A 72,089-nucleotide genomic window follows, 5' to 3' on the forward strand; every position below is an offset into this window, starting at 1 on the left:
GTGATTCCATTAGCAACTTGTTTAAGCGCCTTCTCAATATATTAACCACATTTTCTTTATCGCTGGATTTTGAATTCAATTGGAGTGGCATATATACCCGTTCTGGTTCTTTCAAAGCCCGAACAAGGGCCATGTCTGAATCTTCCTAGCGGTGGCACTATTGATTGTTAAAATAAACTATCATCATTGCTTTTCATTTAGAGTATCATTGGCTTAGACTAATATCATGGCTCTTTAACTTATAACCTTGTCAAAATTTCCAACACTATCATTTATAAAGATAATACAAGGAGCTTTCTAAATAATAGTATTTGATGGAGTCTCATTGGGGGATATCACATGTATGGGCTCAAAGAAAATATGTTTAGAGGAAGGAATCCAGAATTATAAGAGAACAATTATCCTTTGGCATTCATATCATTGGGGAAGAATGGAACTCAAAATGTATCAAATACTTAGAAGCTTTAGTTGTTATGTCACATAGAGGGAGTTTTGGAAAGGGTGCATTTTGTGTCTATGTGCTAACTAGAATAGATGCAAGATGATACAATAGAATGATACAATAGATATAACTCAACTAATTTTGACATCATAGTTAGGCACTATGCTTTGTAAAACAAAATGATTTGATGACATGATTGTATTATGCAATATTCATTATTTTGGATACTTTGACATGAAATATAGAACTGACCAGCACTATAACCTTAATATTCAAAACCCGATGACTTCTCTTTGACACTGCTTTGACATTAGTGACAACATTTGTTCAACATGAGCATGCTTGTGCATGGAAAACAATGGAATGGTGCATGGCATTAAAGTTCAGTTGAATGGTGAGACTCAAGCATCACTTGTCAACATATTCTCCTTTGATGCTAAGAGGGCTCACAAGATCTCATTTTTTTGTAAACTAAATGTGTGGAACTCACTATACAACATTACTATCTCTCTATTCTTATAGACCTACTTAGTCCATTTCTCAAAGTTAAGTAACCTTTTACACATTTCTCTCCTTCATTCTTGAGAAAGATTACAAATTTTTTCCTTCATTTTTCTAACATAATGAAGATTCATGAAACCTTTCAAAGTGCTAATTATAGCAAGTAGTCATCAAATACTTAGACTAAAACTTTTCACTTTTAATATGTATCTACAAAAATTTTGATATCAAGATATGACATACTCATCATTACCAATAAACATGCTCTCACTATATAAATTTAATCTATATGACAAAACTAGATATAAAATAGCTCATTCAAACTTATGATTATATCAACAAATAGTAAGATACTTACAACCTACCCTTTTAGGGTACTACCAACTCTGCCCTTAACACATACTAGTCCATTAAATTGATATTCTCATGTTCTTTATGTTTATAGTAGTTCATGCACATATCATAAGAATTGGATTCGTGAATAAATTAAATATGCAATGAAATTTCCACATAACAAGTGGAAAAATCAAATCCATTTAACAAATTCAAGGCACCAACATTCATATCGAACTTGCTTAGTAAGTGTGGACACTAGTTCAAATCTCTCTACTTTATTGAGAATCAAATAAAACTTATGTAAAATTTATCGACATGTAGTGATGGAATGATTTTTTCACATAGGCATCTACTCTCTAACCTATGATTTGTTTTCTAGTAGATCTTACAAACCCTCGATTTCCTTTAACTCTTATAGATCTCTAAAATGCAATATTTCATTAAACTTGGTAGCAGCTACTTGGCGGTTCTCCATGGACGGGGCACACTGTACTTTCTTAAAAATAGGGACCATACAAACAAAAATTCATTTAAGACAATATAAATACTTTTGATATTCCAGGCACAATATGTTTGGAGCCTTTGTTCATAACATTTATAATTCATTCTGGCAGATCTAAAAATAAACAAATGTAAACTAACAGTTTAAGCATGCAAACATGGAAAACAATAGAATGGTGCATGGCAGTTTTGTCAAGTCGAAAGGTGAGACTTGAGCATCACTTGCCAATAGGCCCATCAAATTCTTGTATACAGGCATTTACCAAATGGGTCTCTCGATAAATATATATTTTCCAATAATATGCATCAAGATTTGCTAGATTGGATGACTAGATACAAGGTACTTCTAAATTTTTTGAGAGGATTAACATATTTACATGAAGATTGAGAAGAACAAGTAATACATTTCGACATCAAGCCTCAAAAAAATTCTCCTTGAACAAATTTTAATTGCGAAGGTCATAGATTATGGCTTGGCAAAGTTAGCTAACAAATAACAAAGTGAAGTGATAACCTTGCTGAGAGGGACACCATGGTATATGGCACCAGAGTTACTAAACATGCATTACACAGAGAAGGTGGATGCATTAAGAATTGGTATGATGGTGATAGAAATTGTCAGTGGAAATAGAAGTGGAGAGCTATCAAAGAGTGACTTGTTTATAATGTAACAAGTTAAATTAAAGGAGGGGAAGTTAATAGATTTTGTATACAAAACACTTCACGATGAGGAATCGAGCTTAAGAGTGGAAGCAGTAAAAAGGATAAAAATTGCAATGTGGTGTCTACACTAGGATTTTACGAGGCCAAAAATATCCATCATGGTGAAGGTGTTGGAGGGTTTAAAGGAGATAGCAAATGATGTTCCTTTTGTGTTTGCATCGTTTGCTTGGAATTAGCAAGTTCTTTACTTAGTTAATCCAATTCTATTATGCTCTTACACCTTCAGTGCTATCTGACCAACTTAATATGTTTATTTATGTATATTCCTTATAGGTTTTTACTATAACAAAGCAACCTACTAGCCTTGTTCTTTTTTACCTTTGTGTTTGAATTAGGCATTTCATCGTCAAAATACATAACTCTATGAACATTAATTAAAATATATTTAACGACATAGAAAACTTAATTGTTGCATTTTATTTATATTTAAATCTAGGTGTTATGATAGAGTAATTTTTTTAATTATTGATTTTGGAAGAAAATATTTTTAATTTTTTTATACATTTAACATTTTTATCTACTTGATAATATGTTTCATTATACAATTATAGATTAAGTGGGTTCTTGTCATGTTAACCTTGTATTAGTAGTATTATAAAATATAAGTCACTAGAAATTTCATGGAGAAAATTCATATTTTTTAAAATTACTATATTCTAATATATATTTTAAGTTTGAAAATATATTTTGAAATGTAATTTTCTCATGTAAAATAAATTAGGATTAGTTGCAACATATGGTGTTTTGATATATATGTAATGTTTTGGTAAAGCCTATTTATTATATTCATTTGAGTTTTTTAAAATAATTTTAATATAATCTATTCCAAGATAGATAAAAAGCACCTCAAGACCCAATATATCTCATTACGTATCAAACAATGTTTGATAAATATTTATAAGACATGTAACACTAAATGTATATCATTTCTTTTCATCCCATTTAACAAGTGATTTATTTAAGATTGCATAAAATAAAATAAAATAACTAACTATTAACATAATCTTATAGTTTAAATATAGAAATTAGATTTACAAATATATAATAAAATAAATAACTATGTTTTACATAATAATTTCTCTTTACTGAATTTAATAAGAATCTTTCATTTTATGAAATATTAAAAAAAATTGATTTTTTAATAATCTATATATTTTCTAATTTAAACACAAATGCATATCTAAATATTCATAAATTTTTCAAAAAAATATAATGATCACAATCAGATTAGAAACCTTTCATACATATAGAACTTACTTCTCGACTACTCTTTTTTTTTTGAAAGAAAAAGAGACATAAATTTTAGGAAATAACTCTTTGATATAGCTTGACCATTATAAACACCAATTCATACCATATATGTCTAGAAGATCAATTGTTTGAGGAAGATGGATACTATAACTTATATGGTTTGAGCTTTCTGGTCACAAGGAAGCTTTAATCCTTACCTTGGGTTATGAAACTTGTCATTATTAAACTAGTCATTATTTCCTCTGTGAAGTTCTTGTTATAAAATATTCATCATCCAATGAGCTATTACACACTTTTCTAACAAAATATTTATATCATATTTGTAATGTGTTATATTTTTTACAGACGTGCTTCCTCTACCCATTCAAAACTAAAAATTAAGTAACCCAATAACCCATTTCAGTTTATCTTGTTTGTATATGTGATGCTTTTAAAATGGAATGTTGAAAAGAGAAAGATGATAAAATTAAAGCCCATCAACTAATTTCTACTTAAATTAACAAGCAGTAAGTTGGTCACGACTATGCTCCTCGTTGCCTGTGTATGGCACAATGCACAATCAATGCCTATCTCTTAAATTGTTAAAGGGATATTGAAACAATTATTTAATGGATTCATCAGGCGTGTAAATTATTCTAAAAGTATACTAGTTGAAAAAATAAAGAGAGTTTTAATGTAGTCATTGTCTATGATTGATGAAATAAATGTTCAAATTGACTTCATATACCCATTGACAATGTGAGTAAGTTCTAATCGTTTTCCCGTTGAACAATTTATATTTATTTCCTTTCGTCACTTACGACCTACCTTCTTCACTGGTAGATGTGAAAGAATTTTTTTTTATCTGTCTATGACGTTCATTTATTTCCTATCGTCATTTTTGACCTAACTTCTTGACTTTTAAATGTAAAAAGAATAACTATTTTTGTCTCTGCTAATGTATTTTGAATGATGAGAACACACCACTCCTTTTCCCTCTTCTTCATAAACCATAAATTAGATTGTTAGAAGATGTGTACAAGGTAGATTGTTGAAGAGTTAGTGGTGGACTTTTACAAAATAAGATATAGGGGAAGAGCACCTTTAGTTGAGCATGTACCAATTGTTGTGAGGGTTGTTGATATCTTTTGTTCCAAAAATTGAACAAATAAAACCCATTGTTTGAAACATAAAATATCAATTTTTGTTAGGAAATGTACCAATAGTCCTTAGGAGATGTACCAATAGTTGTTAGGAAATGTACTAATATTGTAAAAAGTAACCAATTAGGTGATGCCACATCAGCTGCACAACTATTGGGGCCTCTTTTGGATGCCTATTGGTCTCACTTTTTTTTTGGGGCTGTTTTGGACACCTTGGCAAAAACATGCGGATGTGGCACCATACTTAATGATGTGGCTCTGAAAGCTTAGTTATAAGTAGGGGACTTGCCAAGTAAGCTACTGTAAAAAATTGGGAGTGATTTGAAATTTCCACGTAGGATTGTGAGAAGTGCGAAGTTAGGGTGCTCAACTACTAGTGCTCTTCCCCTGGAGATATGTGTGAGTATAACTAATGTGGGGTAAACGAGATAGTGGTGGATGTTTATAAAATAAGATATAGAGAAATGTGAATGTATAATTAATGTAGGGTAAAGAGATAGTATATGTATAGTATAAGTTTTTATCAAATTTTAAAAATGTAATAATTTTTAAGAAATGTATATTAACTCTAAAAATAGATTTGAACTATCATGTAAGGGAGAAGGTATCTATTAAAACAAATACCTACTTAAATTAGTTTATCTTAGATACATATATCTATAATAACTTAATAAATAAATACAAATAATATACATCAATCAATGTAAATTTCATTATTAATTCTATATTTTAAGAGATGGCGTCAGGTAGAGGAGAAATGTTGAATTGGTCAAAGGTGGGAATTTGTAGGAATGGTGGTGTTGGAGCATGTGAGGGGTCAAAGGGTTCTGAGGAGGACGATTAGGCATCTAGAGATGGGCCTAACCAAATTAAGGACAAAAATGGGGTTGATGATGAGGAAAGATTCTTTGTCTCCCTATGTAGCTTTGAAGCTTGCACTTGAGGGCCCTAGTGGCTCAAGCTCTTCCCCTGCAACAGTGGATTTACCGAACTGAAGTTAGAAGTGGATACAACTTTTTCTCTCTCGCCTTAGAGTTAAGAGTTCATCACCTATTTCTCACTATGTGGATCTTGTTTCAAGCTCTTTTTCTATCACTTTCTCGAATAGCCTTGTGGATAAGGATATTTATGTGATGAAGTGCTCCTTAGTGGGAAAGTTTGTTGGCCCTCGTCCAAATATTGAGTCAGTCAGGGGATGGGTTGCTAGGATATGCAGAGGTAAAGGTCAGGTTGATTCTATTGCTATGGTGAAGGAGTTTTTCTCTTTCATATTTACCTATGAAGAGGATATTCGTGTTATTCTTGTAGGTGAGCCTTGGATGTTGGGGCACAATTATTTAGCTCTAAGAAGATGGGAACCTAGCTTCAACCTAAAGGATTCATCCTAAGGAGTTGCTCTGGTGTGAGTTAGATTGCTTCGTTTGACCATCAAATTTGGGGATGAAGAGGTCTTCAAGGGTTTGGCAGCCTACTTCTAAAATTTAATCTCATTTGATCCTATGAACTCTTCTAAAAATAGATGGTTTATGTGAGTATTTCTATGAACATCAAATAGTTTGTTTACCTACCATTGGAAATCAACTTTAACTCCAAACTAGGTGTGTGGGTTCAACCAGTGGAGCTTGAATCCATTCCCTTTGCTTGTTTTCATTGTAAAAAGGTTGGGAATGGGGCGAGGGACTGTCTATCTAAGGCTTTTGCAACTGTTAAGAAAGTGTGGAAAAAAAAGAACCCCATAAATCTCCAAAGGAGAAGTGGTTGAAGATTCATCCGAGGTTGTCCCCTATGAGGACTTCAGGGTAAACCCTAAGGATAAGAATGATGTTTTGCCTCCCACTCCTAGGGGGAGTTTATGATCCTTTAGAGGTAGACGTTGCTAGAAAGGAAGGGACTATTAGTTTAGTTGTTTTTCATGGTGGATATCCCTAGTGACTCTGATCCAAGGTCTGACTTGGTGGGTTCTGGGACTAAGAAGGTGGTCGATGATTGTCAGTTGGTTTCACAAATGTCACCCCAAGGAACCTCTATTGTTGAGGAGGAGCCATTTATGGTAGTTAAATTGATAAGTAGAAGGAAAGCTTCTCCTCCTCCTTGCTCTGTCGGGGTTAGAACTAGGAATAGTTAGAAAGCTGACTACAGCTTAGAGTCAAGGAACGTGGGTAGACCTTCAGGTATTATGAGCATAGATAGACAAAGTAAGTTTGATGTTGTGGGAGGGACAAATAGAATTCTCCAAGAGATGGGCCTTGTTGGCTCACCACAATCCTCCAAATGAATATTATATCCTCAAATATATGGGCGATGAACAACCCCCATAAGCATGATCTCTTATCTAATATGATTCAATATCATAGACCTGACATTTTTCTTGTGCAAGAGATAAAAATTCAAATGATAAAATTCTTAATATTAAACTGGCTATTTTTTAGGATACTGGGGTTCACTATTGTGATGTTGATGGTGCCTCTAGGGGAATTGCCTCTATTTGGAACCCCAGATTGATCAAAGGAATGATGATTTTGTCTGAGCCTTGTCATATTGCTACTAGAATGGAACACTTAAAAGAAAGGACTATTTGGATTATGTATAATATCTATGCTTTGAATAATAAGGCTACGAGAAAGACCTTGTGGTACTCTTTGTGTAACTTTAGGTCTAATTTTTTGAGGGAGAAACGGATTGTGATGGGAGACTTTAACACTCCCATTTCTAATAGTGAGACAAAGGGAGGAACCCCAATTGTGGAAGATAGTAAATAGGATCTCCTCTAGGTTGTTAACTACCAAGTTTCCTGGATATGGATCTAGTTGGCAAATTGGCTTTCACTTGGTCAAGCAGACGTTGTGGGAGTTATCTTATTCAATTTAAATTGGACAAGGCTCTAATGTCTCTAAATTGGCTTTCTCATCATAGCTTCTCCTTATTCGCCTTATCTATAATAGGCTCAGATCACTTCTTGATTGTCCTTGCAGCTTCTATTGGGAATCGTAAAAAATATTTCCCTTTCAGATTTGAGAATATGTGGACTTTGAGCCCTAACCTCCCTGATAAGATTAAATAATGGTGGAACATAATGTGTTTGGAATTGCTATGGATAGGGTTGCTAAAAAGCTAGCGTTGGTTAAAACCAATAATTTAAAGTGGAAAAAATCCTCCTTGAGTCACATTTTTAATTCTAAAAGCAAGCTTAAAGGAGATTTAGATGAAATCCATAAGGAAATTCAGTTATCCAGTTCCTCCCCAACCATTGGCCGTGTGCACCAAGATGGTGTGCAAAAAAGAGGACACACCCAAAAAAAGTTGCAAAAATAGGATCCGCATTTGCCATTTTTAAATTTCAAAATACCCTATATGTGGTTAGGTTCATTATGTTTGAGCCTAAAAGGACGAATCCATGTACGCAGTCCTTTAGGAAATAAGACCGCGCATGCAATCCTCTAGGAACTAGGACCCCATAAGCAGTTTTAGTTCCTAAGGACTGCGTATGCAGTCCCTGCTAATAAATTGTTTTTTTCCATTGTCGATTGTATCATTTTACCCCGTGGCTGAGAGAAAGTTTGAGTGTGTTTTTCCTTCCATACCACGCACGGGCTCCTTTTTTTCACACACAGATGCCATGGAAAGAGGTTGGTTATCCATTTTTTTGGTTTTTCTTGCACATTTGATAAATTTTATTTATGTTTTCAATTTAAATTCATTGATTGGTTTTTATTTCATTTTTGTTACCAATATTAGATTCTGAAAATGCAAAACCACAACAAGACACACCTCAAAACCCAAAGCAAAACCCACAACAAAACCCTCAGGATACACTTGCAGCTCCTCCTTTAGACCATACAATAGCTACATAGGAGGATTTGCTTAATCATATAGGAAAAAAACTACTAAAATAACTAGACTAATTAATAGATTTAAAACATCTGACCATGAGCATCATTTATCCCTTTCCACTAGCCTAGAAACATTGGCTAGTCGTGCCACTACAGTTTTGAGTCAGATTACAAAATGGGGAAGCTATAGGGATAGGTGTCACACTTATTATGTTGATGGTTTATCATATGATGCAGTGAAAAATAAAAAACATAAGTAAATCACAGATATGTGCTCTTTTTGTTGATCCTAGAACTGGTGAGTCCTTACCTCTTAATTCTAAGATGTTTCCCATACATTGGTGTACGAATGTGCACATGAACAATTTTTTTTGGAATAGGTGGTGGATGGTCTTTGATGAGCTATCTTGTAATAATTTTAAGGTTACATTATATTTTTTTAGGAAAGTATATTGTGAGTTTGTCCTCAATGAGCGGCCTAATTATTTTAATATGGGAGAGTTCCATGGTAGAGGTGGTGGCTCTGCCCAAGATAGACTTGGAGCTCATAGGGTAATAGACCCATAGAGTTGTTTCCCCCTAGCACCCAAACCCAAGGTGCATGTGATGGTCCTAGTAGCCCTGAAAGAGTTGATAGAGCTCTAGACTCTTCAGGTGGCCACAACATTGACTGATGCGATCATCCATCATGGGACATAATTAGCACACCCTCTTGGCCCAAACGATGATCCTTTAGCTGAGACAATTGGTGTTGGTCAACCCATTGAGCATGTGTGTCCCATTTGCTTAGGCATATGTACAGGGATGGATGTCGAGGCCAGTGCAGATAGTTCCACGTCCCATCTATGCAGAATTTGCGGGAGATGTTAGACCCACATGACTGAGGACATGGCACTAACAAATGAATTGATGGGCATGTTGTTTGTTAGTCAGCAACAAACATAGGTGTGTTGATTTGAATTCATAACATTTTATTTATTAGTCACTTAAAATTTGTAATTATAAATGCATTTTCATCTATAGATCTATTTAAATTGATACAAACAATATGAATGTCAAGATGCAGGAGTGGGTGTTAATGCACCATCTGATATTCCTCCTGCAGTTATTGTAGCTGCAACTTTGATGCTTGGGGTATAAATTTTGTAATATGTTAAAATATAATAGTACTTTGATTTCAATTTTTTTTTATAATATATACTAACTCTCTTTAATGCTTAATTTTTTTGTTTGTTTTGTATGTGTTGATAGGGGACCAAATGTCCCACATTGATGATGTCACACTCTCAACAATCAATTTTGGCCTACAAAGCTATGCAGTATCATATTTTGTACACCTTATTTTATGTACTTTTTTGATGGAATATGCAACTCATTTAATTTTAGATTTGTTAAATTATGTTTAATATTATCTACTAATATCTCTTGTGTTAATTTTGTTTGTTTTAGGGTACCCCCTCCATGTCTAGACCTTGTCCTCAGTGAAAGAAATCCTCAACGATGCCTAAACATGGGAAGAAGGTAATTGAACACATTTTTAATTATAAACTTTTTTTAAAAGGTTGAAATTGTCTTAGTTGGAATTTGTAGATTGATTAGTGTTTTTTGTCTATTTTATATACAACAGCCATTGGGCTTTCTAGATTTGTTGAATGCACCTAATACGCCTAAGGAGCGAGAGAGGGTAGAGGTATGTATCTCTACTTTATTTTATTGATTTGATGATTATATGCATGTGTACATGTGAACTTGTGATAAAATATAATCTTATCTTTTTTCATATAGGAAATATCCATAGACACTTCATCAATGGTAAGCCCTCCTCCATGCTTTGGAGAAGCATCTCAAGCTCTAGTACACTTTTATTTTAGATATTGAATTAGTTGTATTTTACCTACAGTACCTATCATTGTATTAATTGTATTTAATCTTTGATCATTTTTTCGTATAGGTAATAGCCATAGTTGCTCCATCAATGACAAGCACTCCTCAGACTACTAGAGAAGAATTTGAGGCTTCAGTACACATTTTCTCTATATTGTAGATTTTTAGTGTTTTTTATCTATATATGTTACTACATTGTATTAATTGTATTTAATCTACAATAGGCCTCTTCGTGGTTTAGCCATAACTTGGATTAGTTCAAGTTTGTGTTCAAGAAAAATCCTAATACTGACAAGGAGAAGAGAAAGAAGACAGTAGATCCTAGATATGGAGATGAGGTAATATACATTTCAACTGCAAAGAAATATGGTTAAATGCATAGTTATGTTGATAATTGTGAACTATTTTCTGCAAAAGGATTCTAACTTGGCATTTGAATTGTGGTTGTGCAACCATCTACAACTATGTACTGCATCAAAAAGGCTTGAATTTGATGACCCACCACAAGAATAGGATCATATAGTCTTATTTGTGGTCATTTAATGACCAATACATGTAGATATATTCTACAATATTATTTTATATCGATTTAGACATGGCATATGTCACATTTTTGTAAAACATGTATTGACTTGGCATATATGCCTTTTTTGATATACATAAATATTGGTATTCAATCCAATAAATGTGTATTGTGTTCATTATTGTGCATTTTGCTGATATTGATAGGCATATTCAAGATATACAAAAAAAATTCATTTTGTTTATTATTGTGCATTTTGATATATATAAATGATTATTTATAAAGAATTTGTTTGGTGTATCTGGTGGCTGCTCTTTTATAAAGTTAAATGAATATTTGCCTATGTAATCAACAATATGAATATAAACAACAAAAAGCTATGATATAAAGAATTGCAATTATGGAATATCATTTGATAAGATTTCTAAAATATTGAATTAACCCTACAAAACTCCTTGTCTCAATCAAAATGAAATTCAATGGTAATGGTTACATTTGATCTGTGGTAATGATCACTAGATGCTTTTGATTCCTTTTGTCAAATTTCAGTTTTTGTCTTGTTTTCCATTTTTTTTATCTCAATAAGGTGATTTGGAACAATTAATGATCATTTGAAGTCATTTGAGAAATTTTGGGCTCATTTGGATAAAAGATGTTAATGATGCTCAGTTGTTGTTAAAGTTGTGTAGTTGTTGTCAAAGTTGCTCAATTGTTGTCAAAGTTTTCAAAGTTGTAAAAGTTCCATCATGGGCACAAACCAACATCATGAGAGAATTTGGGTGGTCAAGTTTATGCTAGGCGTACTCCTGTTGTGCCTCCCAATGTGCAAAAACATCAAGCTATACCCTACCGGCACAATCTCTCAAGTACCCTGAGTCCAGAAAATTGTCAAACTTTGACGGACTATTTCCCATAATCCAAGATGCAAGTGATCATTTTGTTTGAACCTATAGGGTCATATGAGGCTCATCTACAATGACCCATATTGTTTTTTGATGGCTCAGAGCCATTTTCAAATGGTAGCATTTTTTCACCTGTTACAAAAACCACCAATGACATGCAATGCAAAGTTGCAAGATAGGCTAGATTTGATTTTTTTTGTCTTGGGCACAAACTAACATCATGAGAATGTCCAGGTGAGTAGGTTTACACTAGGAATTCTCCTATTATGCCTCCCAACATGCCAGAATGTCGAGAGCCATACCCTACCAACGGGATCTCTCAAGTGGCCTGAGTCCAAAAAATTATCAAACTTTGACAAATAGTTTCTCACAATCCAGGACTCATATGATTGATCTGTTTAAACCTATAGGTTCACTTGAGGCTCGTGTATAATGACCTATCTTATTTATCTTCCCGATTATCCCAAAATGCTTGTTAGCCATTTCTAATCCTGATTCTATCATGGCGCCATCTACAAGCCCATTCCTAGCAAACTATTCTGATATGCATTCACAAGTTTTAGGGGTAATGCAATATCCGTGGCCCATATACCTCTAAAAGTCTTCCTTCCCAATCTCTCTAACTGCAAACTAACCATAGGAAAAGCTAAAACTCCCACTTCGAAAGGTGGCTTATCTGAATGCCAAAACCAACCCATCTTATCACATCACATAAACTCAAAACCCTCAAGATATTCAAAACATAGTTTGATGTGGAAAAATGGGTGATGAGAGGAGATCAAGTGGAAAGATTTACTCTCCTCAAGAAAGAAGTGAAAGTTTCACAAAGGATTTTTTTCAACCTCTCACGCATATTATATTTAAAAGAAGGGTGAATTCACTAGATCGAAACTCAATGGAAAGAATTTGAATGCTAAATGAATTGACAAAGTATCCCTCTTTTATAATGGGCAAGTTGAATTAAGAAATTTGAGACCAAGTATGAAGATGACAAAGAAAAATGATTATATCTTGAGATAGAGATGCGGGATGAAGCTATGCACTTGGAATTATCAATAAAATATTGAGATGAAGCTGCCCTACAAATTTAAGGGAAAGTTGTCAGGATTGGGTTGAAAGTGTACTTGTTATTCCGAAAAATCCACGCACTGAAATGGGTTTTCCCATCTCTGAAAAATGAATTCAAAACCTGCAATTACAACTGCACACCTGCAACCTACATACAGAAAGGAGATGAAGTGTTGTTGGGATTGGGGGTTTGCCTTTAGGTCAAACCCCAATTTGGAATTAACCAAATGATAAAAAATACTTGCAATTAAATGAAAGGAAATGTATGAAGTAGAATTAACCTCAAGAGAGGATGCAATTGAAATGTAGATAGAGTTGTTTGGAAGGATATGTGAAATAGAATGTTGATAGGGATCTCCTCTTCAATGGTTGAATCCTTGACTTGAATGGAACACCTAGCCTTGAAAGGAGACTTGAAATGCTCAATGCTTGAAAGGATACTTGAATGATTGAATGCTTGAATGATGATAATGCTTATTCACCTTACTTTTTCCTTATCGAACTTATGCAAATAGGAGGGGAAAGTGCATCTTATATACTTAAGAATTAGGATTATTTAATTGACTTTTAATCTTAGGCTTACATAGGGAAACTATTCCCACTTTGCAATTGACAAGACCAATGCAAAGAATAGGCAAAGGGGGCCCAAAATAGTGTAGGGATAGGGGCACCCTGCCCCTGTCCTGCCCTAATTCAGGATAGGAAGTGCAAGAGAGAAGTTTGGGGTCAAGGAAATGAAAGTTTGAGGAGGTATGAGCATGTCTCGTGTCTCCAATCAGGCTTAGGGATTTGTTCCCCAATACGAAGATACAAATATGGTCAAAAATTGCAAGGGTCACAATTTAATGATGCTACATTTAGCCCCCACTTTAGCAGAAGTATAAGCGTATGCCAATACTATTAATAAAGTACAAGGAAACATGATTGAAATAATTTTTCCACATCAAGGAGGCAAGATACACCAAGCCCCCAGTGGACTAAGGATCTTACGACTTTGATTGACAAAGTAAAAGGGAAGATCAAGAGGGAAGAACCATGATGACTGCAAGTAGTAAGATTCCCCTTACTATGAGTCATGAAAAAGAAAGGATACCAAAAATTACAAAGTAAAGCCAAGTTCACTAAGTACATTTAAGTATCAAGAAGGAAAATATGAGCAGAGTGTATGCCCCCATGTTAAACAAGTCACGCATGCCTTATCAGGAGTGATTGATTTAAGGTAGGATACACCCAAGAGAGAAAGACAGGTAGCATGTTATCACAAGGATTTAGCCCCCAATCGACGAATAAATGCAAGGATAATGAACACAAAACACAAAACACAAAGTGGCTTTATTTTCCTTGGGGTCAGTATGTTGTATGATAACTCATGTATATCATGTATATATATGCATAGAATAGTCATCATTCCCCAAAGAAAGGAAACTACCTTGAAAGAAATGGAATATAGGCGTCTTTTGATTCAACATGAAAGAGACCAAAAGAGATATCAATGCTTTGCATTGTCCTCAAGTAGACATTACTAGGGAAAATAGAAGAATAGGGATACACGTAGAATAATTGTCATAAAAGAGAAAGAAAAGAAAGAGAGGTAGAGGATCTACAGTGCTATTGTAGCTAATTTAGTATGACATCCACCTCTCAATCTTGCTGATCACTATTTTGGGAAGGCGGGAAACATGCCAGAGGAGCAACAATGAGCACAACAAATGGAGCTATCACAAGATCCAAACAAGGATTGTACTCATGTGCTAAGTCACTTTGTTCATTTCTAGGAGCTAGGATTAAGGCTTTTGAAAATTTGACTGATAAACATTTGTCAACATCCACATATTCATATTCACTATTAGAAGAAGCATTAGGAGTTGTATTGTCATCATGAATAACATTTTTACCTATTTCTTCATCAAGATTTATAGAAAGAGGAGCTCTAACATGAATAGAAGTAAAATCATCACATGTGCTTTGCAACTTATGATTTGGAGATGTAGGTTCAATATCTTGCTGGGGAGAAAATGGAATCATGTCAACTATTGGAGTTTTGGGAGATTGAATATTTTGAGGAACAACTTCATGAGATCGAGCATGACGTTTTCATCGGTATTCTCTCGCACAATGATTTCATTAAGTCTTAGCCAAAGGATGAGAATAAGGAATAATATTTGTTGAAGGAGGAATATTTGTCGAAGGAGGAATATTTGTTGAAGGAGTAATATTCTCATCTTTGGTAGTTGGAGGTTTACGTTGAGTTATTTTATGTTGAATGAGAGGAGAGGCACATCCTCTTCTCTCTATAAGAGAAAGCAGGTGGAACAACACCATATAAAGGAGGAATGTTTGGTGTAGGAAGGAGACCAGGTCCATTATGAGGAGGAGGTATTGGTCTAACCTTAGGAGGAATATTATTGTTGTTCTTAGGAGAAGTCATAGTTTCATCCATAGGAATAGGTTGGGAATCTTCCTTAGGAGGAAGATTATTTATATCCGTTAGGGGAAGAACTTCATTTTCAAGAATGATGTGAATATCAAGTTTTGGAGTCCTAGGTTGGCTTAAGGATAAGATCATATCTTTCTTACTATTTTGATAAGATTGAAAAAGAGCATCCCTTCTTGGTGGAAGAGATTGAAATTGTTGAGGCTAAAAGCAATCAATAGGAATGCTTAGGCTTCATTCGGTTGGTCAAAATAAGCTATGATTAACAGTTGTTATTTCTTGATGGAAGATAGACAAGGATAGCCTAACTTTACACGAAATTGTTCAGATGAAGGAATGATAATAAAGTTGACATTCATAGATTTAGTGTGAACCTCAATAGGGAGTGTGATAGAACCAATGATAGGACAAGAAAATCCATCAAATAATTTAACGACCACATTAGTATCATCATAGATTGGTTTATGCAAATGTAGAGTATAAAGATATTTCTTAGTGATGACATTAACCATGCAAGAGGGATAAATAAGCACACCATGACAAGGTTTATCTTGAATCTTCGCAACTATGTATAAGGGGCCATCAGGTGCTCTAATGGTCTCACTAGGGTCAAATGTGATACATGGATCCTTAGTTGTTTCTTGTTTCTCTACCATATTCACCAAATTTGGATCCATGGTAGTAAGATCAGAGGGAGAGAAAGAGGTATGTTCAGTCTCAATCACATTAGAGGTATGAGAGGGTAAAGGATCAGTGAAAATCTAAATATTTTGATTAGGAGGAGTTACTGATTTGTTTCCCTTATCATTCACACCTACCATAGATATAATATTATTATCAATCAGATCTTGAATCTTACTTTTTAATGCAAAACATTTCTCAGTATCATGACCAAGTTGACGATGAAATTGACAAAAAAGAATTATTATCAAAGTAAGGTGGTGCTACCATAGAAGGGTCAACTGGTTTTATTGGAGGAAGTTTGATAACATTTATTTGTAACAATTGCGACATAATACTATTTAAAGATTCATTCAAATGAGTAAATTGTCTTTCTCTTTTGTAAAATTTAGAAATAGGAGGCACACCTATTGTACCATTCACATTATTGTTGTTGATGGCGTCATTGAATTTGATGAATCATTTTCTCAATTTGAATTCACTTGGAGCCATAAGAGTAGATTGCTCCAGTTGACTCACAGCTAGTTCATAATTGTGAAGTGTAGCACACAATTGTGGAAACGAAGTAAACTTAGTAAGGAGAAGTTTGTCTCTAATGTCTTTTTACAAATTAGAAATAAAAATTCTTTGAATATCATTATTAGGCACTTAAAAAGAAATTTGAGAACACAAATGCTTATATCTACTAATAAAATCAGTCACTTTTTCTTTAATACCTTGTTTACAATGCATTAAATCAATCAAAATGATTTTAGGACCTATGTTGTTTTGAAATTGTTGAATAAAAGAATTTTCTAATTGTTGAAAATAAGTTATAGAATAGGAAGGCAAATAGAAATATCATTGTAAATCCTTCTCTCTTAATGTTCTAGTAAACAATTTGGCAAGCAATCTTTGATCATAAGCAAAGTCAGTACACAAAGTTTGAAATGTTTTGACATGTGTTAAAGGATCACTTTTTCCATTATAAAGTTCCAATTGAGGGACTTCAACATGTTTAGGAGGGAAAACCCTAATAATATCAAGAGAGAGTGGGCTCTCAACATCAAATGTGGGCACACTAAACTTGGATTGACTCATAGAAGCAATTTTTTGTTGCAATATTGACACAGTTTGAGCAAGGTTATTAATGGTTGATTCGGTTGAGGAATTTATGTTAGACATGTTTGATTGAGAAGGTGGTGTGATGTTGTTCAAATAAGGCATTGATTGAGAATAAGGTGGAGGAACACTATAGTAATTAGGCATACGCGATGATTGAGTATGAAATGGGACACTAAAATGAGGGATATAATGATTAGATGAATTTCCCCCTTGTGTCACATGGAGTGGTTGAGAGACAAGAGGAATACATATTGAAGGCATAGATAAACATGGAGGATTAATTGAAGAAGAGGGATTTCTCCCATGAATAATGGTAGTAGGTATGAAATTTTAAGTTGATGTAACCATGATGTTTGAAGTGAAAGTAGGAACACTTGTTATTGAAGTGGTCAAAAGAATATAATGATTGATTTGTGTAGAAGGTTGTGAATAACCTAAGTTCTCAGCACAACTCTTTATAGGAATGATATTAGAATCAACAATATGGGCAATGCCACACAATATATCAATTCCATTCTTATCACTTTGAATCATGCATTTTAATCCTTCAATTAATGGAAGAGATTCACTATTAGGATATTCTTGGGACATCCTTTATTGAAAGTTTTCAAATTGATTGTCTAATTTTGAAAGCTCATCCATGGAAACTCTATTCAAAGATTCTTCTCCATCATTGGAATCATCAATTGGGTAGATTGGAATGTTATTAGGATGGGAAGAATTAGCATTATCCTCATTAAAGAAGTCACCCAAATTAGGCTCCATCTCTTTAGGAATTAAACCTTGAGAAGCCTTAATTCTAATGCTTCATCTAACAGGGATAGTATAGGTAGGATGAATAGTGGTAAAACTCATGCACTAGAGGGAAAAAATTGAATTTTGAATTTTGGGAACAATGTTTGCAAAATTGAATAATGTAAAAATGATGATTATACAATTTGAACTTTTTTGAAAGAAGAAACAACATAATTTCCAAAATAATTTATGGTGAATGAAAAGAAATTGAAATTTTAAAATTAGGGCCAGTGGGATACCACTTAAATTTTAAATTAAAATTGACAAAATTAATATTTTTTAAATTAGGGAAAATTATAATCAATCACTTAATTTTAAAAGTTTCCTTGAAAGTTGTGATGTTGAAATTGGGAAGTATTTTTTATTTTAGAGACATAAAAATTTGACAAAACTAGCTAATGTTATGGATTTAAGCAATTAAATACAGTCATAACATTCTCCTGAAATTTCAGGAAAAAAGCCAAGGACCAGGTTGAAAGTGCACCTGGGCCGCCCAACTTTTTCGGAAATTTTTAGGGATGACAATTACGATGATTTTAAAGCTAACCCCCCAAAATTGATTGATTTTACAAACTTTAGATAGGCAAAATTAAGGTTTGAATGTCAAAATAGGACCCTATTAGGGTTTTGAAAAAGATAAGAAATTGAATTGCAAATTTAAAAAAGGTCAAACCTAATGGATAGGGACACCTTGTAGAAAATTGAAATTGATTGAAAAATTTTGCACAAAATCCAAGTGAATTTTAAATTTAGGGTTTTAAGACCTAACCACTGAATTTTAAAATTTTGAATTTTGGAAAATGGAGGGAAATAAAAAATTTGAATTTTAGGAAAGATGACAAATATGAAAAATAGTTCCAAATCTGAAAATTAAATGTAAACCTATTTTTTACACAAGTTCAAGTTGATTTTTGAAAATTAGGGTTTTGACAGTTAACCACTTAATTTTATAAATTTGATTTGCAAATTGAACAATTCAATGAAGAAATTAAATTTGACAAGAAATGCAATTTTTAGAACTAAAACAATAGATAGCAATTTTTGCAAAACACAAGTTCAATTTTAAATTTAACAACTAGGGTTTGATTGAATTAACCACTAAGTTTTGCAAGAAAATTAAACTTGTATGTGAAAAATATGCAATAATTTTTATTGTCAAGCATGTAAGATGTCGGGTTCACCAAAATATAATATGGAAAAAAGGATGATGAGAGGAGATCAAGTGGAAAGCTATACTCTCCTCAAAATGGAGTGAAAGTTTCATAAAGGATTCTCTTCAACTTCTCATGCATATTATATTTAAAAGAGGCAGGTGAATTCACTAGATCCAACCTCAATGGAAAGAGATTGAATGCTAAATAAATTGACAAAGTATCCCTCTTTTTAGAATGTGCAAGTTGAATTAAGCAATTTGAGACCAAGTATGAAGATGACAAAGAAATAATTATATCTTGAGAGAGAGATGTGAGATGAAGTTGTGCACCTAGAATTAGCAATAAGATGTCGAGATGAAGCTCCCCTTAAAACTAGAGAGAAATTTTCCAAGACCAGGTTGAAAGTGTACTTGGTCTTCTGAAAAATCCATGTGCCGAAAAGGGTTTTCCCGTTTGTGAAAATGAAGTCTAAACCTATAGTTACAACTGTGCACCTGCAATCTACAAACAGAAAAGAGAGGAAGTGTTGTTGGGATTAAGGGTTTTCCTTTAGGTTAAACCCCGACTTTGAATTATCCAAATGATGAAAAATACTTGAAAGTAAATGAAAGGAAATGTATGAAGTAGAATTAACCTCAAGAGAGGATGCAATTGAAATGTAGATAGAGTTGTTTGGAAGGATATGTGAAATAGGATATTGATAGGGATCTCCTCTTCAATGGTTGAATCCTTGAGTTGAATGCAACACCTCTTCTTGAAAGGAGACTTGAAATGCTTAATGCTTGAAAGGATACTTGAATGCTTGAATGCTTGAATGCTTGAATTCTTGAATGCTTGAATGACGATAATGCTTGTTTAGCTTTCTTTTTTCTTAGAAAACTTATGCAAATAGGAGGGGAAAATGTGTCTTATATACTTGCTAATTAGGGTTATTTAACTGATTTTTCATCTTAGGCTGACATAGGGAAAAAATTTCCCACTTCACAATTGACAAGCCCAATGCAAAGAATAGGCAAAAGGGACCCAAAATAGGGTAGGGATAGGGGTGCCATGCTCCTGTCCTACCCTAATTCAGAATAGGAAGTGTAGGAGAGAAATGCATGGTGAAAGGAAATGCAAGTTTGAGGAGGTATGAGCATTTCTTGGGTGTCCAGTCAGGCTTAGGGATTCATTCACCAATATGAAGACCTAAATGCAGTCAAAAATTGCAAGGGTTGCAATTTTATTACACTACACATAGTCACATATATTCAAATATATTAAAAAAATTGTCACAAGACATAGTCACATATATTCAAAAAATGTTTTACAAATAATTTCATGGGCTTTTATATAAAATTTGGCATTTAAATATGTGTGAATCAGCTCATTGCCATTTAAATATACAAAATTTGGTATCTAAATATGTACAAATTAGCTCATGGCCATTTAAAGATATAAAATTATGACCCTAAATATGTACAAAAAAGTTCATGGGCATTTATATATACAAAAAATGAATACAGAACAATTTTTCGATGATATATACAAAATTCTTAAAATCATTCTACCCTAAATTGTACAATCAATCAAGTGAGCCTTCTAGATCGGCTATAACCTATATTGTGTCAAGTATTGCCTTGTGGTCAAAATTAATGAACTTTCCATAAAATCTTGTTATGAGGTCTACCGCGATACTTAATGAAATGAATATTTGTTGCAACAAGAAGGTTGGAGAAATGAAGAATATGTATGTGTGTTTCAAAGTCCTTGAACAACAAAATATTATAATTATTGATAGGGTATCTTATAAGTCATGTGCCTGTCATGACAACAAACCCTACTGGATACTCAATACCCTCTCCATCAATGATTGTGGTTGTCAATTTTCTCTTAGGCTTAATACAATGACACAAAAAGTAATCCATTCCTTCTTTGTTGATCTCCTCTGCAACAATTGCGTATAGATGACCTGCATATTATAGAATGATAATTAACACCAAAAATAATGTTTTATGTAACAAAATGAGCCAAAATAATTTCCTGCAATAAAATTTACCCAAAAAATCTCCTGGTTCTACTAGGTTGGATACATGATCGAAATCAATTAATGCTTCCATTTGGTTCGACTTTAGTGCTCTAGGAATTTGATAGGTATCAATGGGAAGAAATGGCCAACAAGACCATTTGATAATGCCCTCTTCTGATTCATATTCTTCCCACAAAATATACATACATGAAGAGAAAAAATATACAATCTGTCGATTATAAATAACCAATGAACTTGCATTTGAGCTTTGAAATGTGAGCATGTCACTAGATCCTACAACTATGGAACAATCTTGATAGTTTTCAAAGTCAGATTCAGTGATAAACAGAAAATTTCTATGAACCATTGACATACCTACATTACCTAGTCCCATTGTAGAGTTACACCATAGCACAATTGTTGCTACATCTGTCAACTCAACACCACCTTCATAATTAGGAGGAGGAATGATGGAAACAAAGATCAAGAAAATTTTGGCTCAAAAGTGGGGACAAGAATACCATTTTTTCATATGTCTACTCTTAAGCATTGAGATAATAATTGAATTCAATCTATTTCTTATAACATTGATATCTTGGATAAGGATGAGGATATCATAATTGCTACCTCATATTTTTTCTCCTCAATGCTCTCCAATTATCAAATGCTAGTGCTAGATAGCCAATAGGATATTCTCAAGGAGATACCTTGCTTGGTGTTAGAGGATGTGAATCAACTACTCTCCAAGATTCTTTCTAATGAAGAGATACATGTTGTTCTCTTCACCTTTAAAGGTAACAAGGCCCTGGGCCCAAATGGTTTCCCAATGGTTTTTCCCAAATGTTTTGGGATATCATTGCTAGAGATGTAATTGGAGCTACTAAGTAGTTCTTTGGCTTTCACTTGCTTCTTAAGGAACTTAATGCTACATTCCTTGTCCTCATTCCTAAGAAACTTGGGGCCAATCATTTCTAGGATTTCCACTCTATCAGCTTATGCAATTCTCCATATAAAACTATTTCCAAAATTTTGGTGATGAAGTTGAAAGGTCTCCTACCCCAACGTTGATCTATGTCTAGCAAAGCGGTTTTGTTTTGGGGTGATAAATTTTAGATCATATCCTTATTGTGAATGAGAATTTTCACTCCCTTATGATTAACAAAAATTATAGCTTCATTTTGAAATTAGATGTCCTCAACACTTGTGATCACGTTATCTACCAATTTCTCTTCAAGGTGTTGCAGGACTCTAGGTTTAGGAGTAACTTTTACAATTGATCTCCCAGGTTGTAACCACTCCTAAATTATATGTCATCATCAATTATTCTCCCTCTAGTTTTTCTAAGGTGTCAAGAGTTTATACTAAGGAGATCGTATCTCCCCCTTCCTGTTCATCCTTATGGGAGAAGCTCTTAGTAGGATCATCTGGCTAGAGGTTTGTATTGGTAATCTCAAGGGACTATCCCTTTCCTCTTCCCTATAAGTTTGTTCTTGTCAATACTTTATCGATGACACTATTTTTTTTAGTGAGAGCTCTATTTCAAAAGAAAAGAATTTTAAGAAATTTTTGTTGCAGTATGAAGATCCTTCTAGTCAAGAGGTTAGTCTTCCTAAGAGCTCTATTTTCTTTTTGAACACTCCAAAGTAGGGTTAGGCTAACTTTGGTCATAATATTGGATGTCAGATTACTTCACTTCCTTCCAACTATTTGTGTATGTCCCTCTGTGTTGGCCCTACACGTGATTCTTTTTGGTCTAGCCTTATTGACAAATTTCAAGCCAAACTTGCAGGCTAGAAAGGAGCTCTCCTTAGTCAAGCTTGAAAACTTCAATTGATTAAAGTCTTTCTACAAAATCTTCTAGTGTATGTTATAAGTCTCTTTCAAGTCTACCAGAATGAACTTATTCAGAAAAACCTCTTGTGGAATGACACTGAAAATAAAAAATATTGTACCTTGTTGCTTGGGATCAAGTTTTTCTACCAGAAAAACTTGGAGATCTAGCAATTAGAAAGATCAAGGAATTTAATGATGCCCTTATGGCTAAACAAATTTGGAGAAATTTGAGAGATACCAATCAATGGACATCCATTTTTAGTAACAAATGTTTAGCCTCTTAAAATAACTTTCATAATTTCTTGTGTGATGATAGACTATTGATTGCTTCCTCTACACTATGGACTAGGTTATCCAAAACCAAGCCTATTAATTTGAAAGGTCTCCATTGGTCCTTAGCTAATGGTTTGAATACTCTTTGTTGGGATCATTGGTTGTGGGGTGATGCTCTTTTCTCTCAATTTGGTTGGGCATTAAATTTAAGGGAAATCTTGTTCAATTGTGTGGGTTGTTGGGTGGCGGATTACATTCAGAATAATAGGTGGATTAATCTTGTTAAACTAGATCCTTCCCTTTCCACTCTGCAAGAGTGGATTTCTTTTATTCATATCTCAAATGATCCTAAGGAGGATGTTTTAGTTTGAAATGGTTCACCTAATGGTACCATCTCAATTTATAAAGCATTCAACTTACAATTAAATGTTCTTTCACCTCAACCTTTTTGGGCCCTTATTTGGAACTTGCATATGATTATGAAAATTAATATTTTTCTTTTCCTCTAGGGTAGAATAAGATTCTAACCATTGATAATATTTTCAAGAGGGGTGTGGCCATACCCAAAAGATGCTACCTATGCAAATGGAATGTTGAAGATTTAGTTAATCTCTTGTTGGATTCTATTTATGTGAGGGATATTTGGTCCTATTTCCTTAATCTCTATTCTTTGGATTGGGTGTTTCTAGGTTCATTGGTGGATTTTTAGTTCCAATGTATTGTTCCTTCCTCCAACCCTTGTCTTCAGCTATTATGGTTGCTTATCTTACCCCACATTTCTTGGAGAGTTTGGAAATAGAAAAACAATAGGATACTTAGAAATTTGGAGTGCCCCTCTTCTCTTCTTGCTATTATAAATCAAAATGCTATTAAGAAAACTTCTTGGTGGATTTCCTCGATAATGGGTCTATTCCTAAGCTCTATATGTCCCCTTCTAATTTTTTTTGGCTTAAAAATAGTCTCTTTAAAGGTATATTTATCTCCTTATTTAGGATAATTTCAAATAGAGTAGGGATGGAATGGTGTGGATTACCCCTCCCTCTGGTTGGATCAAAATCAATATTTAGAGGGCAGCAAGGGGAAACCTTGGGCCCACTAGATGTGGGGCAGTGGTTCATGATCACAATGGTAAGATTGTCTAAGAAGTGTAACTCTCTTTGGGAATCCAAACAAACCAATATACTATGGCTATGGCTGCCTACATTGGTATAAAGATGTCTATGAGGAGAACAATAGAAGAACTAGTACATGTAGACTTCCACAAGTCCCTCTACTAGGACCAAAAGTAAAAAATAGGAAAGAGGAAGCTAGAGATTCAGAAGGCTTATCTGAGTAGTGGTACTCTCTTTGGGAACCTTGACAACCCACTATACTAAGGCTATGACCACCTACATTGGATTAGAAGAACTAGGAAATATAAATGTCAACAAGGCCCTATACTAGGACAAGAAGGAAAAAGTAGGAATGAGGCAGCTTGAGATTTATTATGGAAGAGCTTGAAGAGATTGACAATAATATGATTCAGAAGAATACCGAGCTCATGAAAGCTCTTAGTCAGTTTTTTTTTTTCTATCTTTATCTTTTTGCTCTGGTTTCTTTTCCTTTTGTTAGGTTTTGTGGGGTGTATCCCCTATTTCTGTGGTTGTTTGGAAGTTGGTTAGACTCTAGTTTGCTACCGGTTATCTTTTTGTTGGATTTGGTTTTTGGGTCCTTGTAAAAATCGTTTATCTTAATGAAAAATAGAAGCATATGGCTAAAAGTGATTCACTAAACATTTTTAAATTCCGTTTTGTGTCACAAATCCCTAGTTGGACTACAAAGACCTTATTTGAAGATAATTTAGGAATGCTTATGTCCCTTGATAATTTAAGAATTTCACATGCTTTTTGAGAATGAAATAAACTAGTCGATGATTTGGCCAATCTTGGAGTCAAGTAGACTAGGATTAAATGGTGGGAGACTTGTGATCTTATCCCCACAAAGATTTAACCTCATCTATGATGATATATTAACATGTTGATTTAGGGGTTGTCTAGGTCTTAATTGTATAGTAATTTTTGCATAAGTGAAAGGAAGGGATGAGGTGTCCACTTCATAACATTACTTAGAAAGGGAAGTGTTGTTTTCTTGTCAAGTCTAGAATCTTCTTTTTTATTCTTTATTATATTCTAGCATCTAGTGGCCTTCTGCGGGGTTTCACAAATCGACTTGTAGGCCCAATATGCGAGGTGATCAAAATATACTAGAACCAACTTCGTATGAGAAATGGATGAGGATGATTGACATGTGGGATGAGGTCTCTAGTAGAGGAATAACTCCCTACATTGAAAAAATTAATTTCCATGACCCTAGGGCAACTAGGAAATTCATTAAGAGTTTGAAGAATGGCAATCATATAGTTATTTGGAGGGGAATTTATGGTTGATGAAACCCTCATTTTAGCCCTTATGGCCAAATAAATTTGGATGAATTTGAAGGATAATAATGAATGGATTTCCAATTTCAATAACAAATATTTGTATGTTTATTATAACTTTAGGTCCTTTCTAGATGATGATAGATAATTGGCAACTTCCTATGTGCTTTGGAATAACATCTATAAGACCAAATTTATCATTCAAAAAGGTCTTTGTTGGTCCTTTGGAAATGGAGTTAAGATTATTTTTTAGGATGATTGGTGGTGGGGTGATCCTCCCATTTCGCAACTTAACTGGGCCTCTTACCTTAAGGTTAATGTTTTGATTCCAAACTCTATGTCTCCCCTTCGAATTCATAGGTGGCTCAAAATTAGAATCTTCATAGAGATATGTAATCCTCTTCAGTGGCTCAAATAGACTAGGGAGGGAGTAGTATGGTCTCCCCCTTTCTCTAGATCGATTAAAATTAATATTGATAAGGTGGGTAAGGGAAACCCAAGGCCTGCTAGTTGTAGGGGAGTGTTTCGTGATCACAATGGGAGGTTTATCTTAGCAGTGTCACTCCATTTGGGAACCCAGAAAAAACCACTATGTTGAGGCTATGGTAGCCTCCATTGGATTAAAGATTGTTTCAAAAGAAAACAATAGGAAAAATTCGTTGGAAAGCAATTCCCTTAATATTGTTAACTGCCTATGGGGCTCACAAACCTCTAGTTGGACTATAAAAAATTTAATTGAAGATGCTCAAGATATGCTAAGGTCTATGGATAATTTCACTATCACCCATGTGTTTTGAGAAGGAAACAAAGTGACTCATGGCTTGTCCAATATTGGAGTTAAGATTAACAATATTAAATGGTGGGGCGCCTAGGATGTCATCCTCGTGGATATTAATTTTTTATCTATGATGACTATAGTTCATCTTGATATGGGGGATGTCGTGTATATTATTTTGATGTATATTTAATTTATGTAGACAATTGGGTTGGGATGACTTTTTCACTATATTCTTAGAAAAGGTGGGATTTTTTTTTTTAGCCAATTCTAGAATCTTCGTAGTTCTTTTGTGTTATTTCCTAGGGTCCAATGGTTTGTGGATAGGAAGTTTTAGATAAAATTGTAGGTCGATAATGGGTGGTGACATAAATAGATTGGATCTCACATCATATAAAAAATGGAGGAACAAGGTAGAGGTTTGGGATGAAGTTTATGGGGGCAAAATTACACCCTACATTGAGAAACTCCATTTCCACGACCCTAGGGCTTCTCGTATTTTCACCAAATGATAGAATAATGGTACTCTTCAAATGTTTAGGGGTGAATTTCTAGTGGATGGGAATCTCATTGCTGAGGTTACATGGATGCTTATGGAAGGAAGGAAATTTTACAGAGATAGGAAAGCTTCTAAGGAATCCCTTGACATCTTCCAAAAGAACAAGAGAGTGAAAGTCCACCACATGACTAATTGTGGCTACAAACGCGAGGACCTGAAATCCCTATGGGTGGATGTGGGTGAAGTTATTATGAGGTACATTACTTTTGATGGATGCTACAATAGTATTTCTAACTACCACTTCACTATTCTAAGCCATTTTAGGCATGATAGATGCATTTTAATTCCATGTTATCTGATATCATTTCTATGTAATTGTGTTAATGTCCACCTAAATAATCGAAGCTCTCGTGTCCTCCACCAGGGTTTGATTATTTTGATTGTCAAACATGTTGAATCCCTTGATATTAAGTCCCATCCCTCGGCCTCTACAAAGAAAAATATTCACTATGCCCAAAATGTTAATTTCCATTATACAAATGAGTCATCAGAGTCCGAAACCTCTAATGAAGATTCTTTCCACCTTTGAACCCATAAAAAGAAATCTTCTTCTAAGGTAAGGCTTTTGTTCCAAGGTGAACTCACAATACTGGCTCTCACTTTTTGACCAACTTTGACACTTAGATGAATATTTTGAAAAAAACCTTCACTCTCTGACACCTATAACTTTTAAACCGTTAAGGATTTGAAGATGATATAAACTAGTGGTTTTTAACATCTTGTTTGTAGATTCTAAATATATTTTTTGCAAATTTGTTTGAATAAAATTTTAATGATTTTTCCATCTCCCTCAATAAGTAGTTGTTTATAGCAAACAACATTTTTTAAGAGTGATGTGTATCCCGAAATGCATAATTTTTTTTCTATAAATGATTAAAATTTAATTCTTTTGAATTTTGGTTTGTAACATCAATACCCAGGGCATGCACTTGGTTTGATAGTGATATGTTGAATATTTTTTATTTTATTAAGTTTTGAAGTTCGACTAATTATAATTTGGATATAGGTGTACATTTGAACACATAATTGTTATATATATATCAAGATTCAATTTTCTTTTTTTTTTGTTAGAAAGAAAACACCAATACCTAGTGCATAGATATTTTTCAGAATTTTTTTGAATTAGTCTACTATTTTTCCTAATGTATTGAACAAAGAAGTTAATGTTTGGTGAATAACCTACATTCATAAGAAATAAAATAAAAATATATTAATGAAATTAAATATATTAAAAGTTATACTATTTGGAAAGCTTATAATAAGGACTAAATACTTTAAAAACAACAACTTTTAAATGAATTAATTTGACCCCACAAAAGCTAAAGTAAAATTGGTTTTTTATTAGCATTTGATAGGTGCAAAGGAGACTCCATTGCAAGTATGATCTAGAAGGAGAGAGCTTCTATCAAAGAAATTTTGATCTAAGAGCCTTTGATTTAACTCTCTTCAATTAATTAATTCAAATTGGTCCTCTTAAAGCTTAAATCGTTATATTTTTTTAAAAATGTATGATTTCAGCAAAAATCAGGACGTACCAAAAAGTGGGACCTAAAAAGGATGTGTCTAATAAGGATGATTCTAACTATTCCCCCTCGAATGAGTTTGTTCTTGATTCTTATAGCCCAAGCTCTGCTAAAAAGGGTAAAGCCCCAAGGCCTCCTACTTCAGAAATAAATAATAGGATTTTTGAGCTAGACTCTACCTCAGGAGTGAACGCACCCTCCCCCCCTCCCAAAGAATCTTCAAGGAATTAAAATGCACTAAAAATACCATTGGAATTGCTGGGGATCAACAGAATCAAGATTTTCATATTGAAATCCCATTTCAGTAGGAGAAGGAACAACCACTATGGGTAAAGATAAACATTCCAAAGCGGTTATGGAAGGCCAAATTAAATTTTTTAATTGGGTGGTCACGAAGATCTCTAATTTTTGAAAATAAGGATCAATTACCTTATCGTGGGATGAAATTCATCCCCCTCTTTGAACAACATGAACAACATGCTTGAGCTCAATCAAAAACCGGTGACAAATGTCAAAGCCATGAAGAATGATCATGAAGAAAAAAATGAACCTAGAGGTGGCTATGGATAGGGATGAGGAGAAGCTAACAACAGTCATTGTAGTGAGTAGAATCACCATGATCAATAGAATGTAGGGCCTTTGAAGGCTAAATGAAAAGGCTTAGTCTCTTAATGTTTCCCCTTCCGTCACTCATACCTCCCCCTCAATCTCATTCCGTGGCAAAGGAAAGGTTAAGGAGCTCATCCTAGAAGGCGAGACCCAAACTAATTAGGTACCTTCAACTCACACCCGAAGCAAGGATAAAGGTAAGCAGATTAAAGCCATAGATATGGAGGAGTTAGCTCATATAAATAGGGGTTTTATTTAGAAAAATGTTAAGACTATTCAAATGCAGAACAAAATTATTTAATCTCTGGGTTCGTAGACCTCAATTTCTATTGTGTATGTTTCTACTGGCCCACTATGGATTCGTTTCTGGTTTGTCTTTAGAGATTGTTTCTTTATTTATGGATTTTGGGTCCATGTAATACCTATTTTATACTAATAAAAAACATGTGAATAAATCTACATGTATTGTGCTATTGATCAAATTATTTTTATTTTAGTTTTTTGATGTTCAAAACACATTCTTCTAAAATGTTTCCTCATCCAGTAATTTATTTGGGGTTGTTCAGTTATATATTGACAAATAGTTGATATAACATATTGATCATAGTCCAATAATGTAGCCCAAGTCACATTTTAGATTGAGTAAATTTTTTAAAAGATAAGTGCTGACATCTATATATATTGAAATTTCACTTGTTTGATAAATACAAGATCACATGATGAAAAAATAAATTTTGTATAAATCTTTTCATGACACATTCCTACAAGCACATGAAATGAACCTAGAATAATTGTATTATAGTGGAAATGAATGGTAGGAAGTGCATGTATTATGTTTTCACAACATTGAATTATCATATGATTTCTTCACCTTGAATTGATACTCATTAGGATAGTTGCAATTATAATGCATGACATAAAACCACTTTTAATTATTTTGTGATTGATGACCATGTTCTATTACAAAGGTCTATTTTTACCCCTATGCAATTGCAAAATTTTATTCCAAATCAAGTGTTGTTTAAAAAACTAATAAGAAAAAGTGACACAATACTAAATACATAAATCTACTAAATAAGTATAACCTACAAATTGCATTGTAAGAATATTTTTAAAAAATATCTAAGAAAATAACACAAATTTTCATAGGAATGAAATGATTTGAAAGTCTAAACAGAACTAATGCTTAAAATATTTTATTGTGGACTACCCAAAGTCAACTAACACAAAATTCAATTAGAAATTTTTATTCATATATGTACATTAACAAACCTGAACAAACAAAATGTAGACTACTTGTTGATCATATTATATACATGTTTTGGACTTGGCTGGTTTATGACTTAGTAGCACTAGCAATAAGAAAACACAATAGATGTTATGTACCTGTCGTAGAGTATGCATTATTGCAATGAAAGTCTGTAATCTATTTCTATAATGCAAATTGCATACAAATCAATCATATTGAAGGAAGCAAACAAGGAAGTAAAACTACAAAAATAATGGAAAAGCTTCAATTGCTTTCCATCTACCCTACCCAAAGTTCACGTAATGACCAGCTGCATACATTTATTTTTTTTAAATTTAGAGACATTCCAACTTAAAAATGACAGTCACTAACTTTTTCCAGCTCTTCTTTAATATATTTGTTAAAAAGAAGATAACAAAAACATTCGAAACTCGAACTATTTTTGCTGGCATAACTCTCAGCGCGAACTATTAGCAAACTGATTACATGAACACATTAGACTTATAAGTCGGTACTAATAAATAAAGACAAATTATGCGAAGTCCATATACACAGAACTAGGATGATAGGAGAAAGACCTGTTATGAGCGTGGGCTGATAACGATTTGTTTGATTACAGGCAGATTGTAACCATACAAAAGTTTCCAAACAAGCCTATTTTATCTAATGATAGCGAATGACTGATTACAGACATACTATGAAGACCTATTCAACATTTAAACATACTGGAAAAAAAAATAGAGATGGTTGTAGGTCGTTGATAAGAAAAATCTGCAGAGCAAACTAAGTAAACAAACAAATTACGTAGGTCCAGATAACACGGACAGCTCAGCCGAGAAGAGAGTCTGTCTATAAGAACCAACTGTTGACCCTGGTGACGCGCATGGAACATCATTAAAGGTGTCTATTAAACCTTCCAACGCCTTCATCACAATGGACATCGCTGGTCGCCTTGTAAAATTGTCCTGTACACACCACATTCCCACTTTTATCAATTTTATTGCCTCCTCTTTTATGCCCGTTTCCTCATTTTCAAGCCCCGGATAGACCAAATCCAATAACCTCCCTTCCTCTGCCTTAACTTGTAACATTGAAAACAAGCCGTTTTCTGAAAGCTCTCTGCTTCGTTTTCCGCTGACAATTTCTATCACCATAACGCCAAAGCTAAATATATCTGCCTTCTCTGTTATATGCATGTTCAACAACTCAGGTGCCATATACCCTGGTGTCCCTCCTATCATGGTTATCACTTCACTTTGCTCTCTGTTAATCAACTTTGCCAAGCCCAAATCTGACACTTTGGCATTGAAATTTTGGTCAAGGAGAATGTTCTGAGGCTTGATGTCGAAATGTATTATACGTTCTTGACATTCTTCATGCAAATATGCTAATCCTCTCGCAATATCAAGAACTACTCTGGATCTGCTCTTCCAGTCGAGCAAACATGGATGACTCTTGTTAAAAAATATCCTTTTATCAAGAGATCCATTTGGTAAATACTCGTATACAAGCATTCTATGGAATTTTTCTGCACAAAAGCCCTTTAGTCTTACCAAATTGAGATGGTCAATTTTCCCTAGCGTTTCCACTTCTGCCCTGAACCCCTTTTCTCCATGTCCTGCTCTGTGAAGGCGCTTCACTGCTATCTTTGAGCCGTCTGACAGAACACCCTGATAAATTGAACCGAATCCTCCGCTGCCCAACTTAATGTTAAAGCCGTTTGTAGCGTCTTGTAGTTCTTGGAATGAGAACCGCAACGGTAAGCCTGCTGACCAATCAACATCATCCTCACCTGCATCCTCATCCTTTACTTTCTGCTGTCTTCTATTTTGAGACCCTTTTATCCTTGCCCAAAATAAGATAAACAGAGCTACCGCTCCACCCACAGAAACACAAATGATGATGACAACTATGGACTTAAAGCGCTTGGACGTTAACTGGATTTTAATATAAGCAGTGGAATTGTAAAACTTATCGACTGGACTCATAGTTGTCATAGAATAGATATTGGACTCTAGATAACAATAACCACTAGAAAAATTGGTCCCGTACCTGAAAAAAGCAGCTTTGCAAGAGCAGTTTTCGAGGCAAAGTGTTTTACATTCATCTCTTGACACCAAACCTGATGTCGAAGCATTTTCATAAAGATAAGTAAAATAGGCAACGTGCTCCAGTTCCAAAAAGTGATGACCTTGGCGCCTACTAGTCTGTGAGCACACCAGAGGAACGCGCGGAGCACATCCGGAATTGGGTTCTGTGGCATCAGTCGGTTTAAAAGCATTGCCATCTCCTGGACAGCTGCACTGACCGTTTTTGCAAACACCATAGTCTCCGCAAGCTCCTGGAGAATCACACAAAAGCACTGATTTCATGAACCATGGCGAATAGTTAAGGACAGATCTTCCTGGATTTTTTTGGACCGTGCAGAATTTTAAGTGTCCATCTGAAGCCAATTTAAAGTAAAGCAAGCCTTTGGGTATTGTAAAATGAATTGGCGGTATTCGTCATCCTCGAGAATAAATATTGTTGGACTGATTCTCGATCACGGAATAAGTTAACTCCACATCTACAGGTGCCTCGGGGTACCTGTAATACATTTTAGACGGTGCTGAGGCTGTATACAAAGCAAATCCATCGTGCTGCAAGATACCATAGAAACGACCTTTCCTTGTATCCTTTGGAGAAATGTTTGCAGTAATTTTCTGTCCCACCTTGAACTTCTGCCCTGGCAGACCGGTATCAGTTGTATAATCAAAAGATTGCCAAATGATTCCACCGGAGGTGTTATAGAGAACAAGGTTCCCAGATTCGTGTATTGCCATCCTTTGAAAAGCTTGTGGGGATGAATTTGTAGACCAGACGAGAGTGCCATCTGAGTTCCTTAATACAAGTTCTCCTGTGGAGGTGAGTGTTAGGGCTGCGTTTTCTTGCACCATCTGGTCTCTGTTTGCACACCACACCATTTGCATATCACGCAGCATACCATCAGTGGTGTAGACAACAAAGAAAGTTGCAAATAGGTAGCTTGTGTCACAAGGGCTGCCATAGCAGAAGAATCCACATCCAAACTGGAGATTCACATCATTATATGAAATATTGCTGCTCAGAAGGATCGGTCTGACGAGTGCGTCTTTATAAATTGACGGTGTCAGGAAATGTAGAGACTGGATATTGTTCCTCCATGTTCTGCCTTCATACGCAGCTGTGGAAGTAATAGCAAGGCTTTCTGCAAATAGTGAGCACGATATAAGGAAGAGTGGCAGAAGTGGCGAAAGCAAAGGAGGAGAGGACAAAAAAAAGTCCGTTATCATTTTTATAAACAACAGTTATGTCCGAGAGAGAGCACAGAATAATAACATGCTCGAATGAAAGACGATTTAAATTTAGAGAGTTCTAAGGGCAATGAATAGGGAGGCGAGGAGTTAGGTTAAATCATAATGCCGAGTTGAAGAAAATCAATGATATTGAAGACAAAGTCTCTTGTATTAATTTAGACTAAGAAACCAGAATAAGACCAGAAAAGGATGGCCTTAAAAAGTCTTCGACGACGACTAGGAAAAGTACGTTGTCCCCAAACATATTAACGCCGTGTCATTGTCCAAGCAAACACATGGTCAGCGACGCATACGTGACAGGAAAAAAATAAACAGTTTTGTTTTTTTTGTATATGCGGAGAGTCTCGAGTCTTCTAGCTAAACAAATGTTTTATTTACAATGTAAAAAACAATAATATATAGACTGGATATTGTTCCTCCATGTTCTGCCTCAATAGTACGTAGCTGTTGGAGTAATAGCAAGGCTTTCTGCAAATAGTGAGCACGAAAAACAAAGGAGGACAGGACGAAAAACAGTCCGTTGTCATCATTTTTCTAAACAGCAGTTCTGTCCGAAAGACAGAGTACAGAATAATAACATTCTCGAATGAAAGACGATTGAATTTAGAGAGCTTGGGAATAAGTAGGGAATGTACGAGTTAGCTTAAACTATAACGCCAAGTTCAAGAATATCAATGATATTGAAGTCAAAGTCTCTTGCATAAATAAGATCAGAAAAGTATGGTTTTACCAAGCTCGATGATTTGAATTTAGAGAGCTTGAAATTAATAGGGAGTTAAGCTAAACTATAGCGTTAAGTTGAAGACAATCAATGATATTAAGGTGAAAGTCTTTTGGATAAATAAGATTGGAAAAGTATGACTTTGCAAAGTATTAGATTATTTGAATTTAGAGAGCTTAGTAATTAATAGGGAAAAGAGTAGTTCATTAAATCATAACATCAAGCAGTTGATATTGAAGTCAAAGTTTTTTTTGATAAAGTCTTCGACAATCATTTGGAAAAGTACATGGTCCCCAATCAAATAAAATTGCATCAATTTCACAATGCTGAAGTCAAGTGCATATCAGATTTTTTTTTTTTTATTCCTTGTAGAATTAATTTCATGTAAGGGCCCAAGCAAACACATGTCCAACGATCCATATGTGACAAGAAAAGAATAAACAATTTTGTTTTTTTCATATGAGCAACTGATAGTGTGAAGTCTTGTAGCTAAACAAAAGTTTTTTTTACAACATAAAATAAATTAGTATATAATTAAATAGTATTTCAAATCAATTCAAAAAATTTAATTAAATGTCTAAATATATAATTGATCATATTTATTAAAATTTTAATATTAATAAATTTAATCAAATATCTATTTAGATGTCTAAATAGGCCACCCAAAGGTTGTGAAAATTCCAATCAACATAATTTGGTAGATGAATTTGGTATAGAAACAAAGGAAACATGGATAAATGTGGAAGTAGACATTCAAGACCTTAAGCAACTAGTAGAATTTGAGGTACTTGAAATGAGGGAGCCATTGAATACTTTTAGGCATTGCTAGGCCCTAAATGGTTTGGCAATTCGAATAAAGGAAGAAATATCTTATATAGATAACAATAGAATACTATGCATTCCATTAGGAGAAAGAGAGCATAAGACATTCCTTGAACTAGCAAAAGACAATAATCCATGACTAATCTACTCAGTTTTTAAAAGCTCCAACACAAAAAATCCAAAACAATATACCTACAAGGTGTAAGAATTCAAAAGGCTTTTCATGGTACAAATTCATCAAGCAAGTAAACAAAAAAAATAATCACCTTGCAAGAACATAATATACAAAATAGATCAATCGCATTCAAAGGGGGTACAATGTACATTAGACTACCAATATTTTTAGGGGTGGGAGACAAATGAATATATATTCGTAGTCGCGGGGTTTTGTCTTGCAACATGTAGCTGATAGGCGTGTGGTTTTGATTTACATGAAGATGTAGTGAAAGTTGGGTAACAGGCAGAAAGGTAATAATAAATGACTATAACTTCATAGTAGGAATAATATTTATTTTTTGTTGGTAAAGATAATTTAGAAAAGTCTTTTTATTTAAAATTATTTTAAAACTAAATTTCAAAATTTTGAGTGAATGGTTGAAATTAATAGGTACATGTTTTTTTTCCCATTCTCAATTGTTGATTACAGGTACAAACATTGAAGCAATTGTTCACAACAAAGTAAGAAACATAGTTATATTCAAATAACATATCAGACCTTGACTACATGACTTTTGTGTAGAGTACAACCTATTTAAATCTTTATGTTTCCAATAATATGAATTCAGTACATGTCAATTTTTAATCATTTTCAGCTTAGACTCTGTTGAAGACTTTAAACTTACATATGGTAGGAGATAGAAACTTTGAAACATTATGGTAATGTAGTACATTTTTTTTTATTCACTTTAAGATGTTGATTGTCAATTTACAAATACTACTTTCAGTTTCCATCATTATGAATTTAGTACATGGATTTTCCTTAATTCATTTTCAATTGTTCATTTCCAATTTAGACTTTGTTGAAGACTTTAAACTTACATATGGTAGTAGATAGAAACATTGATCTTTTAATTTTCGGTTCACAGATACAAATGTCAAAGAAATTATTCACACCAACACTCAAATATAGATACAAACATTGAAAGAGTTGTTCACAACATAAAAAATACTGTACACATCATAGCAACAACAGACTAAATGACTTTTTCGTAGAGTATAGTCAATTTAAGATGTATAATTCCCATGATTATGAATTAGTACATGCTTTCTTTCTACTCATTTTCAACTGTTCATTGATAGGGGTTGATGAATATATGTGAAAAGTTGATAGACACATACACTTTCTCAAGCATTCTCAAGTCATCATGATGCAGGAGAATCCCCGGTTCATAGCAATCTTGCATCAACCAAAAATATTTTCCTTTCTATTTTTCTTTCCATTTGCAGTTCCAGTTTTCCTTTTTGTGTGTCCCAATTTTGGCTCACCGGGTCCTGTGGAGTTGGATTCTACTTGAAGACTTGATCATCTTTCTTGCTTCCAGACTACATCGCATTTGGATTATTTTCTGGCATGATATTGCTACTAGTTTCCTTGATAGTTTCTTATTACCGATTGCCTGCAGCTAATTTCGTGATCTACTGGATCCCCTTCTGACGCTTGTAGATCCTTGGGTGTTGATTCTGATGTTCCTTGGCATGTGGCCGATCTTTTCCACAATCTGTGTGTCATCATTTGGAATTTCTGGAGGAATTTCTTGGCGGAGGCCAACCTTGTTGTTTTGTACATTAGGCCTTGTTCTTCAGGTTTTCATCCCTTTTGGACCGACTGGATCTTTTGGATCGATATATAACTATATTTTCACATTAGAATGTAATCAATGAGAGAGTCAAGTAGCTAGACTATGTGTAGAAGATAGATCTCATGATTCAAGGTCCTGCTTGTGACCTATTTTGTATGTTCTACTAGGCCAGTGAGCTAGTATGTTGTAACCTAGTTGTTACAAGTTAGATGTAATCAAATTTCATGCACTAAAACAATCTGTTCTGTATTGCCTCCATCATGTTTTGTGTTTTCGTTGTCTTTACTCTTGTTGACCGATCCAGATTGATCTCTTTGAGGTCCTTCCTCATCGGTGATTGCTTCAAGTAGTATCAGAGTGAAGTTTCATTCTGGAGGTTGCGTGTCTTGAAATTTTTTTGTAGGGTGACAAATTACAGATCCGAATTGCAGTTGCAGAGGACTAGCATGAATGATGGCGGAAAGAGGAGATAGGAATGGTGGAGTGCATGGGAATGCAGACCCTATTGTGATGGAGATGTTGTGAGGTATAGAATCCTGATTAGAAGCCATGGAAACAACCTAGAGAAGAGGCTGATATATTGAAGATGTGAGTGAAAATAAAGGAGAAGAAGCCCCAGTAGAACAAGCAAACCTACCGACAGTTGATTCGGATGAGGAAAGGTTTTTGAGGGTTTTGAGTAGGCTGAATACTAAACCTCATTTTACCCCACTGAAATATGATGGAAAGTTAGATTCAAATGAATTGATGCATTGGATCTTGGAGATGGAGAACTATTTTAATTTTGAAAGCATTGTAGAAGAGAGGAAGGTGAAATATGTCTTTACCTGGTTGAAAGGTTGTGCATCTCTTTGGTGGGAACATTTGCAAGTTGATAGAAAAAGAAGAGGTAAAGAAAAGATTAAGACATGGGATCAGATGACTGCTAAGTTGAAATAGAAGTTTGTATCGATGAATTATCAAGTGGATTTGTTCCTAAAGTTGCAAAATTTGAGATAGAAGGAATCTAGTGTGAAGGAGTACACCAAATCATTTTACAAGTTGAATATTAGATCTAGACATGTTGATGATGAAGTTGAACAAGTTGCAGGATATTTGAATGTATTACAGATGTCTATACAAGATGAACTCAATATGGTCAAATTAGAGGGTGTTGAAGAGGCTTACCAGTAAGCCCTAAAGACAGAAGAAAAGTTAAACAAAAGACATGAGCAAAGACAGAGAGGTAGAGGTGGAATGTTTACCGGAGGAAGATTTCCAGGAGAAAGAGGATATATCAGAGGAAGAAGAACCAGTACAGATTAGAGAAAGGAAACAGAGCTAAGAAAAATAGGTAATTCATATCGGAAGGATGATAGAAATTTCTACTGGAGGAGAGAATCAAATGGTTACCAGAATGAGAATTTTGGAAGACAAGACAAGAGGACATTCAAAGGAACCTTCTTTAAGTGTGGAGGAGAAGGATATCATGCATTCAAGTGTAAGAAGACAAAAACTACTAAAATAGTAGCAGTGGTGGAAGAAAACCCCACCAGATCAAACAATAAACTGAAAGATGGAGAACTATTGGTGATGAGGAGAGCTTTGTGTTATACCAGAGGAGATGAAGAGCTTTTGCAAAGGAAGAATCTGTTCAAGTCCAGATGTAAGGTATCCGGTAAGTGTTGTAAGTTGTTATTGATAGAGGTAGTTCATAAAATATTGTTTCAAAAGAGATGGTGAATAAGTTGAAATTGGAGAGATTGAAACACCCTAAGCCTTTATCAGATAACATGGATTCAGGATGAACATAAGTTGTTAGTAAGTGAGCAATATTTGGTGAAATTAAAAATTGGGAATTATCATGATAAGTCTTATGTGATATTATGCGTATGGATATTTGTCACCTTTTGTTGGGTAGACTTTGGCAATTTGATAGACACACAGTACATGATGTGAGGAAGAATTCATACACTATTGTGGCCAATGGGATGAAGCAAACCTTGTTACCTTTAGACAAACCTTTAAAGAATGAAGTTTTTACAAATTCTAGAATCTGTTTGGTAGATGGAAGGAAATTCCTAGATGGATTGAGACATGAGAATGCATGTTTCGCCTTAATTCCTAAGAAGACTGAGAAACCGGAACCAAAAGGAGAACACCCAAAAGAGATAAAAGATTTTCTAATAGAATATGAGGACATCATTTCAGATAATGTACCTAATGGATTGCCACCTATAAGAATTATTAGTCAATGTATGAACTTGGCTCTCAGAGCTAGTTTTCCCAACAAAGTTACACACTACTTGACACCGAGAGAGAATGGAGAACTGAATACACAAGTGCGAGAGCTGTTGAATAAATAATTGATCATGAAAGTCTAAGCCCTTGTGTAGTACCAACAGTATTAGTACCTATGAAGCATGGAGAGTGGAGATTGTGTACATATTTCAGAGCAATAAACAAGATCACAATGAAATAATGGTTTCCTTTACCTTGGATGGATGATATAATGGATTGTTTGAGTGGAGCAAAATACTTTACAAAGATAGATTTGAAGAGTGGATATCATCAGACCAAGATCAAAGAAGGTGATGAGTGGAAGACAACATTTAAGACAAATAAAGGACTATATGAATGGTTGGTGGTGCCTTTTGGATTGACTAATGCACCGAGTACTTTCATGAGGATGATGAATGAGGTATTGAATAAATTCTTGGGTAAATTTGTTATTGTGTATTTGAATGACATTCTGATTTTCAGTAAGACAAAAGACGAGCATTTGTTGTAGTTAAGACAAGTTCTGTGAAGGTTGAGAGAAGAGAAGTTGTTGATCAATATCAAGAAGTGTACTTTCATGAAGGATGAGTTAGTCTATTTTGGATTTGTGATATTTGAGGATGGTTTAAAGATGGACCTTTAAAAAATGTGAAAGAAATTGTTGAGTGGCCTACATTGGAAAGCATTGGAGAGGTAAGATCATTTAATGGATTGGCTAGTTTTTACCAAAAGTTTATCATAAATTTTAGTTCAGTTTGTAACCTTATGACTGAGACCATGAGAGGAGATCGGAAGGAATTCAAGTGGATCATTGGAGAAAAAACCATTTTGAACTATTGAAGCAAAAAGTGATTGAGCAGCCTGTGTTGGCTTTACCGGATTTCAATAAAGTATTTCAAGTGGTTTGTGATACAAGTGGAACAACAATAGGAGCAGTCTTGAGTTAGGAAGGGAGAGCAGTAGCTTATTTCAGTGAGAAATTGAATGATGCCAGGAGGAGATAATCAATGTATGATGAAGAGTTTTATGCCATAGTTGAAACCTTGAAGAAGTAGAGACATTACTTGTTGCCTAAGGAGTTTGTGTTATATACAGATCATCAAGCTTTGTAGTATTTAAGCAGTCAGAGTAAGTTGAATCAGAGACATATGAGGGGTAGAATTCTTCCAGAGTTATGCCTTTGTGTTCAAGCATAGAAATGGAAAATATAAGAAAGTTGCAAATGAACTTAGTCGAATAAGAAATTTGCTGATAGAGATGAGAGTGACAGTATTAAGATTTGAAGATTTGAAGACCTTATGTGATGATGACCCATATTTTGCAGAACCTTGGAAAGTATGTAGAGAACCAGTTATGGTAGATAGAAGAAAGTGTTTGGATTACTTTATTGAGGATGGGATGTTATTCAGAGGAGTTAACTTGTGCATACCTAAGAGTTATATGAGGGAGAACCTGATAAAGGAGAAACACAATGGAGGTTTAGTAGGACATTTTAGCATTGATAAAACAATACCATTAGTGAGTGAGCAGTACTTTTGGCCCCAGATTCATAAGGCAGTTAACAGACGTGTGAAGAGTTGTAGAGCTTGTCAAGTTGCAAAGGGTAGTAGTTAGAATGTGGAATTGTATAAACCTTTGACAACACCGATAAGACCTTGGGAGGATATAAGCATGGATTTTGTACTTGGTTTGCCTAAGACACTGAGAGGGAATGATTCTATATTTGTGGTAGTGGATAGATTATCGAAGATGACTCATTTCATACGTTGTAAGAATAAATCAGATGCATTGCATGTAGCAGACCTATTTTTCAAGGAAGTGGTAAGGTTGCACGAATTACCTAAGAGCATAGTTTTAGACATAGACACTAAGTTTGTTGGCTATTTTTTTAGAACACTTTAGAAGAAGATGAAGACAAATTTGAAATTCATTTCTACTTTTCAAACATAGACTGATGGACAGACATAAGTTGTTAATAGGAGTTTGGGAAACTTGTTGAAATGTTTAGTGGGAGATAAAATCGGAAGTTGGGATTTAATCCTTGCACAAGCACAGTTTGCCTAAAACAATCAGTGAATAGAAGTACCGAAAGAACACCTTTTGATATTATTACCGAAGTGCATCCTAGAGGTATATCAGAATTAAGAGAAATTAGCAGTCAAGACCAGAGAAGTTCAGAAGCAGAAGACTTTGCAGATCACATGGAAACCTTCCATATTCAGGTTAAGTAGCATTTGGAAGCCATGAACAACAAGTATAAGGAAAAGGCAGATGAGAAGAGGAGACATAAGGAATTTAAAGTTATTGATGAAGTAATGATATATCTAAGAAAAGAGAGATTTCCAGTTTGAACTTATAACAAGTTACAAATGAAGAAGTTTGGACCTTGCATGATTTTGAGGAAGTTCGGCTCTCAAAATGCATATGAAGTGGAGTTACCTGATAGTCTAAGTATTTCACTTGTGTTTAACATTGCAGATCTTTATGAGTACCATGAACCAAAATTCAGTGAGAACAGTGTTGCAGACTTGGAGAAACAGTTGCCCCGAAAGGAACCAGATCAAATTGAAGAGATTTTGGATGGTAGGATTGGGTGTAGTACTCGAAGTAGTCAATATAAGGAATATCTTGTGAAGTGAAAGGACAAACTAGTTGAAGATTCATCTTGGATTTCTCAAGAAAAGGTAGACTGCCTTGGTTTTCTTCTAAACCCAACAAAGTGAGAGGCTTACTTTTCAATAACCCTAGATGTCTAATGCAGGAGCATCCCCAGTTCATAGCAATCTTGCATCAACTAAAAATATTTTCCTTTATGTTTTGCTTTCTATTTGCAGTTTTAGTTTTTCTTTCTATGTGTCCCGGTTTTGGCTCACCAGATCTTGTGGAGTTGGATTCTTCTTGAAAAATTAATCATCTTTCTTTCTTCAAGATTGCATCGTACTTGGATCATTTTCTGGCATGATATCGCTACCTCTTTCCTTGATAGTTTCTTGTTCCCCGTTTAAAGTCCTTTGTTACTGGTTTCCTGGGTCTATTTTGGTGATCTATCGGATCCCCTTTCGAATCTTGTGGAGCCTTGGCTATTGATTCCAATGTTCCTCGGCATGTGGCTGACCTTTTCTTGCGATCTGCATGTTATCATTTTGATTTTTCTGAGGAATCTCTTGGTGGAGACCGACCTTGTTGTTTTCCATGTTAGGTCTTGCTCTTCGGATTTTGATCCCTTTTGAGTCGACTTGATCCTTTGGATTGATATATAATTGTAATTGCACATTAGGGCAAGTGCAAGGTAATGAGTCACAAATTCGCGGAAGTCCGCGCGTTGGAAAACACACTCTTATAAACGGCGGCCCGTTTTCAAAAAACTGGGGCCTGTTTGTGCTTTGGGCTCCCGAGCCGAAAGGTAACGAGGGTTCGAAGAAAAAAAAATGGGCCCCCATTTTGTTCTAAAATGGGGGCCCGCTTTTAAACAAAACGGGGGCCCGTTTTTTGGAAACTGGGGCTTGTTTTTAAAAACAGGGGCCCGTTTCTAAAAACGGGCCCCCATTTCTAAATGGCATTTTTCCTTTTTTTTCCACAAGCCGCCCTTGTTTGAAAATGGGGGCCCGTTTTGTGGAAGTTGATTCCACAACCCGCCACTTGGCTCGGGATGAGGCCCGAGATAGCCCTGGGATGGCCACACCTGAGACATGGACCTGCAAATTCAAATCTCCATGAATGAAAGCACAAATATGAACTTCAGAAATAGTTTACGCACCTTTAATCAGAGAATTTTTATATGAAATTAAAACCCATTTCAGATTATACTGTCTAGATTCTATTTTAACTATTTTTCATTTAATTTATACTAAATCGGGTCCATAAATTTGAAATATTAACTAATTTTGTTAATTTTATAACTTTTTTATTTTAAAGAATTTTGGAAAAAAAATTATATGTCATCAATCTACACAAAATTCTTTTGTATTTAAAAATCAAAAAATGTTAAGTTTACATCAAATTATGTGGGTCGTACACGTCAAATTTTTAAAAAGATAATTACGGCCATTAAAAGATTAATTAAAAAAAAATATTAGAAAAAAAAAAAAGAAAAATATGCTCATCAATCTTCAGTATGTTACAAACCATTTCCCAAAACGGTTTGAGAAAATAATTTTAATTGTGTCAAAAAGTGTGGGTCGTACACATGCATGGTATGGTCCTGAAATAGGCATTTTTAAAACATAGTTTTCAGAACCCCATTTAAAAAGTTATTTTTTATTATGTGGGTATTAAAATAAATTATATATTTGGAAAGTACACTCAGAGGGCTATCTTTTATATTACTAACTTTTTCCAAGATTCAATCTCTAAGTGTTTCAAAATTTAAGCTCAAATGAGACAAAATCTGAAAATTAGGGAAAACACTTCCACTTTTTGGCCAAAAAGTGGACTCATCTTCTTGCACTGACCCATTAGAATGTAACCAATAAGGGAATCAAGTAGCTAGACTATGCATAGAAGATAGATCTCATGATTCAAGGTCCCGATTGTGACCTATTCTATATGTTATACTAGGCCAGTGAGTTGGTATGTTGTAACCCAGTTGTTACCGGTTGGATGTTATCAAATTTCATGCAATGAAACAATCTGTTTTTCATTGCCTCCATCATGTCTTTGTGTTTCTATTGTGTTTACTCTTGCTACTAGTCCAAATTGATCTCTTTGAGGTCCCTCCTCACTGGTGACTGCTTCACATCAATCTCTAAGGGAAGTTTACCAGAAAGATTGTTGGAATGAAGCACCCTAGAAAATGACAAGAAATTTGATCATTCAAAACTTATTTCATACTATGATTAGAGATGAAAATAACATATAGTGATCTACGTATTGGTTGTGAATTTTTAAATGCAACAGAGTGAGTATGTATCTATGCACGTGTATTTTAGAGAGAGAGAGAGCGAGGGTTATAATTTCTCAAAATTTGGACAATGTCTAAGCTCCTTTGGAAAAAAACCAAACTAAATATTTCTCGAAAGATTCTTGTAGTAAAAAATTTCAATTATAAATTTAACAAACAAACATCCCCAATATAATGAAATATTCTCTTTATGTGGCCATGACTCTAAGTATTTACCTAACAATTTAACATTCAAAAGCCTTTGTTTATGCAATACAATCCTATATATGTGAAGAGAAATCATAATGAATGAAATATCAAGAGTATTCCATAAATACATAGGAAAAATCTAAGGTGTTAAGCCTAAGACTGAAGTGGAATAATTAGTGCTATAAGAGAAGTAGGAAAATTCACAGTTTCACAAATATAAATATTTTGTGCATGTGAAACTTTCATAGTTCATTTTAATTTTTTTTTATTAATTTCAAGGATAAACTATACAGATTATTTTTCTTAAATAACCCTAATTTAATTATATAAATTGCATTAGGGAATTATGCTTGTTCTTTCTCATAGGTAACCCTAGGATAAAATCTATACTGATTACTTGCCACTTATACTCAGGTATGACATGTTGAAATAAAAGTCCCCCCGGATGTACATGCTCATTTTTCACTCATTGACATTCCAAACATTGAGCCACATACTCAATCACCTCTTTCCTGAGTTTAGGCCAGAAATACAAAGTTCTCAATTCAGCTACCATCTTCGTCACTCCAGAATGTCCTAAATAAGGTGTATTGCGCATCTCATGCAATATTAACTTCCTTAAGTCTCCACTTTCAGGAATATACATCCTCCTTTGGTATCTCAAATTACCATCAAGTTCCAACTCATATCCATCGAATCGATCATTTGAACGATCTACTCCCAAGGCTTGCTTAACCCTTAGGTAATGGTCATCTTCAAAGAGATTCTACAACACTTGTTGCCTCAAGTTTGACCTTGTATTAACCATAGAAGATAGATGTTGTCTTCTATTGGGAATATTTGCTACCCTATTTTTCTTTCCTTTGATATATTCAATACCAAAATCATACTCACTTAGGAATTCAAGACACCTTCTTTGTCTTGCATTAAGGTTAGGTTGTGTAAAGATGTGTTTCAGTCTTAAGTGGTCCGTCTTCAACTCAAATGTCTTCCCTAGAAGGTAATGCCTCCACATTTGTAAGGCATGAAGAATAGCTAAAAGCTCTAAATCATGTGGTGCATAGTTCAATTCATATTGCTTTAGTTTTCTAGATTCAAAAGCAACCACCTTTCCTTCCTGCACTAACACTGCTCCTATACCTTCACCTGAAGCATTTGTAATCACTGTAAAGTGTCCATTTGGATCCGGTATAGTCAAGATTGGTGCTATTGTCAACTTCTACTTCAAGTGCAGAAATGACTCTTCACACTTCTCAGTCTATTCAAATTTCTTTCCCTTCTTCTAAAGAGAAGTAATAGGTGTTTCTATCCTAGAAAAAACTTCTACATATTTCCTATAGTATCCTGTAAGATCCATAAGGCTTCTAACCTCTATAACACTCTGAGGTGTTGGCCAATCTACAATAGCCTCTATCTTTGCAAGATCAACAAAAATTCCTTCTGCAGATAGAACAAATTTCATCTGTAATTTTTTTCTAATTTATAAGTTTGTGATAATTGTATGTCAATGCATCTTAACATATATAACACTAAAAAGTATGCATGTAAATCTAATTTTTATATATTTAAAGGATATGATCATGTGGTCCATATAAAGTGATCACTTGTAAATGTGTTGTCAACTTTCAAAGAACAAGGAAAATAGTTCTTAAGTATTTTTAAAATTCAAGTAAAAAATAATAATAAGAAAATAAAGTTAGTCATCAATTATGCTCCATCCTTTAAATGATTTTTGTAAAAGATTGTAAGGGATTGAAGGAAATATAGATAAAAAATATTAAATAAATGTAACTCTTACGATGAACATGTAATAATGTAGTCATATAAGATGAGATCAATTATGAGTAGCTTGTTTAGGAGAGCATGTGTATGTATAACAAATGATAGAAAACAAGAAGTTCTTTTGAGGTTAGAAATGTAATCAAGTAAGATAAGATTATTTGGGAGATGTAACAAGAACATACTAATATCTATATTAATACTTAGTACCTAATTGGGTGACCTAATTCAAAAGTGGTGGAGGGAGATCTTGTGAACTATGTCGAAGGTATGCAGGGTTTTCACCCAACCATCTCTCAAAACTTTCCTAGTTGTGGGAGAAAGGTGATGTAAAAAGTGGGGGAGTGACCTTTATGGTCTCTGACTAGGTTATCTCTCAAAGTGACTTTTTCATAAAAGTTGAAGGGGTCTTACAAAGATGAGATTGATAGATTCTTTAAGCTAGGAGAAGGGGTCTCAAGACTGTAGAGTGGGTACAATGGAGAAGACCTTCTTGGACTTTGGAAGGATGCAACACTCATTCTTATGAAGTACTTCATGCTATATGGTAGGTTCAAAAGATTCCATACTCAAGTCTTTCCCATGCTTAATCATCTAAGGTATGGTATCAAATGGAATTAGGGTTTCACTAATTAAGATAATAAACCACTTACTAACTAGATCAACCATACACTGAAGGAGGGTTAGACTTAATAGATGTAGCCTCAATCCAAATAAGGAAAAGGTTGAAAATCTTATTAGATTCACTAGGGTTAGGGTTTTCCTCTTTCTAAGTATAAATAGATTGACAATTGTGAAACTCAAGAAAAACAATTGATAATAGAAGCCAACTGATGAAAATAGATTGCTTTAGATATCCCACATAGCCACCAACTAAGATTTAGGAAAAATAAGATGTTTAAAAATTTTTGCCAAAAGTTGAGCCTAATTTTTTTAGGACCAAGTAGTACAAATTCGTCTTGGTCCTCTAATTTTTTCTCTATCGAAAGCTAAACCTATTTGTCACTATCAACACTATAAAAATTCTTGAGTACAACTCTTCAACTTGTACCATGCACAAAGATAGAAAAGAAGAATGATGTGGATAGGTTTTTTCCTTAAGTCAAATCCCAATTTAGGAAATAACCTTGAATGAAATAATAGAAATACTAAAGTAAATTCTAAGGAGATACACCTCAAATCTACAATTCAAAGGATTGATGATGCAATTCCCTTGGGATGTAATCACAAATGTTGAATGTAATGGAATGACAAACACATGAACATGGAAACCCTAATCATAAACACATGCTTGCATGAAGATTGATGTAACTTTTCTCTATAATGCTTGAAGGATAAAATGAAGCCTTGGATCTTTGAAAATGAATGCTTCACAGACGCACCAATTATGGGGTATGATAATTATGTCAAAATGAATTGATAGGATATCTTTATATAGGGTTCCCTAGGTAAATTACCGATTAGGTTGACCTCCTATGGTTATGTGCAGTCAAAGGGATTGGAAGCCAGAGAGGAGGTAAAGGGTCTGTGCCATTTCAAATTAGGTCCTATTTAAGGGGGACAAGAGCATTTTGTGTCACACTAGTACAACCAAGGTTCTCCATGCCTTGGTTCTCTTACAAATAGGACCAACATAAAGAGAAATGGGGAAGGAACCTCCAAAATGGAGTTCACTAAATGGTATTCATGACATTAGGGTTGGATAATTGGACCAAAATGAATGTAGAGAGGGCATGGAGATAAGACATTCTAAAGTAGGAGGACAAACATGAGATGTAAATTATATGGGTTACAATTTATGATCCTATATTTAGCCCCCACTTTAACAAGAGTATGAAGCTATGTGAATACTTGTGATAAAGTAAAATGATTAAAGAGAGGAGCAATTAGGAGCTAGATCACAAGGAGATAAGACATTGCTAATTTCAAGGAACCAATCACCCAATCTTAGGATCTTAACTCATGCAATCACATGCAAGGACACACACAAAACAGGGCAAAAAAGACAAAGAAAGATAAACAAAGACAAAAAGACACACAACACAAAAGTGGTTAGTACTAAAAACAAAAAGGCTCTAAGTCAACTAGTTGAAGGGATCTCAATAATCAAAATGTCTTAGCCACTAATATCATTCTCAGAATGTTATCATAACAACACAAGTGATCACATAAAAAGAATAAGCAAGCTCATGGGGAAGAGAAAGGAGAGAACATGGATGCCATGGGCTAGCAAGTTGTGTTATGCTAGGTGATCCATATTGGTGAGGATAGTAAGAATAGTCTAGTTTTATCTTGCTGGTTCCACTCACCCTGCTCCATATGTTGCTATCTTTTCTTAGGAGTTAATAATGTTGTATAAGACTTTGTTGGTTTAGTTTAAAGCATACAACAACCTATATAAGACATGAAATATTAGTTCTTGGTTTTGGGAACATCTTGTCTAAGACTTTGTTGGTGTAGTTTTAATAATGCATTCCTCATATAAGGTTGTGGCTAGTTTTGGGAATGAAAACATCTTGTATAAGACTTTGTTGGTTTGGTTTCAAGAATTTACACCCCATAAGACATGAAAAATATTGTACAACAATATAGTACAAAGAGGGAAAGATGCATGAACCCCAATTAAGATGTCAACATAGTCATATGTTGATGTCTAAAATAAGCTAAAAGCAAGGATACAGACCTTCAAAACCAACAAGACATCCTTTTAGTAAGAAGAAGTATAATTCCAAGCTAAAGGGGTTTAACTCCTATAAATAAGGAAAAGATAGATGTGCAATGATATCTTGAAACAAGTGTAAAGAAAATCCTTGGAGTGGAAGAAAACTTTGCTCAAATATGTCTACCTCCAAGAGGAGGTTTTGAACAAAAATAACGTCATCTACCAAAAGAAAGGAAGGAGAACAAGAATGCATAGCTTCCTCCTATTGCTAGTTAAAGGGATTTGATTTAGGATGACACATTTTTCACCCAAAGTGACGGGTTTCTTTATAGATCTAAACATACATTCCCAAGTGAACAAGAGGTTGAAAACAAGGATACACACCTCTTGCATAGGAGAGAATCCTTGAGAAAGAAAACAAAATCACACAAGGAATATCATTGTGTCATAAGAAAACACCACTCAACAGGAGAAAAGTGGATCCCTAGAAAGGATAGGGGAAATCAATACCCCCAAGCATAGGGATAAAGAGAAGAGTTTCAGAACTTCTAAAGGGAGATTATACATAAAAGATGTACCACTTCAAGAAGTGAATAGGTCCTAAACAAGGAACACACATGAACTCGCATGAATGATGGTTCTATACACGAAAGGACATCATGTTATGAAAAATGCAGCTCATAAAGGAAAAGGAAATATTTGGAATAAAAGAGAAAGAGTTGAAATTAAATGCCATTCTTTCCCCCTCGAGCATCGAGACAAGGATAACCATGATGAAAGATCACAAATTGATTTAAGACATACAAATACTTCTAATATTTCAGGCACAATAAGGTTGTAGCATTTGTTCATAACGTTTATCATGTATTTCATAGTTCTCTTTTACAGGAAGATCTAAAAATAAATAATTGTAATCTAATAGCTTAAGCATGAAAAACTTCCACATGGAAAATAAAAGAATGGTGCATGGAAGTAAAGTTGCGTTGACTGGTGAGACTTGAGCATCACTTACTAATAAGCCCACCAAATTCTTGCATAGAGGCATTTACTAAATAGTCTCTTAATAAATATTTATTTTTCAATAATATGCATCAATATTTGCTAGATTGGATGACTATATCTACAGTCTAGTTCTTAAAATTGTGAGAGAATTAACATATTTACATGAATATTGTTGAGAGTAGGTAATATATTTTGACATCAAGCCTCACAACATTCTCATTGTCCAAGATTTCAGTGCAAAGGTTATAGATTTTGGCATGGAAAAGTTGGTTAATGAAGGGAAAAGTGAAGTGATAACTTTTCTTAGAGGGACACAATGGTCTATGGCACTGGATTTATTGAATATGCATTACTTTGAGAAGGTGGATGTAGTAATATTTGACATAATGGTGATAGAAATCACTAGTGGAAAAAGAAGTAGAGAGCTATTAGAGAATGACTTGTTTATAATGTTACAAGTTAGATTAAAGGCGTTAGACGGCTTAAAGGACAGGACATATTATGTTCATTTTGTGTTTGCATTAATTGTTTATAATTAGCAATCTTTTTACTTAGCTAATCCAATTCTCAAAAATTACCTCTGGCTCTCGTATGCTCCTACACCTATGATGCTATCTAAATCTAGATAATTCGTTTATTACTTATATTCGTTACATATTTTTACTAGAAAAAAAAAGCAACATACGATTCGTTGTTCTTTTTTCACCTTATGGCGTTGGATAGGCATTTCATAGTCAGAATCATAACTCTCCAAACATTAAGTAAAATATATTTATGCAACTTGGAAAACTTAATTGTTGCATTTTATGTATTTTTAAATCTAGGTGTTGTCATAGAGTAATTGTTTTAGCTCTTGATTCTGAAAGGAAAAATATTGTCAAACTTTTTGTGCATTTAACATTTTGAACTATTTGATAATATTTTTCTTTATATTATCAAGTCAAATAGATTGATTTTGCAAATTTTATAAAATATAAATATAAATATGCTTACAAAATAGATTTCTTTCCTATCTACTCGTATCTTGGATCGTTATGTTTTGTGAGAAAGATGACTGAACATTATGTTTTGCAATATATATCTATTAACGAGAATACGCCATTGTCAACAAGAGTGAATACGCTAGTGATGTTTGCCAATGTAAGACCACAGAAAATTAGGCACAACGTATTTGATTTTTCTGAAAGTGTTGTAGTTGAAAAACTAAAACTAGAGTTTTAATATATTGTCGCTGTCTTTTTGATAAATGAAATAATGTTCAAATTGACCTCATATACCCATGCCAATGTGAATAAGTCCTCGTCATTTTCCCGTTGAGCTATATGTATTTATTTCCTCTCGCCGTTTACGACCTACCTTCTTGACTGGTCGATGTGAAAGAATATTTTTTCTCCAGTGTCTATGACGTTCATTTATTTCCTGTCGTCGTTTTTGACCTAACTTCTTGACTTTTAAATGTAAAAAAGAATAACTTTTTTTTCTATCTGCTAATGTATTTTGAACGATGAAAACACACCACTCCTTTTCCCTCTTGTCCATAGACCACAAACTAGATTGTTACAAGACGAGTACAAGGTAGATTGTTGAAGAGTTAGTGGTGCACATTATAAGATATAGATAGATGTGAATGTCTCAAGGTAGATTGTTGAAGAGTCAGTGGTGCACATTATAAGATATTGAGAGATGTGAATGTATAATTAATGTGGGGTAACAGATATATAATACATGTAATATATTTTTTTATCAAATTTGATAAATTTATATAATTTCTAAGAAATCTATATTAATTCTAAAATTAGATTTCAACTATCGTGTAGGGGGAAGGTATCTATTAAAACAAATACTTCAATTATTTTATCTTACATGCATTCATCAATGATAAATTAATAAAAATGAAAAACAAATAATATACTCCAATCAATATGAACTATGTTACCTTCTTCTTCTCACACATTACATGTGTCACATCCTTCATAGGAGCATATTTTCCCATAGTCCATGTACATGGTAGCAAAATAAAATATAATTAAAGACATTAAAAAAAAATAAAAATAAAATATATTATAAGTCAAGCACAATTGAAGGATAGAGAGGAGCATGATATGGGCATCCATCAACAAATTTAATCAAGAGGAATGGTGTTGAGAAGGAGTACTACAATGTCACTATGATGAATTGTGTCACTTTAAACATTTGTAAAACATGCAAAACGGGATAAGGAAGTAGAGAAAGGTGTTATAAAGGCATCAATGAAATTAATCTGTTATAAAGGCTTTAAGAAGTAGTCAGAAAATGCAATTAGGAGGTATGAATCAAAATTCCACATTCATTACTAATATTCTTCTTGCTTGTGTTGAAATTGGAGATTTTAGGTAGGCTTTGGATACCCATTAAATCTTAAAGGATGGAGGAAATTTAATTGAGTGGACCATAAAAAGGACATTTATTATATTGGTATAAAATCATGGTTCCATAATTTGACCTATGAAGATCACTTGATTCTTGATAAAGATGACTAATTTGCACTAGTATGTCACACTTACTAAGACAGTCACTTGATATGAATATTAGTGCTTGAATTTGTTAAATGGATTTGTTTTTCCACCTATTATATGGAAATTTCATTGCATATTTATTGTTTCCATGAACCCTTCTTATGGTATTAGCGTGAACTACTATAAACATAGAGAACATGAGAATACCAATTTGATAAATTAGGATTTGTTAGGGGCAGAACTGGTAATATCTTGAATGTGTAAATTGTAAGTATCTTAACACTTGTTGCATAGTCGTAAGTTTGAATGATCTATTTCATAGATAGCTTTGCCAGATATATTAAAGCTACATAGTGATCTTGAGCAGGCTTAATGGTGATGATAAGTATGTCATATCTTGTACCAAATTTTTTTAAGATACATATTAAGGGAACAAGAGCAAACAAAAGTACAAAGTTGTGTCGCACATAAGGCCAAATGATCAACAAAAATAAATATAAGTATTTGTAACAAAAGAACATTTTTTATCAAACTTGTATGAAGTGGCCTGATTTAATTATGCTAAGCATATATGTCTAAAAGTTTTCCAACCATATTTTCACATAGGGCATACATGGTAGGAATATAAAATATAATTAAAGAGATATTAAAAACTAAGAAATAAAATAAAATATGTTATAAGTCAAGCACAATTAAAGGATAGAGAGGAGGAGCATGATATGGGCATCCATCAAGGAATTTAATCAAGAGGAATGGTGTTGAGGAGGGGTACTACAATGTCACTATGATGAATCATGTCACTTTAAACATTTGTAAAGCATGCAAAATGGGATAAGGAAGTAGCGAAAGGTTTTCTCATGGATTGCAATAACTATAAGACATCAATGAAATGGATTTGTTATAGAGGCTTTAAGAAGTTGTGAGAAAATGCAATTGGGAGGTGTGAATCGAATTTTCACAATCATTACTAATATTCTCCTTGCTCATGTTGAAATTGGAGATTTTAGCTTGGCTTTGGATACCCATTAAATCTTTAAGGATGGAGAAAATTTGTTTGAGTGGGCCATAAAAAGGACATTTATTACATTGGTATAAAAACATGGTTCCAAAATTTGACCTATGAAGGTCACTTGATTCTTGATAAAGCTGACTAATTTGCAATAGTATATCACACTTACTAAGCTATTCACTTGATATGAATATTAGTGCTTGAATTTGTTAAACGGATTTGTTTTTCCACTTGTTATGTGGTAATTTCATTGCATATTTATTTTGTCATGAACCCTTCTTATGGTATGAGCATGAACTACTATAAACATAGAGAACATGAGAACACCAATTTGATAAATTAGGATGTGTTAAGGGTAGAATTGGTAATATCATGAATGGGTAAGTTGTAAGTATCTTAACACTGGTTGCATAGTCTTACGCTTGAATGAGCTATTTCATATATAGCTTTGCCATATATATTAAATCTACATAGCGATCTTGAACATGCTTATTGGTGATGATAAGTATGTCATATCTTGTACCAAAGTTTTAAAAGATACATATGAAGGGAACCAGAGGGAATAAAAGTACAAAGTCGTGTCACACATAAGGCAAAATTATCAACAAAAATAAAATTAAGTATTTGTAACAAAAGAACATTTTTTGTCAAACATGTATGAAGTAGCCTGACTTAATTAAGTATATATGTCTAAAAGTTTTCCAACCATATTTTCACATAGGGTATACATGGTAGGAATATAGAATATAATTAAAGAGATATTAGAAAGTAATAAATAAAATAAAATATGTTACAAGTTGAACACAATTAAAAGATAGAAAGGAGGAACATGAAATGGGCATCCATTAAGGAATTTAATCAAGAGGAATGGTATTGAGAAGGGGTACTACAATGTCATTATGACGAATTGTATTACTTTCAACATTTGTAAAGCATGCAAAAGAGATAAGAAAGTAGAGAAAGATGTTCTCATGGATTGCAATAACTATATGAAATGAATTTGTTGCATAGACTTTAAGACGTTGTTATAAAATGCAATTGGGAGGTGTGAATCAAAATTCCACAATCATTGCTAATATTCTCCTTGCTTGTGTTGAAATTGGAGAACCAAAAGTGTACTTAGATTTAGTGAACTAAAATGGCAGCCATTTGTTTTATAAATGGTCTTCTCGTCCATAACCTTACAAGAAATCGGCGAGAGAAAATACGTGCTAGATGCTTCAGTCGGCATAGACCAGCCGCCCACGTGCTTGACTGCCACCCATCAATAATGAAGTTTTTGGACCAGCCTATACGCTACTAAGTCTGTTAAGTCATAAAGTCTATTTCTCTTAAAATGAAGATAATTAACCGAAATTAGTGTGGTCTAATTCGGAGAGTACTGTGTGTGTTCTGTTTTCAGCAGCAACCGGCGCGATCTTAGGATACAACGATTGTAAGCGAGCAGAACTTTACTAATATTTTTGTTACGCTGTCTAGGATTTTCAGCTTGATTGGACATGGAAGGAATTACTTAGGTGCCCTTTGTATTGGCTCCCATGAAAGCTCTCCACATTCATGTATGCACTTCCCTCATTTTTTCATTGATGCGATCCACCGCATCCACATCATTTCTGTTTTGAAGAAAGATAGTAATGGACTATTTTTCGTCCTCTGGTCCTCTTGTGTCATTAATTGTGCGTCTCTTCCTTATATGCTGCTTGTTAGCTACAGAGAGCTCTGCTCTTACTTCTGCAAATTCATCTGGAGGCATCACATGGACCAACAATAACTGCTCTTCAGGTTTCTTACCATCATCTGCATATGCGGATGCGTTTGTCAGGCCAATTCTAGTCAGCCCCGCTATCTTATATAATGAGATGAATCTGCAGTTTGGATGCGGATTCTTCTGCTATGGTAGTCCTTGTGACACAGGCTACCTGTTTGCAACTTTCATTTTTATGAAAAGAAACGACGGTGTGCTGTACGACATTCAAATGGTGTTTCAAATAGAGAGCAGATGGTGCAAGAAAATGCAACCCTGACACTCACCTCTACGGGAGAACTCGTGTTAAAGGACGCAGATGGCACTCTCGTCTGGTCTACAAATACATCCACCCATGATTTTCAAGGGATGGCGATACAAGTATCTGGGAACCTTGTTCTCTTGAACAACTCCAATGGAATCATGTGGCAGTCTTTTGATTACCCCACTGATACCCTGCTGTTGGGACAGAAGTTGAAAGTGGGACAGAATCTTATTGCAAACATCTCTCCTACGAATACAAGCCAAGATAATTTCGGCTGTTCCTTGTCCGTCGACAGCTTTCTTATGTATACAGCCAAGGTACCCCCTCAAATATATTATAGGTATCCTAAGTCGCCTCCACCAGTGAAATTATCTTATCTCCAGTTCGACAATGAGCACTTCCATGTGTTCCCCTTTATCAATTTTAGTACACCCAAAGGTTGCCTCTACTTTAAGATTATTCCAGATGGGCATCTGCAGTTTTATTCAATATTAGAAGCCTCAGGAAGATCTGTGATTGACTATTTGTCAACATTTACTAGATCGCTTGGCATGTGCGATTATCCAATGGCATGCGGAAACTATGGTGTTTGCAGAGATGGGCAGTGCAGCTGTCCAAAAGAGGGCAATGATTTTGTTCAGATTGATGCCACAGAGCCCAATTCAGGTTGCCTTCTAAACAGACCTCTCGTATGCTCAGATGCATCCAAAAGCATTAACCCCGCTGATAGTCGTCAATTTTTGGAGCTCGAGCGTACTTCCTATTTTACTTATTCTCACAATAATACTTCCATATCCCAGTTGGTCTCACCAGATTACTGTCAAAATCTTTGCCGCGCAAATTGTTCTTCCTGCGTTTTTCAGGTATGGTGCCAACTTTTCCAGTGGTTATTGTTATCTGGAGTCCAATGTCTACTCTCTCATTGCGAGTAATGAAAGTGATCTATTTTACAATTCCACTGCCTATATTAAAGTTCAGTCAGGGCATAAGCAGAGTAAGCATTTGGTTTTTAGTTATCATTTCCGCTGCCATTGGTGGAGTATTTCTCCTGTTTCTCTTATTATACATATGGATAAGTAAGTATCGGGGAGGAAGACATGAAAAGGATGAAGATGAGGACGATCCTGAAGATTGGCCATCAGGATTACCTCTGCGTTACACATTCCAGGAATTGAAGCACGCTACCAATGACTTCAGTATGAAGTTGGGTAAAGGAGGATTCGGTTCAGTATACGAAGGTGTTTTGGCTGACGGCTCAAAGATAGCAGTGAAGCGCCTTGATGGAGCAGAACAAGGGAAAAAGGAATTCCGGGCAGAGGTGGAAACTCTAGGAAAAACTGATCATCTTAACTTGGTAACATTGAAGGGCTTTTGTGCAGAAAAGGCCCATCGAATGCTTGTATACGAACATCTACCAAATAGGTCTCTGATAAATGGATATTTGCCAACAATATGGATCAAGGTTTGTTTGACTGGAAGACAAGATACAAAATAGTTCTGAATATTGCAAGAGGATTGACATATTTACATGAAGATTGTCGAGAAAAGATAATACACTTCGACATCAAGCCTGAGAACATTCTCCTCGACCAAAATTTCAATGCAAAGGTCTCAGATTTTGGCTTGGCAAAGTTGATTAACAGAGACCAAAATGAAGTGATAACCCTGCTGAGAGGGACACCAGGTTATATGGCGCCTGAGTTATTAAACATGCATTTCACGGAGAAGGCCGATTTATTTAGCTTTGGCGTTATGGTGGTAGAAATTTTTAGTGGGAAAAGAAGCAGAGAGCTTTCAGAGAACGGCTTGTTTTCGGTGTTACAAGTTAAAGCAGAGGCGGGTAGGTTAATAGATTTGGTATATGAGGCATTTGAAGATGACGAAACAAGCGTAATAGAAGAGGCTGTAAAATTGTTAAAAGTGGGAATGTGGTGTGTAGAGGTAGATTTTTGGAGGCGGCCAGCAATGTCGACAGTGGTGAAAGCGTTGGAAGGTTTAGTAGACACCTTGGATGATGTTCCTTCCGCGACTACAGGGTTTCCAGTTGCTTCGACAGTGGTGAAAGCGTTGGAAGGTTTAGTAGACACCTTGGATGATGTTCCTTCCGCGACTACAGGGTTTCCAGTTGCTTCTAATTACAACAGTGAGTTCGCCTATACTCCATTTTCCGTGCTATCTGGACCAAGATAACCTAACCAGCTAACCCCTGTATCTTACTATCCAAGTTTAGAAATTCAGATAAATTAGAATTTTTCGATTTTTATTCATTCCTTCGAATAAGATGTTAAAGGGTTGAATGAACAATTTTTTTTTAGGTCTTTGCCACTAGATTTTGACATATTATATATTACCAAAATTTTGGCACTAATAAATTCTCAAATCTCTTAACGTTTTCACTTCTTTTTCACTTTTACGTATTATGTTTTGTATAATTTCTGTTGTTGTTTATGTTTACTTTTTCAATAGAAATAAATATTTTTATCTAATTAATTTAGATAATAAAGATATGGTAATTAGTAATTGATGTAAAGTATTAAGTTAATTTATAATGTTAAGATTGTACTATTGAGAAATTGAAAATTGGAATTCTTACATTTGTAAATTGTGGGTCGATTATCTTAAAATTATTGGTACACCATCAGGATTAGAGGTACATGGGTAGAAGGAAGCATACAGAGTTTACTTTGATGAAGAACATATGAGAAAAATATTGAGTTGGGATTTAGGAATTAGGAAATGTCCATACGAGATACCTAGATAAGGGATCATTTAAAACTTTGGTTTAAAATATTTTTTTTAAAAATTAAACAATAAAGGATGTGAAGGATTGTGTTGGAGAGAGAGGTACAATAAGAGGATGACATCTAAAATAAGATATAGACAAATTGAAAGATGAAGGTGAATAGGATGAACAACTCTAAAAGTTTAAAATTTTGATAATTTCTAGAATCCAAAGGAAATGACCAAACTAGACCCAACACTAGTTTCTTTCAGGTTATTTACAATCTTTACTTGGAGGGACACATAGAGGACTTAATTGAATTTTTTTAAAGTTTAGGATTGAGTCCCAACATGGTCTAGTTTGGACCTATATCTTTTGCAGAGATATAAAAGATCTAGTGATCTTCAAGTAGAAGATTATAAGAAAAGAGATTGTGCAAGAGTCATGAAAGTATTGTTGAGATCACCGAAAGAAGAAAAAAGAGGCACTTGTAATTGATTGAGGGATGAATAAAAAAATTGTTTTTTTTTTTTTCAACTTTTCTTTGTTTTGGTCTATTTTTATCTGCTCCACTACTATTACTTCAGGAACTTCTTTGGCTCAGACTTTAGGAACTTCAAACATACCAAAATTTTGCCTTTCAAATACTTTTGTGCTTCAGGATTTTTTTTGCTAGCAATGGCATACTCACTACAGCTTAGACTATGATCTACCTTTACTCTTGCTTGCGAGTCCATTCTTCCAAAGTAATGATATTTCTACAAACTAGTCAACAATCAACCCTTGTCTCTTCAATAGATCTCTTTCTTTCTTCTATATTGATTTTTAATCTTCATTAAAATATCCTCTTCCTTATAGATCTCTATAGCAAAATTTGTTTGGAGTAGTGGCTAACTCCTCTTTTGTGATGGCTACTAATCCTAGCAGCTTCTTCATCGATATTATAGGCTTATTCTCTTTCATAGGCAGTAGTATCTGATTGCATCCTCAACATTTCCCTAAACTACCCACTCTTCCCAGACACAATCGATTTTATTTTCTCTTCAAACCTTCTACAAACTGAGCTCTAAAACCACATGATGGAACAAGTGAGTAGATAAAAATAGAGTAAAAGAAGGCAGAGTTAAACAAAAGACTAACAATTTTTTTTATTCATCCTTCAATCGATTACAAGTGTCATTTTTTTATGGAGGACTTAGATCTTTCTTGAATGGGTAGGAGGTAGCTAGAAGAAACTTCTAGAATTTTGTATATTTAAACACTAAAACATAAAATATTGATTATCAAACTTACCCACAAAGCATGTGAGATTAGAGTTGGGACAGTTGACAAGTAAGATTAAATTCATTCCATTCTAATTAGGGTTTGCTTCAATCTTTATCATTAATGTTGCCTACTACTAGAGAATACAGAGGATATTAGTGAGGGTATGTGAGATTATCTTCCAAAACACCTGCTTAATTTCAACTACCAATATACTATCCATGTTTTGTTCTTTGCACCTTTCTTCACCTACTACGATAGTCAAACTCTTTGATTTCTCCTTTGAAAATGGTAGTCTTCAATCTTCTCTTTGTGTATGTAGTCTATTCTTCATTTTTTCCTAGCTAGTTGTTGCTATAGCTGCTACACCTTTCTTTACTTACATTGCCTCATTTACAAGCATTCACAATGTCTCTAATATATTCATTTGGCTTCTTCAACTGAGAGTGTTCTAATTGCTACAGTCAAGGACTTCTCCTTTTCTTTCGCATAGCTACAAACCCTTAACTTTGATACCATTTGTAAAGAAAAAGAGGAAGAAAATAAAACAAAACATTCACATTTCTCATAATAAAACATTAAATCACAATATGCGCTTCAACTCTTATATCCACCATTACATTCAAAGTAAACTTCATAGTTTTTGACACAATTCTAACAACTTTGTAGAGTTCGACTCTCCTAAAAGAGTGAGTACCAAAACAAAGGCAAACATTATATAGAAATCTAGGCAAATATGTTGGAGAGAGGGATTGAACAATAAAATAATATTATCTAAATATCCTAATCTCATATAGATCTTCTCCTCAATGTTCTCTTCTATTCTTCCACTGCCTCTTTTAACTTAATTGTGGCTAAGCTGTACTTTTGTTGGTGTCCTCCTATGAAAAGTGGTCCCTTCAAAAACAACAGCTGTGAAAATATTTGATTTTGGTTTCAACAAACAGAATACCAGGAGTTCTCTCTCCTTTATTATGATCTGCAAACTCTTAATCATGCTAAATGTATCAACTGGCAAAATTTGCAATGAATATTTAAACTCTAAATGCCATGGTTCTCCGTCCTTGACATACAACTGTAGCCCTTAATATTTATATTTGTACTGATGTTGAACAAACTTGAAGCAGCGGTTGATGCAATACTAGGCTATTTATTAGTAATTTGTTGACCCTACAAAATTGGGTAACTTCTTTATCTTCTACATGAAACCACTATCTTCCCTTATAAGCTGACAACAATGTTTCATAGGGGTATCATTTCATCTCATGTATGGCTTCTATTCATGGGCAACAAACTCTTCAAAGGAATCAAAATCCTATGAGTGGCTTCAAGCTTTTAGTATATCAAACTTTGAATCCTTCCTTATCCTTTGCATTTGTGTACCAAGCCATCCTTCTGTTGTAAACTCCTCTGAATCAAGCTTTACCACATTCTATTTTATCCTATGGGAGTGTATATAACCTCTAATACCAGGTGCATCTCAGACTAATATTTTATCTATCTTCAGCAAAGACTGTGACCTTGTTCTCACCTTGTTCCATCATTTGGTATCAGAGCTTGGTTCGTATAAGATTTGAAGAGTGGAGAGAATCAATGGTGTCTGGGAAGAGTGGGTAGTTCAGAGGAATGGTGAGAATGCAGTGACATACCGCTGCCTATGAAAGAGAACAGGCCTAAAAAGTCACTAAAAAATAAGCTAGGAATAGTAGCCATCAAATAAGCGGTGTTAGTCGCTGCTCAAAACAATTTTTTCTACAAAGATCTGTAAGAAAGAGGAGATCTTAATGAAGATTAAAAATCAATGCAAAAGAAAGAAAGAGATCTGTTGAAGAGACAGGGTTGATTGTTGATCGATTTTTAGAAAAGTTGTTAGTTTGGAAGAATGTACTCGCAACCAAGAGTAAAGGTAGATCATAGTCGAAGTCGCAGTGAGTATGCCATTGCTAGCAAACGAAAATCCTGAAGCACAAAAATATTTGAAAGGAAAAATTTTGGTATATTTGAAGTTTGTAAAGTCTAAGCCAAAAAAGTTCATGAAGTAACTGTAGGGGAGAAAATAAAAATAGAGAAAAAAAAAAGCAGAGTTGAACAAAAGACAAACAACTTTATTCACTTGTAGACGTGTAAAATTTTTGAAAGAAGATAAATTAAAATTTTGAAGAAAGATTCAATAAATTTATCAACCCTCATGGAAATATTGTCTGTGTGTTTATCCTATGCCATGTCGAAGCTAATTCTTTTGCATAGAAGTATAGTGCAGATATTAAAAAAAGGGTAACACTTTTGATTAGATTCATGCCACCAAGCCCAATTTAGGCCGTCTTCCCCACAGACTTCTTGTCTGCACTAATACATCCATAAAAAGTAACCGTACCAATGGTTGGCAATTTTTGGAGCTGGAGCATGTTTCCTATTTTACCTATCATAATGGTAATCCATCCATTCCACACTTGGTCTTGCCAAATACTGTCAAATCTTTGCCTTGAGAAATGCTCTTGCAAAGCTGCGCTTTTTTAGGTATGGTGTGAATTTTTCTAGGGATATTGTTATTTGGAGTCCAAAGTTTACTCTCTTAAAATAAATAATTGAAGTGATGAGTTTTACAATTCAACTTCTTTTATTAAATTTCAGTCAAGGCCTATGCTGATAACCATTCGGCTATGGTTATCATTATTGCTGCTATTGGTGGAGTACTTCTCCTATTTCTCTTTTTCTGTGTGTGGATAAGTAAGCATATCAAAGGTGGATGAAAAAAATATGAAGATGAGGATGATCGTGTTGATTGGCCGATAGGGTTGCGTGTAATGAATTCAATATGAAGTTGGGAAGTGGAGGGTTTGGGTCATTTTACGAAAGTGTTTTGGCAGATGGCTCAAAGGTAGCAGTGAATCATCTTGATGGAGCGGGACAAGGAAAATGGGAATTCATGACAGAGGTAGAAACTCTAGGGAAAATTGGTCATCTTAATTTGGTAAGACTGAAGGGCTTCTATGCATAAAAGGCCCATCAAATGCTTGTATATGACCATTTGCCAAATGGGTCTCTTGATAAATGGATATTCTCCATCAATATGCATCAAGATTTTCTAGATTGGACTAGTAGATACAAATTAGTTCAGAGCATTGCAAGAGGAGTAACATATTTACATGAAGATTGTTGAGAAAAGATAATACATCTCAACATCAAGCCTCAAAACATTCTCCTTGACCAAAATTTCAATGCGAAGGTCTTAGACATTGGCTTGACAAAGTTCGTTAATAGAGATCAGAGTGAAGTGATAACCTTTCTTAGAGGGACACTTGGGTATATGGCACCAGATGTACTGAACATGTATTTTATGGAGAAAGATGATGTATTTAGCTTTTGCATTATGGTGGTAGAAATCATCAGTGATAAACCTAATAAGTATGGTTATAAGACAAAAGATTGTAGAATGAATGTTAAATGTTATAGATGTGGAAAATTTGGACATATGGCTAATTAGTGTAAGTCAAGCAATTACACCAGTTTTAGCAAAGCAATTCAAAAGAACAATGTTACATGTTATGCATGTAATGAGGTTGGACATATTGCTATGTTTTGTAGAAGCAAAAATCCACCAGTTCGTAATGATGGATCAAATGAGAAAGAGAAAGAGAAGGTTGATGAAATCCGGCAAGATCATACCCAGAGACGGGTTAGGAAGTCAGAAGAACAATCAACAAATGGAAATACATCGATTATTCAACTGGCAGAGGAGGTTTCTCCTGCACCGACAGGAAGCTCATCCAGTAACTAAGGAAGATGCCTTCAGGATAGACAAAATTCATGAAGATGCTAGACATGCCCCAGGAAGAGGTTCTAGAAGATGTTCCAGACATTGGAGATGCTTATTCGGCATAGAGATGTTTGATTGAGATTCGGTATCTTCCATTGGAAGTCATTCATATCAATGATGGATTAGGGTTTCTTGGAGGTTAAAAGGTTGAATTCACTTCATTTCTTATCACTTTGCACTCAGAGTCATTCAGAGTGATTCAAAGGAAGTCTAATGTGATTCAGTTTGACCGATATCATCTTGAGCAATTTCACTAGCGATCGGAAGAGTTCTTTAGGGTTTTTCACTGACATCTATTAACAAGTATTTATCTTTCATCATGGAAGTGGGATCATCGTCTGTAACTATGTTTATTGCAAATCCTACTGTAGTTGAGGTCAAGGACTACCTGAGGCCTATTTTCAAGCGATATTTGTATATTTCTACCCTGGACAATTCAATTGGTTCTTTTCCCCATGTCCTGAAAGGAGTCGTATATGTCAAAGATGTCAGATCTTACATTCACTATCATATTGAGGATTTGGGAATGACTGATATTAAGAACATGTACATGAGAGAGTTAATGGGAGATTCTGGAAAGATTAAGCCCAAGTACAAACACATTGAGGATCTAGGGTTTACCGACATTCTGGATATTCCAAAATTTGAAGATGAGATCATTCGATATGTTTTGAGCAGAGTGCATGGAGAGTTTATCTAGTTAGATAGACCATATAAGATTTCAAAGGAGGCTATCAAGGAAATCACCAATTTACCACAAGTTGGACAATGTCTTGAGAAGAAGGTTTCTAATGATCAGGTCAACAAGATCACCAGCGCAACATTGGACAAGTGATAAATAAGGATTAGCACTATCATTGACACATATATCAGATTCAAAAGGATAGACATTGTTTACAAGGTAATTCAGTCTAACCAACTGAATTCTATTTCTAGCTCCTACATTTATGCAGCTCATAAAATGATGAGGGAGAATGAGAAGTTAGATCTATGTGGCTGGATGTTGGATGAATTGTTAATCAACTTAGGAAAGATCAAAAGAGAGAAGAAAGGAACATTCCAGTATGGAAACCTAATTATCTGTTTAATGGTATTTTTCATCAATGAGACTCCCAGTTTTGGGAAGAGACAATGGTCATTCGATATTCCAGTAGGGAGGTAACTAAAAAAGAAAATTCTACATGGGGTAGCCAGAGAGATGACAAAGTGTGGAGTTACTTTAAGGTATTTTAGAAGGCTATGAAGTCTAGGGAGAAGGTTCCAAATCACATTCTTGAGAAGTACTCAACCAAGATATGCTTCATGGTCAAGAAAGATGAAACTTTGATGGAAGCTGTAAGGCCCCGAAATATTTGGATTGAGGAAATGGTATATGAATTTGATACACAAATTCTAAATGCTTATGCAAAGATGCTAATTGAGGTACCTATTGATGAAACTGTAAAAACCTTTGGTACTACAAAGCAGAAAGAAGATAGATACTGCAGACATCTGGTTGAAGGGAAAGGTAAAGGTATTGTGGGTACTTCACCCTCAATTTTTAAAAACATTAAGATAGTGGACATTGAGCCTCGGGTAGATACTAATGTATAGATAATTGTTGAGATACCGGCAAATACAGAGAGTGTAAAGGTTGAAAATGTACATATTACTAATGTTGAAGACAATAGTCCTCTAGATCAGAATGTACAGGATGAGGTTACAGTTCCTATGCAGGAACCAATAATTACTGAGACTGCACCAAGTGGTGAAGCCACCGGTGCAAGTGAGGAAGCTATAAAAGTTAAACCATCAGAGGAGGAGAAAGGGGAATGTGGTAGGGAACCAGTAGTGAGCCCATCATTATTTCTTATTAAGGGAAAATAGGTTTTGATGGGCCCCTGAAACCCATTACAACATTAGATCAAAAGATAGCCATTAAAGCACTATGAAAAAGTAGGAGACAACACACATTGAAAAGATAGCCAACCAGCAAACAAAAAGTCAGCAACAGAAAGACAACAAATAGGAAACAAGAAATGGGACCAATAGAAAAAACCAATGCTAGGTAAATTTCTTAAGCAGCTCGACAACTTCCATCTCCAGTTGCTCTATGTTCTTATCAGTCTTCTTAATTTCCTCAATCTCCTTTCTTTGTCTTTTCATTTTTCTGGTGCTCACATGGGTTCTTCTACCATGATGGGTCTCCTTATCTTTAGGGGTGTCTTCTTTCACCTCAATGGTGTCCCCAGAGGACTTTTCCCCTTGATCACTATAATGCTTGTTGATAAGAACCTTCATGCTTTCAGAGGTGACCTTTAAGATCTTATGACTCTGTTCCCCAATTTTTTGAGTGTATTCTCAACCCCTTCTAGCCTTTTTTGAGTAGCCCTAGCTCTATTTTCCAAGAATTGGAAGCTATTACGTTGGGAATTAATGATCTCCTCACCAGTGCTGATAGCTTCTAAACTCTCAATTTTACTGGCTTCCTAGGTTTGTTTATTTTTTATGATTTTTGTTTCCTTTTGAACCTAGAGGAAAATCTTGTTGAAATTGTCCATGCCATTTTTGAAACATAGGTCAATATCCAGAATGGAGCCATCTTGGGCCTTTTCTCCCATAGGGTCCCAATTCACCTCCAGACCCACCTCCTTCAAATTTGCACTCTTAGCTTCCTTCATGGAGGTGTCCTCCATAGCCAGGGCCTTATCCTTAAAACCTGTCGAGAAGGACGTATCACTCTTAGCTCCCATATCTTCATTTCTTAGAGTTTTCCCTTTATGCTTCTAGCTGGAGAGGATTTGGACCTCCTCATTGTCAATCTCCATATCATCTTTAGTCTCATCTTCCTCCTCATACCAAATTTAATCTTCCTCACCCTTCTGCTTCTTTCTGGTCAACCCTGTACTTTGATCCTCTTGTCCTATTTTTCTTATTTGCTTGCTTGACCCAGTGATATGGGGGTCATCCTTAACATCAGCCTCAGTGTTGTAACCTTCACCATCATCATCATCATCATCAAATTCCTCGTCCATCTCGAAAACCTCTGCAATATTCAGTTGAACTGTGGTATTCTTGATGTGATTGTATAAAATCACCATAAGACCCTCATGCATAGAAGAATTGGTTTTGGGATTGGAGATAATGTCCTTTATCCCAACATTTAGGGCACAAAACAAATAATATGGGATGGAAATTTTCTCCTTATATTGGAGATAGTCTAGAATAACAAAATGATAGTTGTAAACCGTGGTAAATCTCCCATCTAAAGTAATAAACTCCATAATAGAAAATAAAACCCAATGCCATATCATCTTAATTACCTTAGGGGAGTAGTAAGTGCGACTTCCCTTCACTAGCCTGGCTTTCTCCTCCTTGTCCTTAGGGATATTCTTCACTGCAACATCTGACAACTTCCTATCCCTATAGAATTGGATACGGTCCATGGGTAGACCCGTAGCCTCAACGATCATGGTCTCATTCATCTTGACCTTCCTATTGCCAGTGGTCAAGGTACCCTTATTTCATCCCTTTTTAAAAATCATTGTGATTTTCAGCCATCTCTCTTGCATTCTCTCCATAAAATCAGTTACTTTTGCTGCTTTCAGCACAACATGTCATTTATAAATTTTAATTGTCTTCATCTACTTGCGATTTCCTCCCATTTTCTTATCGATTTTTGTCAATTGTAATTTCCTGCAAATACCACTCTTGGTTGTGGACTTTCTAATTAGCAGAGAAGAAGCCTCTAGAAGCCAATGAATATTTTTAATGATTTCACTCCAAAAGGAAAAAAGCACCCACAAAGCATGTGAGATGGTCTAACAATTATAAATGTACCTCCTTCTCGATTGCATACAAAATTGTTTCATGATGCCATGACCTCCCCTATCATCTTAGGAAATGATTTCAAATCCTGCCTTTCTTACCATGATATCTTTCATAATTTAAGATGTCACGTGCCACTCAAGGGAGATCCCCCTCGCTATTCCAAATCTTGATTTGCCCACTCTATACTGTTTCATTGGTGGCGCAGTTAGCACTCCTTTTGGCCTCTCTATAATCATGAGAAGTGTAGCACTGATCAAAACCCTCAAGCATCTCCTTGTTTGAATTAATGATATTTTTAATCGTCCACAAGGGTTGGTGTTTACCAAAGAGGCAATTGATGATGTTTTTAGAATCCCCCTCCAGCGATAAAAACTTGAATCCGAGATTGTGTGCTAATTTGATAGCTTGGAGGGCACCCATAGCTTCAGCCAAATGATTAGTCTGGTTCCCCAAGGGAAAGGCCACCACCCTAATGCAAAAGGTAGCACCATTCTGGATAACTCCACTATAGCCAGCAAAGCCTGGGTTCCCTTCAACAGCCCCATCAAAGTTAGCCTTAAACCAGTCATTAGGATGAAAAGACCAACTATACATACTTCTTTTGAGTTAGTTGGTACTAATGTCCATGTAGGTTGGGATGTTCTAGCTTTTTAGAACATCAAAATCCTCCTTAAGATTGCAGTAATGATCTTCCCAAGCCATCACACTCTCAACAAAATTGTATTTTATCTTAGCCCAAACCACCTGAGAGGGGTTAATATCATTCCTGAAGATTTTGTTATTCCTTTCCTTCCAGATACCCCAAAGAATATGTGGAAAGGAAAACTTCCATAATGGTCAAATTGTTTGTATTGCAATACCAACTCCTGAAACAATCCCGAATCTCCTCTAGGAACACACAATTCAAACCCCACTGTTGGAAAAATATAGCCCAGATAGGTTGGACATAAGGACAGTGTATAAAAATGTGGTTCATGGATTCCTCATCATTGAGACAAAGATAGGATTTGTCAGGGATGCAGAAACCCCTCTTTCACAAGTTATCTGTGGTTATAATCTTATTTTGCAAAAGAATCCATAAAAAAATATTAATTTTAGGGGTCAAACCTGAATGCCAAACCTTAGCCCAGCATAGGCCAGGGTCTTGAGACAAAGCCAACATAAGGACAACATATGCCATAGAATAAATCCCTAAAGAGGTACCGCTCCACACTAGGTGGTCCTCCCTTCTGGGATTTTAAATTGCATGGTTGATCATTAAGTTTACCTGCTTTAGGTTGGGTTCAATAGAGCTAAGGTCCACCCACTTTTAATCTCTCCAGTAATCAACAAGTTTAACATCAAACTTATCCTTGCATGTGTGGATAATCATCTGAGAAACACACTTATTATTGAGAGGGGGTCCTCCAATCTAGGTATCATCCCATAAATCCCCCTTCTTGCCATTACCTATGGCCCAAAATTTGCCCAAACTTACAATACCTTTAGCATAGATAACACTATTCCAAATAGTATAGCCACTCTGTATCTGATCAGAGAAAAGGAAATCTTCCATGGTAGGAATCACATGTAAGTATTTAGCCTTCGAGATATCATTCCACTCACCATTTCAATGATAGATTCTCCAAATTTGTTTGGACAAAAGGGTCTTGTTCAGGGTTCTAATATTTCTTAATACTAGTCCCCCCTCCTTTTTGGGTTTGCAGACATTCTCCTAGGAAATGAGGGCAACTCTCTTCTTCTCCTCAACCCTGAACCAGAGGAAAGATTTCTGAATTTTCTCAATAGCATCAAAAAAATTTCCAAGAATTTTGAATAGGCTTAAAGAATAAACCGGAAGACTCTGGAGGGAAGATTTTAAAAGCTGGATTTTACCAGCTTAACTAAGAAGGGTCCCTTTCCTACCAACCAACTTCCTACTGAATATATCACCAAGATTGTTCCAAAATAAATCTGTAGGTTTTGTGCCCAAAGGAAGACCCAAGTAAATAGATGGGGGCTTTCCAATTTGGCAACCAAGGACTGAGCTCATCATTGTTGTCAATTGACACCTCGTAGGTTGAAAAGAAAAACATTAATGAGATGAGTTCTACTAAACTCATGATGATGGTTGTACAGAAAATGATGAAGGTACTATGGATAAAGGGATTATTGATCAGACTATCACTATTTTGCATAGACTTATCCTGGAGTGAAAGTTTGACAATGAGGGGAGCCAATCCAGCAAGCTTAAGATAACCACTAAGGACATTTCAAAGGACTTTCGGTCTTTACAATAGATATCAAATCGATGGGCATTGAAGAGGTTTACACAAGAAAACAGAGCTACATTTGATCAAATGATTGAGTCGGAGAGGAAGGAGATTAATGATAAGTTGAAGTTGATAGATAAATGTTTGAGGCAATGTACTAATATTTATAGAGCATGTTGTAACACATTTTTTCTTACAACCAAGACAAATAAAAGGATTAAAGATATTCAGGAGGAGATTGTAGGTATAGTTAATTCTTTTGACGGATCAAATTCTTTAACGACATCTATAGATGGTCAGATTTTGGTTTTGGAAGCCCAAGTTTTAGCTCTTGAGAGGGAAAAACATAAAATCATAAGGAGAGCCAGAGGTCCTTAGAGGTTTGGTGAGTCCCCAGTTGGATTCATTAAGTGTACATAAGAGGGAGTGTATAGATATGGTTGGTAAGCCCACATCGACAAAGCTTAATGAGAAAGAGTCATTTGCCCATATGCTAAGTGGACTAGTATCTATTTCCAACACTTTCAAATCTAGTTGGGATACTTATCTAGAACTTTTGGAGAAGGCCTATTAGGATATTTTCAAATATATTCAGCTCTAGTAAGGTATTTTGGGATATTCCTTGTATATTCTTTATCTTTTCATCCCGATTTTTGCTTTTTGGTATTTTTGTTTGGCATTGATTTCAAAGGGGGAGTATAGGTGAAAAATATTTAGGAGGTATGGAGTATTTTGTTCAGATGGATATCCAGCTCTAGGGGAGCAAGCTCAGGATGAAACTTACAGATGGAAACCATGATCATTTTTCACATGAGTGTTGCCATCAATGCCAATGGGGAGATTATTGACAATTGACACTCAATTGGTTGGTTTCAATACGTTGTCATTGATAGCAACATGGCAACATGGAAACATAGAAACTTTTTTTGACTTCATATTTTGCTTTGGTAGAGTATTGAAAGACACTTCATAGACACTTTACCAACACCGACAGGATTGGATGGGTTTCTTTGGTTACCGACAATGCAGGTCAACATAGTTTATATTCATGTTATTGGTATTGGAGGCTAATACCATTTGGGAGATCTGACATCAGCAATTGTTTTTGATATTCATGTATTTATGTTATTGAGCTGACACATATATTCATATTGTAATTATCTTTGTAAGTTGACATAAGGCATGACGATTTGTAAAGGGGCATATAGATTATTTGATTAGATCATTTTTAAGATGTAAGTATGAATAAAATAATAAAGGAGATGCAAAATATATGAGAGGGATCATGTATGTGAGGATATTTATGTAAGGTTTATTTCGGTACGGGTTTAGTGTTTCAGACATGAACAGAAATAGCTTAACTGGAACTATATTTAGGCATAAAAGATGTTATCTCTGCAGTTGTATCGTTTCTCTAGATTGCAGTCTGGATTTGTCTGTTGTCAGTGAGGCTCATTTGGTGATTGAGCAGTGTGCTCTAGGCTGTAAGCCTTCCTACAAGTATAGGCCCCTATATTTTATAATCTCTTCATATGGCCAATGGATTGATATTGTAGGTCACAAATCCCGCTGTGGTTTTTCATCTTTGAGGTTTTCCACGTAAAAATTTATGTGTTATAGTATTCGTTTGTGTAATTTTCTTATTGGTTGTTTTACTTCTTTCAATTCTATATATACTGTTATACCAGTTGGTGAATGCATGTTTAAATAAGGTTAAAATGCATCATACTGGTATAACACTGATATCTTAAAAGACTTTTCCAAGTAGCATTGCCTTCCAACACTCTGCTGATCCATTTGGTTGAAAGACAAATTCTAGATATTGGCTAGTGGGAAATAACTATTGCCCATTGCACTCTTTTCCTTCAGGATTTGGTAGAAGAGTTGCTACTAAGCACAGGAGACTTGAGAAATCCCTTAAGGGATAGCTTTCTCAAGGTAGAAAATGTTTGGACAGGAATCAGCATAGCATTACCTTACAACAATCAATTGCTCACATTGAAAATTTGCTTCACAAATTGAATGCTTATAAGAGAAAAGGTGCTTAATTAAGGGCCTGGTTACAATGGCTAAAATATGGTGGCAAGAGCACTAAGTTCTTCTTTCAATATTTACAGAATAAGCATAAAAAGAAACTTATTTTTGTGGTTAAGGTGGATGATGGTGAGCTACATACCAATCAAGATAGAATCATGAAGACATTTTTTGAGTATTATAAATAATTATTTATTGATGATTCTATCAATGATCCTCTGATTCCCTTCTTCGAAGATAGTTTAACTAATTTTTTTCCTTGCAAAATTCAAAGTGACTACAACAAATTTTTTAATCACTATCTCTCTGTGGAAGAGATTGATGAAGCCATGTATAGCTTGGCCTTAGAAAAAGAGCCTAGGTTTAGATAGTCTACCTATTAAATCGTATCATGCATTGTGGCCACATATTAGAGAGGATTTATACAATGTTTATTTGGAGGGCATTGAAACAGGATATCTAGGTCCCGTCATTGATCAGTGTCTTGTTGAACTTATCCCCAAAAGAAAACATGAGGACTCAATTAATGGTTGGCACCCTATCACTCTCCTCAATACTTCATATAAGATCATAGCTAAAGCTTGGCCAAAATAATTAAACCCATAACTCAATAAATTGTTAGGCCTAAGCAAATTGGTTTTTTAGGGGACAGATTTATTTTAGAGAATCTTATTCTTGCTTGGGAAATTGTTGA

The 72,089-nt window shown here is 34.7% G+C and overlaps 3 protein-coding genes and 1 pseudogene across 3 annotated transcripts; 1 reads left to right on the forward strand and 3 right to left on the reverse strand.

The window, feature by feature from the left end:
* Positions 1–30,831: 30,831 nt before the first annotated feature.
* LOC131036846 (G-type lectin S-receptor-like serine/threonine-protein kinase SD2-5) lies at positions 30,832–32,891 on the reverse strand. The gene has a single exon (XM_057968839.2). It carries the CDS (start codon positions 32,886–32,888, stop codon positions 31,317–31,319), a length of 1,572 nt encoding a protein of 523 aa, XP_057824822.2. The 5' UTR covers positions 32,889–32,891; the 3' UTR covers positions 30,832–31,316.
* Positions 32,892–33,020: 129 nt separating this feature from the next.
* On the reverse strand, positions 33,021–33,827 carry LOC131036840 (epidermis-specific secreted glycoprotein EP1-like). Its single transcript, XM_057968835.2, has one exon. The coding sequence runs from the start codon at positions 33,825–33,827 to the stop codon at positions 33,021–33,023; it is 807 nt and encodes a 268-aa protein (XP_057824818.1).
* Positions 33,828–56,270: 22,443 nt separating this feature from the next.
* On the forward strand, positions 56,271–57,722 carry LOC131036831 (G-type lectin S-receptor-like serine/threonine-protein kinase SD2-5; annotated as a pseudogene).
* A 9,567-nt stretch (positions 57,723–67,289) lies between these two features.
* On the reverse strand, positions 67,290–67,703 carry LOC131036824 (uncharacterized). Its single transcript, XM_057968818.2, has one exon. The coding sequence runs from the start codon at positions 67,701–67,703 to the stop codon at positions 67,290–67,292; it is 414 nt and encodes a 137-aa protein (XP_057824801.2).
* Between the last annotated feature and the right edge of the window lie 4,386 nt (positions 67,704–72,089).

This window comes from Cryptomeria japonica, chromosome 7 (assembly GCF_030272615.1).
Source record: "Cryptomeria japonica chromosome 7, Sugi_1.0, whole genome shotgun sequence".
NCBI lineage: Eukaryota > Viridiplantae > Streptophyta > Pinopsida > Cupressales > Cupressaceae > Cryptomeria > Cryptomeria japonica.

Excerpts from the sequence above, each read along its gene's own strand:
- LOC131036846 (XM_057968839.2), bottom strand. The coding sequence starts at position 32,888 with ATGAAATCAGTGCTTTTGTGTGATTCTCCAGGAGCTTGCGGAGACTAT.
- LOC131036824 (XM_057968818.2), bottom strand. The coding sequence starts at position 67,703 with ATGTATAGTTGGTCTTTTCATCCTAATGACTGGTTTAAGGCTAACTTT.
- LOC131036840 (XM_057968835.2), bottom strand. The coding sequence starts at position 33,827 with ATGATAACGGACTTTTTTTTGTCCTCTCCTCCTTTGCTTTCGCCACTT.